This window comes from Benincasa hispida, chromosome 5, assembly GCF_027475165.1.
Source record: "Benincasa hispida cultivar pf3 chromosome 5, pf3_genome.v1.1, whole genome shotgun sequence".
In the NCBI taxonomy this organism is placed as follows: domain Eukaryota; kingdom Viridiplantae; phylum Streptophyta; class Magnoliopsida; order Cucurbitales; family Cucurbitaceae; genus Benincasa; species Benincasa hispida.
The window spans coordinates 54,733,461-54,794,408 of NC_143482.1; the positions used below are offsets into that span (position 1 = coordinate 54,733,461).

General features: G+C 33.1%; 2 protein-coding genes across 2 annotated transcripts; both read right to left on the reverse strand.

Annotated features, from left to right (window-relative positions):
• Window positions 1-45,275: 45,275 nt before the first annotated feature.
• On the reverse strand, window positions 45,276-51,400 carry LOC150036256 (uncharacterized). The gene is made up of 2 exons (XM_090313611.1): window positions 51,282-51,400; window positions 45,276-45,606 (listed from the first exon to the last, which is right to left on the reverse strand). The coding sequence occupies exons 1-2, from the start codon at window positions 51,398-51,400 to the stop codon at window positions 45,276-45,278; spliced, it is 450 nt and encodes a 149-aa protein (XP_090169737.1).
• A 5,390-nt stretch (window positions 51,401-56,790) lies between these two features.
• Window positions 56,791-59,179, reverse strand: LOC120078718 (uncharacterized). The gene is made up of 3 exons (XM_039033020.2): window positions 58,733-59,179; window positions 58,077-58,492; window positions 56,791-57,391 (listed from the first exon to the last, which is right to left on the reverse strand). The coding sequence occupies exons 1-3, from the start codon at window positions 58,895-58,897 to the stop codon at window positions 56,953-56,955; spliced, it is 1,020 nt and encodes a 339-aa protein (XP_038888948.1). The 5' UTR covers window positions 58,898-59,179; the 3' UTR covers window positions 56,791-56,952.
• Between the last annotated feature and the right edge of the window lie 1,769 nt (window positions 59,180-60,948).

Here is a 60,948-nt window from a genome sequence, read left to right on the forward strand (position 1 = left end):
CCATTATTATGCCTATCGGAGGTAGTGTAAACATGTAAGTTACTATAAACAAGGGTAACATTTGTTCTTTCTTTATACCGTTACAGAATTTGGTGATGTAATTGACCAATTTCAGTAATGCATATTGTACTCTTTGAATAACTAAAAATACTAAGAAACAATTTCCCAAAAATACAGCTTTAAATATAAGTTACTCAGAAAAATTATCGGAGTGTAAGTAGATTCAATTCGGTTCGATTCTATCAGAATCTAATGAAAATTAATGCAACCCAAATCAAATTCGTTCGGTTTAGGTTTTCACACCCCTAAAAGGAACACTTTTATTTTCCAAAAACTATTGAGTTATTTAGGCTCTGTTTGTTAACTATTTTATTTATTGTTTCAGAAAATTAAGCATATTTAATTTCGATTTTTATTTTTCTTATACAAAAGAGTTGAATTCTTATCTAAATTCAAAAAAATAAAAACAAACTAAGAATAATATTGAGGTGACAAACATAAATTCTAATTCAACCACCCAAAACTAAAAGAATAAACTAAAAGATATAGATGTCATATACTCATAATTGATAATTTTGGTTGTTCATTTATCAAGCTCCCAACCAAACAGGATACTCTTCAGGGTTGAAGTCTGAAAATCTATTCAAAACCCTACTTTTTAGCTAACAAGTTCTTTGTTCAACTTCTCAAACCATTCCACACTATTACTAAATATCCCAAACCTATATACCATCTACCAAATAAATAACACAAACTCGAAAACTAGAAATCTTCGAACCATTATGACTTGGCCTAGTGGTAAATAAAGGGATAAGAGGTCATAAGTTCAATCTATAATAGTTTTTTGAACCGATTACTAGAGGTCGAGGGATCAGGGGCACACCTAAACATCTCAACTAGGTTGACACCTCCTTAACGACCTCATCATGTCTCGGTTCCAAAAATGATGCATTGGTTAAAACAAATATGTACAAGGTCGGAGTTCAAAGAAGTAAAAAAGAGGGGATACGTGGAGGAAAGCCTTCCAATTTAGTGAAATACAAGTAGCATCATAGTTTTTAAATCAATTGGATTTAGTACTCCATTGCGCGGCAAAATAAATAATATCTTCCATAAGATGATTAGCAAGCTTCTCTATCTTGGAATGTTCTGTTGTTCCTTTCCAGCTAGAGGCACCAAAGACAGATATCAATGAGATTACATCACAAGATTTCTTCTTGGAGATCAAACGAATATGTGTGAGAACATAGAACATATCAATCAAATTATTAGGAAGGGGATGAATAGCAACATCATTTAGTACCAACAACTCTCGGCATATGGACAGGTAATGAAGATATGTTCGTCTGTTTCTTCATGGGATTCACACATTGATGTACCAATTTGGATTGAGCGCCATCTTGAGGTTACGAGCTTGACAGTTCTCCATCGTATTAAAGTCCTTATGAATAGTCACTCACTTAAGATTTAATATTTTACGAATTTCTTTGATATTCAAATATTATAGGATCGGATTGATTGTCTCATGAGACAATAGAGAAGACGACAAAGATTTGGTTTCTAAGAAGAGAGTAGAACTAAATTGAGTTACATAGGTACAGGAACACAATCAATCCATATCTATGCTATCATAAAACCATTATCCAAAATTCATTGGGAAAAATAATAATAAATTGTAAACTTCGAACAGTAGTTACAAGTTCAAAGAGATTCATCATTCATTCATAACACATCAAGAAACAGATTATTGGATTATGATCAAGAAATTACGTGAAATAAACCATTTTTTTTTTTCTAAAACTATAAATCATATCTCAACTCATAGCAACTCATTCTTCTCAATTTCTTATGATGGTTTACATTTTTGTTAAGTAAAAGAGTTGAATCTTAGTCAAATTCTAAATACAAAAACTAATTTTGTTTTTCAAAACTTGACTTGTTAAAAATTGGTATATTAAACCAGAAATCGAGAATGAAACTTTGATTTGAAATTTGGATAATGAAATATGGTACTCCAATATTATTTTTTAGATAATGAAATTTGGACTTTGGATTTTCGTTTAAACTTTGATTTGAGAATGAAATCTGGGATATGCCCAAAATTCCAATTTGATTTTGGTTTTACTGTTTTTCTTTTTCTTAAAATATACTTTTGATTCATGAAGTTTGAACTTAGTATCTATTGGTTTTTGAAATTTCAAAACGAACCCTTTAATTTGTAACGACTTGACTTCCGATATATCTAATTAAAGTTATTATATTATTACATATACACAATTTAAAAACGAAAACTAGTCGATGAAATAAAAATATTTTAAGCTCAATTACTCCTACAAAAAGTCAGGTTACATACCTAGTAGCCAAAACAAATTAATCTCCATTCTTGATCTCTTTGATACAGCTCAGAAAATACATGAAAATAAAAAGAGAGAGTGAATGTGAGATTCATTTTGTAATGTATACTTGAAATTTGGAAATTCTTGCTGAATAAAAAAATGAGGTTTACCTGCTGAGTTCGTTCTTTAACTTGCTGGTTCTAATCAATCTCTTTATTTTCCTTCAATTTTCTTCAATCTAAAGTGAAAGAGAATATTTCAAAGATTTGATAACAAAGTACATAATTTAGTGATACAGTACTTAAAAGCAATAAACAAACATGCAATAATGTTTAAAAGAATATTAGAAATTCAACCGAATGTATTGCAAAGATCTTTTTTGGATTTTTAAATTGAATCCTCATCTCGATAATTTTAGAAAATCGAACTTTCAAATATGTGTAGCGATATTTGGTATTATAAATTTGAAAAGATTAATAATAATGTAGTTTACAAATTAAAGTGAATATATTAAATTGACAACATGGTGGATGTTTCTTTAAATTTATCTATCAGAATAGCAAATGGAAAAACGTTAAAAGAAAAAATTATTGTAATGCAATGACCAAAATAAACTTGTATAAATAAAAGAAATAGATCTTCTTTAAAAAAAAAAAAAAGAAATAAAAGAAATAGATTAAAAAAAAGTAGAATACAAAAATTAAAAATGAATGATTTTATTTTTTTGAAAAAAATTTAAAAATAATAACAATAATAATTAATACTATATAAACATTTTAAAGCTTTTAAAACTCTGAAATCTCAAAAAGAAATTCCTAACTTCTCTTAGTTTCTCTCAATGGTCTTTTTTTAATTCAGAATTTCTCAGACCTTCAGATCAATAGTATAAGCACTATGCCAGTTAAACTATATTCTTGTTGACTTTAATTCATATTTTTTTAGCACAAAATCTCTTCTTCTCCATTCTAAAGATATGTTACTCTTTCTTCAATTTAAAAAAAAAAAAAAAAAAAAAAATTCACCCCTCGAGTTATAATATATAGTATGTATGTATGATTATATATTTATAGCATGTTCATGCATCATATAATATAAATGTTATAATATATGTAAATATACATTAATAACATATCCATGCATCATTTATTTTATAAGAGTTATAATATATAGTATGTATGTATGATGGTTGTATGTTATTAATTATTTCATTACTTTAATATATAAGTGTTCTGTATGTTTAGTATTGAAATGGAATTGCATGATGCATGACACTACTTTAGGTAATTTTATAATCGTTATAATTTTACTAAGTACGTCATAACATGCAATGAATGATTTTAATTTGTTTCATTTCTTTTATAAATGTTATAATTAAATGAATTAGAAACTAAAATCAATAATTTAGAATTGCATGTAAACCTTAGGTTAAAATCTTTTTTTAAAATAGTTTTAAAATATGATTCACATAGACCTAAGATCATATTTTTAATAAGATTAGAAATTAAGTTTAATCTTTTAATCAGTTTAATAGGATTAAATTGATTCTTAATTAAAAGATTAAAGTTGTAGCAAATATATCTATAAGGGATCTTTTGTCTAAGGCTAGTTCTGTGTAGGCTAGGGTACTTAAGTTGACGGAAACGTAACACCCCTACTTGGGAACTTACCTGAAAAGGTGAATTAGATAGATTTGCTACAATCATGCAATGGTTGGCTGATGTTTATTAAAGTGTTTAATAAACATTAATCAAAGTTGTTTAACCATCCAAAGTAAATGTTACTTTTTGAAAAATTTAAACAATTACTTAGTTAAAATTAGTAGCCGGATTTTCCTAAGTTAAATAACCTTAGGTAAAACGCTCAATGGGAGAAAAATGAGGTACATGATAATTCATTTTACCTTTTCACGTTTTTCGCTAAAAGTTCACACCGGGAGATCTATACTCAGTCTCGAGGCACCTTTGCTTGTGTTCCCCTACGAATGGTGTTTGTATAGGTAAATATCAAGGTAAATGGAGAGAGTCTTTATAGTAAGTTGGAACAGGATGTGTGTCAACACATCCCATAGTCTCTTTATTAGTTTGTAGTAAAGTTTCATGCTCGGTCTCAAGGCACCTTTGTTTGTTTTCCCATACGGATGGCATTTGCATGATTCTTTACTTCAAACTCCAGAAATAGATAAGGTTGCTTTAGTTTTTGCCTCAATCGATTTTTCCTATGGTTGGCTTATTAGAGCGAAACTCTAGAATATAAAATGAGGGGTTACACTTACAAGAAAATTTTAAGCGAGTTTAACAATTTCTGGACCGAACAATGGTGATTGATAGTTACAATAACAAGGAATTATTATGTCTATTGGTTGGGATAGTCTCATTTCAGTTAAGGGGCACCTGATCACTCTACAGTGGCTTTTGTCTTATCTCACTGAAACATCATTGCGATGTCACTTAAGGGGCATTGGATTATTTTGCTAAATTTGATTGGTTTTTGCAAATGGGTTAATGGATTGAGTACTAATATAAATAAAATATATGGTTTCAGCAAATTTCGTTATGACTTTTGCTACATTGAATTTACTCGTTTTTGACAAACTTACCGACGAAAACTATACAACATGAAAAACACAATCAACACAATACTAATTATTGATGACCTTTTTTTTGTCCTTATGGAGGATTGTCCTCCTATTCCTGCTCAAAATTCTACTAAAAATGTTTGGGAGGCATACAAGCACTAGATAACGGCAAATGAAAAGGCCCGAGTGTATATCTTGACAAACGTTTCTGAAGTCTTGGCCAAGAAGCATGAGCCCATGCTCAATGCCCCTGAGATCATGGAGTCCCTGCGGGGGATGTTCAGATAATTGTCCGCACAACTCATGCATGACACTCTCAAAAACATCTTTAATGCTCGTATGCAAGAAGGGGTATCTATTAGAGAACACGTTCTCAACATGATGGTCCACTTCAATATGGCAAAGATGAATGAGTCTGTCATTAATGAAGCTAGTCAGGTTAGCTTCATACTGAAATCTTACCTAAAAGTTTCCTACAGGTCCATAGCAATGTTGTTATGAACAGGATTTACTACAACCTGGCCACTTTGCTCAATGAGCTATACATTTCAATCCTTGATGAAAAGCAAGGAACAAAAGGATGAGGCAAATGTTGTTTCATCCTCTAAAAAGCTCTACAGAGGTTCAACCTCTGGAACTAAGTTTGTACCTTATTCTTCTGGCACCAAAAAGTGAAATAAGAAGAAAAGTAGAAAGGGAAAAGCTAACTAACCAGCTACTGCCTAAAAAGGTAAGAAGACCAAGTCTACAAAGATAATATGCTTCCATCGCAACCATGAGGGATACTGGAAAAAGGAATTGTCCCAAATACTTGGCAAAAAAGAAGAAGACCAAGTAAGGTAAATATGATTTACTTGTTTTGGAGACTTATTTAGTGGACAATAAGGATTCAGCCTGGATAATAGATTCATGAGCCACTAACCATGTTTGTTCTTATTTCAGGGAATTAGTTCCTAGTGACAACTGGAAGCTGAGGAGATGACGATGTGTGTTGGAACTGGACATGTCATCTCGATTGTGGCAGTAGGAGGATTTCGATTTTATTTACAGAAATCATATATTATATTAGATAATATATATGTGGTTCCAAACTTGAAAAGGAACCTTATTTCTGTAAAGTGCTTATTATAACAAAAATACTCTATTTCATTTGAAGTAAATAAAGTGTTTGTTTACAAAAATGGTGTATATATTTGTTTTGCAAATCTCGAAGATAATCTTTATGTGCTAAGACCGTTAGCAACTGAAGCCCTTCTAAACACTGGAATGTTTAAAACTACAGTAATTCAAAATAAAAGACTTAAAATTTCTCCTAAAGAAAATATACGTGTTAGAGAAGGGAAAATTTAAAGAAAAGATGGAAACTATTCTTGATATGTTAGAGAAGGGCAAATTCACAGTCGATGTAGCTTAACCCAGTACTACGACTGGGTCAAATCTGCCACTGCATCCACCAATTGAAGGATTTATCCATAAGTACACTGCATATAATCCTTTTTACAATATTCCCGTTGAGCAGTTGCATTTTCCCTTCTCAACCAAGAGTGAGCCAGCTCTTTTGGCTAGCCAAACAGGTTTTCGACCCGTCAATGAGGATCCATCAAAAGTTACGATCATAATTCCTAACCTAGATGATCTCGAGGTGAGAAAAAATTTGACAAAGGAAGAGCCTAAAACTTCTTCTAATGGAAAGTGTGAAAATCTAGAAGAAAGATTGAGAGTTGTAGAAGGAACATACGTTTTTTGAAACATAGATGCTACTCAGTTGTGCCTGGTCCCAGATGTTGTTCTTCCAGCAAAATTTAAAGTTCTAGAGTTTAAAAAGTTTTACTGATCCTCATGCCCAAAAATTCATATTTTTATGGATTATAGGAAGATGGCAGCATATGTTCATAATGAAAAGTTACTCATACACTATTTCCAAGAAAGCTTGATAGGGCCAGCTTCTTGGTGGTATATGCAACTAGATGGGGCTCGTATTAGTACATGGAAGAACTTGGTAGATTCCTTCCTAAAAATACAAGCACAATATAGACATGGCTTCGAACCGTCTAGATTTGCAGAGGATGGAGAAAAAGAGTACAAAAAGTTTCAGAGTATGCATAGAGATCAAGGGACACTGCTGCACAAGTATAACCTCCTCTAACAGACAAGGAGTTGTCTGCTATGTTCATTAATACTCTAAAAACTCCCTTTTATTGCAAAATGATTGGGAGGCATCAAATAACTTTTCTGATATAATGACAATTGGGGAGAGGATTGAGTATGGAATTAAGTTGGCAAAATAGCCGATGTGATGGGGACTTTAACTTCTAGTACAAAGAAAGTTAATTTTTCAAAGAAAAAAGAAGAAGAGGTACAGATGGTAAATAGGGTAAATCATAGCATCGTGGGACAATCATTGTACCCAAATCCTATAATTCCCTATTACCTCAATAGCTATTATGTACCACCTAACCCATACTATCAACCGTATGTTAATCATGCGACAGTACAATATTATCCTCCAACTGATCAGAACCCACATCCTTATATGAATTAGGGACACCAACCTCGAGGCCAACGAAAATTATTATGCTTGAGGACAGGAGAACAATAAAGGAGGCCAGAAGCAAACAAGTTTGATCTAATCTCAATGACTTATACTGAGCTTTTGCCATAACTATTTCAGATTAATCAACTAGCACCCGTACTAATTAATCTGTTGCAACCTCCTTACCCAAAGTGGTATGATCTAAATGCTAGTTGTGATTACCATGCAGGAGCAATTGAGCATTCATTTGAGAATTGCACCACACTTAAGTACAGGGTACAAACATTGATTGATACGGGATGGTTAAATTTTAAGAAAGACAACCGGCCTAATGTAAATAATAACCCTCTTCCAAACTACCATAATCTGCAAGTAAATGTTACAGATGTGCAGGAGGTTGGTTCAAAGGATGTCGAGATCATGATTACATCCAAAGAAGAGCTTTTTTAAATATTGTTCAGTAATGCATTGATCAAACAAGAGAATTTTCAAGTTGATGTCCCTGATAACGAGTATGATGATATTTTGATATGTTTATATCATGCTGGGGCAAAAGGTCACTCTATTGATCATTGTCCCAATTTCCACCAAAAGGTGAAAAAGTTATTAGATTCTCGTTTCTTATCAGTATCCTAAAAGATAGTCAAACAACAAGAAGACGAGTATAAAGTTGACGCCGCAGAAGAGATCTAAACAGGTGAATACTTGAAGATTTATCTGTAGCAAAAACCATTAACGATCTTCTATTGAGAGAAGCCTAATACCACCTATTCCAATCCAAAACCAATTACCATACATGTTTTGTCTCCCTTCGAGCATAAAAGCTCAAAAGTAGTGCCATGGAATTATGAGTACATGGTAATTGCTGAATCTGGACCAATCCATGTTGACAATGTTAATGAAATTGGAGGTATAAAACGTAGTGGAAGGTGTTATACACTAGAAGAACTATTGAAGCACAAGGATAAAGGAAAAACGAAGATCAACAATGCTATTGATTACAAGGTAGAGGAACCCAAGGTGGTAAGAAGTTTAGAAGCAAAAGAGCCAGCATTTAAAGATGATATCCAAGAGTTTTTAAGACTTATAAAACAGAGCGATTATAAAGTGGTTGAGTAGTTGGGCAAAATGCCTACTAGAATTTCCATCTTGACCTTATTATTATCCTCAGACCTACATCACTAAACTCTAATGGATATCCTGAACCAGACTTATGTTCCACGAGATATTACAATAGACCATCTAGATAACATCGTCAGAAGCATAACAACATCAAGTTCTATAACTTTCACCGATAATGAGATGCCTCCTGAAGGCACAGGTCACACAAAGGCTTTGCACATCATAATAAAGTGTAAAAAGTTCGTTGTGGCAAAAGTTCTGGTTGATAATGTCTCTTCTTTGAACATAATACCTATGTTCACATTGGAAAAGTTACCTGTCGATATGTCACACCTCAAACCAAGCACCATGATAGTAAGAGCTTTTGATGGAACGTAGTGAAGTGGTTAGGGACATAGAAATCCTTACACAAATAGGCCCATGTACCTTTGACATAACTTTTCAAGTCATGAATATCAACTCAGCTTACAGTTTTTTGTTAGGGTGTCCATGGATTCATTCAGTTGAAATAGTCCCTTCATCATTGCACCAACGACTTAAATTTGTAATCGATTGCAAGCTGGTAGTTGTATCTGGATAAGAAGACATTTTTGTGTCAAGGTCGTCCTCAATGCCATACATAGAAGCAGAAAAGGTTTTTGAATCCTCGTTTCAATTCTTCAACGTTACAAATACCACCACTTTGAGAACAGGGAGAAAGAAGTTGCAGTTTGGAAAGTTACCTTTAGAAGGAAATGACAAGAGTTTAGATGACTTGTTAAGGGTGTCGAAAAACATGAAAAGGTTTGGTCTGGGATATAAACCAAGCAAGGAAGAGATGATTATAGCACGAAAATGAGAAAGGGAAAATCGAATGGCGAAATTTGAGCGTCACGACTTCAAAGGCAGTTAAGCTGCATTCCCCACCTTTATTAATCATTCAAGTTAACTGGCGCGATTCATCCAGAAAGTCAAAATTTTGAAGTGATGGCAGTAATAGAAGATAAAAATTAAGAAGATTCTCTAGTCTACTTGTGCCCAGCGAACTCTGAACTAAATAATTGGACTATATTGGAGCTACAATCAATTGTTAACGATTTATCAAAGTAATTATTTGTTTTTTTTTATTATTTGAATGTTTTATGTTCTTTATTATTCATTTCTCCTATCAATAAAAGTCGTTGTTTCTTTCTCATCTTCTTTTTAGTTATATTTATTTCTTTATTTTCCTGTTCATCACACTAAATAATCATAATTTTGAACAGTGATATTGAAATTGAAAGCGCAAATGATCTTAGATACGAACTCAGTTCTTTTGCACATGATGTTGAATTTAATGAAGGAATAAGTAATGATGAAGAAGATCTTGAACTTTCCCCTGAGTTATTGAGAATGATTGAAGAAGATGAAAAAAAAATGTTAGGACCTTATGAAGAACCAACAGAGAGTTAATTTTGGGGCCCAATCGGAGAAAAAAGAAGTTAAAATTGATACTAATATGTCATTTGAAAGTCGTCAAAAGTTGATAGAGTTACTTCATGAGTATGCTGATGTCTTCGCTTGTTTATATCAAGACACCCCAGGTCTAGATACGGATATCGTAGTGCATCATTTATCACTCAAGCCTGAGTGTAAAACCGGTGAGGCAAAAGTTGCGCAAAATGAAGCCTGACATGTTGGTCAAAATAAAAGAAGAGGTGAGGAAACAAATTGATTCAGGATTTCTAGCAGTAGCTAAATATCCCAAATGGGTGGTGAATGTTGTTACTATTCCTAAAAAGAATGGGCAAGTAAGGATGTGTATTGATTATAGAGATTTGAATCGAGCAAGTCCTAAAAATAATTTTCCATTACCTTATATTGATGTGTTGGTAGATAATACTACTGGTTTTTCCACCTTTTCCTTTATGGATGGATTCTCAGGTTATAAACAAATCAGAATGACACAAGAAGATCGAGAAAAAACTACGTTTTTAGCATTATGAGGGAACTTTCTACTATAAGGTTATGCCTTTTGTGTTGAAAAATGCTGGGGCATCCTACCAACGTGCCATGGTTATCTTATTCCATGACTTAATGCATAAAGAAATTGAAGTCTATGTGGACGATATGGTCGTTAAATCTAAACTAGGGAGGATCACATAACTATTCTAAAAAAAATTATTTGATCGATTGAGAAAGTTCAAACTTAAGCTGAATCCAAATAAGTGTACATTCGAAGTAACATCAGGGAAGTTGTTGGGCTTTGTTGTAAGCCAAGAGGGGATTAAGGTTGACCCTCATAAAGTAAAAGCTATCCTAGAAATGCCACCACCATGCACCCAAAAAGAAGTCAAAGGATTCTTGGGGAGGCTAAACTACACCGCGAAATTTATATCACATTTAATAGCAGTATGTGAGCTCATCTTCAAGCTACTTTGTAAAAATGATGTCGGGGTTGGAATTAAGACTGTCAAAAGGCATTCGAGAAGATCAAGCAATATTTACAAAATCCTCCCGTGTTAATTCCCCAGACTCTAAGCCGTCCACTTATTTTGTATTTACTATTATTGGGGTTGATTCCCTAGACTCGAGTCCTGTAGTTTGTAAATAGTTTGTACGATCGCTTGTGATGTATAATATATGATATTTACTTCACTTCTTGATTTTGCTCATCTAAATATTTTATTTGCTTTACCACAAAACAATAAACTAAAATCCCTGGTTATCTTTATGTAACTTAAGCATGTATGTGGTGACATACAAGTGGATCATGTCTTAAGTGATAACCAAAATAGTCTAAAGTATATGGATATAGGAGGGAAACCTTATCCTAGTAACGCTACGGATGCGCCCACTTTGTGGAATAGTTACAAGTGTTATGACTTGTCACAGATGGTCTGATCCTGATCATTCGTGTTGGGGACATGCGAACAGGGGCGTTCTATACAAAGAGTTTGTATAAGACCTAACCACGAAGTGTTAACGTCTTGTTATATAACACCGTTCATGACAAAGACTTCACTTCACTAGAATGACCATAGGTAACATGACCTCAATCCTGAGTAAATTGGGAACTCCTGCCATTGAGGGCAGTCCTTTGATTTGCATGGGTGCGAGTGGCCAGGCTGTCGACTCAAACCTACCACTTTAAAGATTCATCTGATTTGGGAGCTGGGAACTCAGCTACACAAGATGGAATTCACTCCTTCCCCGAAGCAGGGGTAAGTCGATAGATAGCTCCCTTAAGGGCTGATTCCAGGACTTGAACGATGTGGCACCACACACCTTCTTTTGGCCTAAGAGGTGTTCACACATAGTTGGACTATGTTTTATTGTTCATTACCGGGATCAGTGATAGTTAAGAAGTGAGATGTAACTACAAGTGCAAAACGATAATTTGGCCCAACTGTACTTACAAGCATCTGTGAAGGGTTATTGTACTCATGATTGGTTATATTCGACGGACACAAAAATATATCTATGGTAAGAAGATTTCAGCTATCGTTCTTTAGTGAATTGCCTGGCAGTTAACGGATGGTGGATCTCGTGGCTAAAGAATTTAGTCAGCTATTCACGTACCGTTAGAGCTTCGAGCCATAAGTCCGTAAGGTCCCCTTGGTAGCTTGGATAAAAGTTGAGAATCAGTTGTTGGGTCAGTTTGAAATGTTCAAATAGAGAAGAGGGAGTTCGATTATATATGATATAATTGAACTGGATATAATTGACTAAATGTATGAGATACATTATTTTGGAGGAAATTGGATATAAATATGATTTATGTCAAGTAGAGGAGAAAACACTATAGTAGATATATGATATTAAACTATAGGTTAAGAATATAATATGATTATATTAATTAAATAATTAATTGGACGGTTATGTGATAATTGACCGAGTTTTTCTCCGAATTCATGCAAAAGTGGAGAGTTTGATTTTAGTTCTTGTAACTGATGAATAAAATGAAAATAGTTTTCATTTTGGATGAGACACAAAAGAGATCCAAAAAATCGCTCATGGTGTGAAAGTATACGATTGCTTAGCGTTGAAAGGCTATACAATAGTGTCCGTCTTCCTAAACGATTGCACACTCGCGTACTAAACGATCGCCCGCGATTTCTAAACGATCGCGTACGTTTACTACACGATCACTTAGCGCGCCGAGCAGAACTAAACGATCACTTACCATTTGATAGATGATTGCTTAGCTTAACCTACACGATTTGTACCTCTTTCTAAACGATCAAGCACAACTGACTATACGATAGTCTTCTACTATCTCCCACTTGCTTGTTCGTTCTACATGACCGTTTTTCCTCCTTCCTTCTACCAATTCCATCAAAGTCTACCCTTTGGATTCTCACTATGAGAATACTGAGGGCTTCGAGTGGTGGTGTCGTCCTCGGTTGCTGGTTGTTCGTGCGCTGCTAATCGTGTAGACGACCGTGCTGCTGCTAGGCGACTACTTGCTGGACAATAAGAAGTGTGAGGAGTTCATTCACGTTGGACTGAGTTCGATTGAAGAAAGTCTTCAACTAGTACGTTCTCTCGGTCATTTGTATTTTTCTTTTAAAGCATGTCTGTAATTTGTGTTTACAATGCATATCTGTATGTTAGAATGAATGTGTGGTAATTCTGTCACAATGAAATCGGAAAGATCCGCTTCCACTCATAGGCACTCTTATTTAAGAGTTCCTTCAAATGTGACAGAAAATTCAATAGGATGTGTATTAGGACAACGTGATGATTCAGGCATAAAGAAGCAGGCCATGTTATTTGATGGAGCTTCTAACGAATTAGGACATGGAATAGTTGTCATTTTAGTGTCACCGGAAGGAAAGTTATTCCTTTTTATAGTCAAGCTAAATTTTGATTGTACTCATAATATGTCTGAATACGAAGCATGCTCTATGGGTATTCAACCAACACTAGATATGAAAGTCAAGAAGCTTCAAGTTTTAGGAGATTCTATGTTGGAGATCCACTAGTTAAGAGAAGAATGGGAGACAAGAGAGGCTAAACTTCTCCCATATAAGAAGCTAATAATGGAATTGTTCGAGAAGTTTGATAAAATCACTTTTGGTTATCTACCAAGGGAAAATAATCAGATAGAGGATGCTCTAGCCACGCTAGGAGTGTTGTTCAATTTAGTTCTTAATCAAATTGTCCAACCTATCAAAACTGGAAAGCGAGATGCACTAGCCACGTGCATGACCATTGAAGAAGTACTTGATGGTAAACCATGGTATTATGACATTAAAAAGTACATCAAATATAGAGAGTATCCACAGAATGCCTTAGAAAATGACAAGCGCACACTCAAAAAGCTAGCAATGAAATTCTTCTTGAATGAAGATGTACTTTACAAAAGAAACCATGATATGGTGTTCTTAAGATGTGTAGATTTGACAGAGGCAAATAAGATCATGGAAGAAAGTGATGCGTTTTTAATGCGATGAAATAATGGTGTAGAATGCAATGGAGGAATATGCATTGTGCAAGCAAGTTTTCTCAGCAAGACCCAAGTATAAATCCTACTGAGTTACCTGGTAAGCCCAGGGTCGAACGCAGGGACTAAGGAAAATAGTATGCGATGGTAAATTTTGATTACTTTGCGGTGACAATTAAATCAATGAGTTGGTTGGTTTGTTGTTTAAGGTATAAAGAGTATGCGGCGGATTTGAGAAAAGAGTCATTATGCGAAAGATACGATGAGTATGTAGAGGAAGGGTTGAGAAGGTCTTTAGCTAGCGTTTCCTGAGGATGCGTTCAAGCTATGCGATCATGGTACACTCATGCGACAAAAATTCATTTTCCAATGCAAATGCGATAGCTCCTAGTTTTAGGACGCATGCGATGTATGCGATGATGTCTATAGAGCTTATTCCTAAGTCTCTACTTTTTGCCCATGCGATGATGAAAGATGCACACATGGACAAGGTGACCGCATACAATCATATCCTAACTCTCCCGAGCTTAGATTCTAATCTGACTTTTCCAAGCCTGGATTCTATCCTTAGAGTACCCTCTTGAGTATCTCTAGAGGACGAAAGACGCATACATAATACAAGATGATCACATAAAGTGAAGATCCCAGGTTATGCTAGCTAAGTGATTCTCAACCCATTCGACAGATTTAGCTACTCATGCGTAATGTAAAGAGAGTAGACTGATATAAAGATGCAATTTTCATTTTTATAAATAAGTTTAGAATATAAAATGGCAGTGGAAAAATAAGGATAGAGAGTCTGGTAGCAATATCTTACTTCCCAAGGCTTTTACACTGAGTTATCTCTATTCTACCCAAAAGATGTTCTTGCTTCCGCAAGAGTTGACCCTTTCTCTATTTTCTACGCTTCCCAATACTCTTCCGAGTTCACTAGGACGATCTCTCAATGTAATCTCCCTTTACTCGCTTCTGCCTTCTATGTATGTAAAATATAAGTACAAGGGGAAGAAGAACTCTAAATCGAACTATCTGAACTCCTTAAATGAAGGTGGCCTTTAGTATTTATAGAGCTTTAGGGTGAAGAACTTTTGGTGGCCTTCAGTATTTATAGAGCTTCAGGGTGAAGAAATTTTTCTCTTGAATGATTGCACTGATGGGATGTCATTAATTCTCTGTCTGATGCGCCGAATATTTGTCACCAAAAAGTTGAGTGTACTTGCTACAACATGTCGTTAACGAATTGTCAACTTAATTCGGAATCGACCATCATCAGCTTTTTGTCCCATCGTGATTTATTAAGCTTTCATCCAGATGCGCCCAACTTGATGCGCCGGCTCTATGCGGCCATCTTTTTGAGTAGATTTTCACGAACGCAAACAATCGCATAGCCTTGCGGTCGCAATCTCTTATGCACTCGGATGCTAATTTTCTTGGATCGCAATTTCACCTTGTGTCAACGCATTTTCCTGCATAAAATACATAAGTTAGCTTGTTTTAATGCGATGGACGCATGCGATCGAAATGTTACAAACTTAATGCTTTTGGACACAATATTATATATTTTTACCGTCGCAATCCTGCATTGTTTTATATCTTTACGCTGTAATAACGTGCATTTCTGCTCGTTATGAGAAAGCACGAAGGAGTTTGTCGAATCCATGCAAATGGACACATGATGGCTAGACAAGTATTGAGAGCTGACTATTATTGGTTAACAATAGAAGCAGATTGCATTAAGCATATGAGGGAGTGTCATAAATGTCAGATATATGCAAATAAAGCATATGCATCTACTTCTCAGTTAAATGTCTTGACAGCTCCTTGGCCTTTTTCCATGTGAGGATGGATGTGATAGGTCCTACCGAACCTAAAGCCTCAAATAGGCACCATTTTATTTTGGTAGAAATTGATTATTTTACCAAGGGTGGAAGAAGTATCTTATCGAAAGGTGATGAAGATAGTGATGGTTAAATTCATAAATAAAAAAAAGGAGATTATATGTCGTTATGGTCTTCCTGAAACTATAGTGTCTAATAATGCCTGGAATTTGAACAAAAAATCAATGAAGGAGCTGTGTGAACAGTTCAAGATCAAGAATCTTAACTCAACACCCTACAGGCAAAAAATGAATGTGGCAGTGGAAGCTGCTAACAAGAATATAAAAGAATTGTGTAAAAGATGAAAGTAAAATACAAGGATTGGCATGAAATGCTTCCCTTCGCACTACATGGATATCATACATTGGTCCGGACTTCAACTAGGGCAACACCATTTTCTCTAGTCTACGGCATGGAGGCTGTTCTTCCCATTGAAGGAGAAATTCCGTCGTTATAAGTTCTTATGGAAGCTAAAGTAAAAGAAGCAGAGTGGGTCCAAAATTGCTATGAACAATTGAATTTTGTGGAAGAAAATAGATTAACAACATTATGCAGAGGCCAGCTTTACCAAAGAAGGATGGCAAGGGCTTATGACAAGAAAGTACGCCTCAGAGTTTTGAGAGAAGGAGATCTAGTTTTAAAGCGAATTCTTCCGTTTCGGAAGGATTACCGAGGAAAATGGACTCCAAATTACTAAGGACCATACATAGTAGAATAGGCATTTTCTGGAGGAGCCCTAATCTTGACAAATATGGATAGTAATAGACTGCCTAATCCAGTGAATTCAGATCATGTGCGAAAGTACCATGCTTAAATTTCAGAAGTCTTAGCAAACTTTCAACGAGTATTTAAGAGGATTGCATTTCTTTTCCATTCTCATTTTTCAACTTTGATGTACATTTTCGACTTTGGTCCTAATAAGATGCTCTTTCTAAAATATATTGTCATTTGCTTCTTCTATAAATTGATAATGTTGGCATTACCTTCACAATACCAGAAATAAATAATTACGTTGATAATCAAAACTATTGTGGTAGTTTACTATCTCGAAAAAAACGTTAAAACATCATAAAGTTTAAATTAAGGCAAAACCATTTTATTTATAGTGCCATAAGGATAGTGTTGTGAAGATTAAGTTGCTAGATTCAGCTCAAATTTCTGGAGAAGTGCGAAGTAAAGATGGTGATCGGGCTATCGTTTGTTTTAAAATAAGAAGTAATATAAACTTATTCATCACTATTCTATGATATTAAATGTTATACTCACCTCATGCATTCAAGTATTTTACATTAATAAACACATTTCGAGTTATTGTTTTTGGTTAAATCGAACCTTATTATGTAGTCGAGATTGAAGCCTGGTCGAGTTAGGTCCTTTTACTTTTCATGTCTATTAATTTGAATCCAATTCAAGACTGGAGTTGGAAGCCTGATCAAGTCAGATGCGTTTATCTTATTGTTTGTTAAATCGAACCTTGTTACTTAGTCGAGGTCGAAGCCTGGTCGAGTCAGGTCTATTTTCTTTTCATGTCTTTTAATTTGAATCCAATTCAAGATTGGAGTTCGAAGCCTGATCAAGTCAGATCCGTATATCTTATTGTTGGTTAAATCGAACCTTGTTACTTAGTCGAGGTCGAATCTTGGTCGAGTTAGGTTCATTTACTTCTCATATTTGTTAATTTGAACCCAATTCAAGATTGGAGTTCGAAGCCTGATCAAGTCAGATCCATTTATCATATTATTGGTTAAATTGAACCTTGTTACTGTTAGAGTATATTAACATGTAGCGGAGAAAATCAGAATCAATAAGCACTCTACTTATACTTAATTTGAGTTTAAAACATGCTTCAAAATAACTATTATAGAAGAGGATTTGCTTAACACAATACCTTTGATGAATTCACATCAACACCAGCTAAGTTCCACGTGAAAGTGCTTCAATTTACAAGTAGACCGTCACGAAGATCTTCTCTACTATTCTCTTGCAAGGATTATGTGGTGGAAACACTAAATTGAGCTGGATATAAAGAAGATATGAAGAGGGTTTGAAGGGTTATCACTGCAGAGTTCTTGAAAAAGTTCTTGAAAGCTTGGATCAATTATTCAGCCTAGCACTTCAATTTATGAAGATCAGCTCCTACTTCATGGAGAAAACGGAATTGGATGAATACGGTGCCTTGCACCATAGCGGAGATTATCTCCACTTTTGAATTTTCAAAATAGTTTTTCCAAAAATTGATTTCCAATACAAATTTCTAAAATAAATTAATTTGATTTGATTTATTTAGTATATATATATATATATATATATATATATATATATATATATATATATATAAACTAATTCAATTAATAACTTTTAAATGAAACTAATTAATTAAACCTTTTAATTGATTTTATTAATTTAATATCTAATATTAAATTAATAAAAACAATTCTATCATAATAAAATTAATTTTATACAATTAAATGATCGCTTAGTGCTATTGTATAGCAAATTGAATGCACAGCTCCCATAGGTACACGATCATTTAGTATTTAAAATCACAACGGCCAGTGCCCATTACTATACGATCGTCAAGCTTTTCTTCACATCGTTTAATGCCTGAAACTAGACGATCACTTAGCAACTGAACCTCAACAACGATTTTGAGCAGAAGTTGAAAAAATGGAACAGCTACTCGGCCTCATTCACTTGTTTCTTCAATTACATCTTAATCTCACATCGTTTAACATCACAACGATTTCGAGTAAATAGTCAAAATGATCTATAGTCTATGAATAAGGTTGGGTGCCTTATTCTGATAACACTATTGGATGCAGCCTACTTTGTAGTTGTTACAAAGAGTTGTAAAGTGCTACAAACAAAGTGATCCTAATTCGTTCATGTTGGGACATGAGGAGTTGGGGCGTCTTATGCAAATGAGTTTTGTACAATATCGGACCACGAAACCAGTCACTCTTACTTTAAAACGCTATTTACTATTTAAGATTGACTATTTCAAAGTGATGACCTAGGTAACTTGACCTTAATCCCAAGCTAATTATGAACTTCTGTTTGTTCGGGATTATCCTTTGATCTGCAAACGGTGAGAGTAGACCCATTTCTCTACTCAATAAGCCTCCCATTTTGGGGATAAAATCAGATGAATAGCTGGGGACATAGGGTGCATGACGGAATTCACTCCTACCCGATTAGGGTTATAGAGAGGTTGTTCCCTTTAAGTGCTGATTCTGGGTCTTAAACAAGAGGCCTCACCCTCTCGTTGGCTCAAGAGGGATTCGATTTGTTGATTGGATCACAAATCAATTGTTCATTAGGGTATCAGTGGGACTTAAGAAACAAGAGGTAATTACGGGTGTAAAAAAGAGATTCGACCCAACCGTTACTATGAACAACCTATGAAGGGTTAACTTACTAATCATGGTTATATCGAGTGGACATAATATATTTACAGCGAGCGGAGTTTAGCTATGGGCTTTAGTGGAATCACCAATTAGTTAACGAATGGGGGTTAGTTCGGTCTAATGAGTTTAGCCGATTAATCTCGGATCGTTGGAGCCCACGATTTGTAAGTCCGGGAGGTCCCCCTACTAGCTCGTAAATGGATTAGCTCTAGAGTAGTGTGATAAGTTAATTTGAAATATTCAAATTAGAATTAAATGAAATTGGATAAATAATATTTAAATATGATTTAAATATTTGAAGATAGAATTGTGTAAAATTAATTTAATTAGAATTATTTAAACTATATAAATATTTATTAATTTTATTAAGAAAATTAATTTTGTAAAATTAATAATATTTTCAATTTTATTAAATTAATTGATTTATGAAATCAATATTTGAAATTTAAAAGAGAGAAAATCACAAAAATGGAAAATAGTTTTTTCCATTACTTCTTCAAGTAGCTCACTAACAACCCACTTCTTCAAACTTCATTAACTCCAAGCATGTGTTGCATCTCATGCAGCTAATCTCTTTCATGACTGTTTGTAATATATTGAAGAGATTGAAGTGTTTTGAAGTAATGTAACTGATCAATTTTTTCTGAAAAATTCGTGAGAAGAAAATAGTTCTTTCGTTGGGTTGCTACTGTGAGTTTGTCTTCTATTCCCTTAATTCAGGCTTATTTTGAGTCCCACTACTCAATCTAGAGTACAAGAGGATATTAGGGACGATCTTAAGGTGGTCTACAATAAGATTCAGAGGAGATTAACAGCTAGAAAAGCTTTGAGGAAGTTCTACAAAGGTTTATCATGAAACCCATTTATTTCTGCTATAGCATACTTTCATTTCTGCCAAAATTAATGAATTGGAGTGCTTATGGATCCTGGTCACTTCCATTGACGATGGTACATTCCAACACCCAACTCTCTTTAAGAATGTATCATAAATAGCAGAAGCACAAGGATCATCTAAGCACTCTAATTCATTAATTTTGGCAAAAAATAAAGCATGCTTTTGCAAAAAACAAGTGAGTTTCAAGACATACCTCTTGTATAACTTCTTCAAAGCTCGATCTCCAGCTGCAATCTTCTTTAAATCTTGTTGCAGATCACCTCAAGATCTTCTCCACTATTCTCTTGGTGCTCTAGATTAAGTTGTGGGACTCAAAACAAGCTTGAATCAAGGGATGAAGGAGAAAAGCTCACTGCAGCAATCTTGTTGAAGAACCCTTTCTTCAACCGAATTTTCTCTAAAATTCTCTCTTGATTGCATGCCCAAATTTTACTCCAAACTCTTCATTATATTGCATGTCAACATTCAAGGGAGAGAGTTGCATGAGTTGCAGCTCATGCTTGGAGAAGGACAAGGCAAAGATGAATGCTTTTGTGTGAGCAAATTGAAAGATGGATAATGGAAAACCAACTTCTTCCATTTGTGTTTTGTTTTTCATTTTTCAAATTTTATCTCAAAAATCAAAATATGATATTACCTAAATCCATTTTGATTTTAAAATTGAAAAATAAAATTAATTTCATAAATTAATTTTTAAATAAAACTTAATTAATTTAATATCAAATATTAGATTAATTTTTACACATATCCATCTTTATATATTTAAATCATATTAAAATATAAATTCTTCTATTCCCTTTAATTCTTAAATTAAACATGTAATTATATCTCATATAGTTACTAATTCACTTAATTCTAATTTGAACGTTTCAAATTAACTTATCATGCTATTCTAGAGCTAGTCCATTACGAACTAGTAGGGGGACCTCGCGGACCTACAGATCATGGGCTCTAATGATTCAAGATTAATTGGCTAAACTCATTAGACCAGATTAATCCCTATTCATTAACTAATGAGTCACTCCACTAAAGCCCATAGTTGCAATCCCTTCACTGTAGATATATTATGTTCACATGATTTAACTATAATCAGCAAGTCGACCCTTCATAGGTTGTTCGTAATAACGGTTGGGTCAAATATCTATTTTACCCCCGAGATTACGTCTTATTCCTCAAGTTCCTACTAATCCTCTAATGAACAACTAGTTTGTGATCCAATCACTAAACCAAACTCTCTCAGCCCAGTGAGAAGGTGGGGCCTTTTGTTCAATACTTGGATTCAGTACTTGAGAGAACAACCTTTCTCCTATCCCTAAATTGGGTAGGCGTGAATTCCGTCTTGTACACTATGTCCCTAGCTATCCATCCGGTCTTACCTCTAAAATGGAAGTCTTATTGAGCCAGTGTTGTTAAGCCAACCCTCACCTATGCAAATCTAAGGGCAATCTTGAATAAACAGGAGTTCATAGTTAGCTCAGGATTAAGATCTAGTTACCTAGGTCATCTAAGTGAAATAGTCAGTCTTATAATGTAAACAACATTATAAAAGAAGAGTGACTAATTTCTTGGTCCTAATCTTATGCAAACACATTGCATAGGACGCCCCCACTCCTCATGTCATAACATGTACGAATTAAGATCACATTGTATGTAGCACTTTACAACTCTTTGTAACAACTACAGAGTAGGACCCATCCAATAGTGTTACCAAAGTAAGGTACCCAACCTTATTCATGTACTATAGATCATTGACTATTTACTTAAACTTGATCCACTCTTATGTCCCCACATAAAGTTCAAGTACTCATACAATAGTCATGAGTCTTAGTTTATTGGATTTAGATTTCATAAAATTTATGAAATCAATAATAAGTATATTGATTATAGAAAATATTTATCATTCTACAAACTGCGAGTTTTAGGACATAAAACCCAACACTATCTATCTGGTCTTATCCCCAAAATGGGAGGCTTATTGAGCAGTGTTGTTGGACTACTCTCATCTATGCAGATCAAAGGATAATCCCGAATAACAAGAGTTCATAGTTGGCTCAGGATTAAGATCGAGTTATCCTATGTCATTTGAGTTTGAGATAGTTAGTTTAACAGTAAACGGTTGTTATAATGAAAAGTGACTATTTCGAGGTCTGGTCTTATGTAAACTCATTACACAGGATGCCCCCACTCACATGTCTCTACATGAATGATTTTTGGATAACATCATTTGTATCAGTATAGAAAATGGGTCGCATCCAATAGTGTCACTAGGATGAGGTACCCAATCTCATTCATATACTTATAGACATTTTGGCTACATACTAAAACTTGATCCATTTTTATATCCATGGATTCGTTTATTGGATTTTCATAAAAGGATGCAATATCAATAGTAATTTATTGAATAAAATACTCAACAATATTTTTATGGATAAATAGAATATGTTAACAACATTTACGAATTATGAGTTTAGGATATTCCCCATCTCCCACTTGGACTAATACTCTAGTGAGATAAACATATAAATATATAATGTTTACAATGTTGAAAAATAAAGAGAGAAAAATACAATAAACTAGGGCATCCATAATACCCTTTGACATCCTCCCACTTGCCCTAGATTATGTTGCTCGTAGTCCTAGTCCAACTAGGTGGCCCTCGAACTCTTTAGTCGAGAGGGCCTTCGTAAAAGGATCAGCAGGATTGTCTTCTAAGGCTATTTGGATGACCATCACGTTTCCTCGATGTACGATCTCTCTGATGAGGCGGTACATTCTTTCGATATGTTTTCTATGTTTGTGACTTCTAGGTTCCTTGGAGTTAGCAACTGCACCACTATTGTCACAATACAGAGTAATGGGCAGGTGCATATTTGGAACCACTTCCAAATCTGACAGGAACTTGCATAGCCACACTACTTCTTTAGCTGCTTCACATACAACTACGTATTTTGCTTCCATCATGGAGTCAGCTATACAACTTTGTTAATGCTTCTCCACACTATAGCTCTTCCGTTAAGAGTGAAAACTAATCTTGAAGTAGATTTCCTAAAATCTACGTCAGTCTGAAAATCAGAATTATTGTATCTTGTAAGGATGAAATCCTTAGGTCCATACACAAGCGTATAGTTCCTCGTTCTCCTGAGATACTTGAGGATGTTTTTGACAGCCGTCCAATGACTATGACTTGAGTTAAATTGAAACCTGCTAACGATTCCAACTGCAAAGCATATGTCAGGATGTGTACACAATATAACATATATCAGACTTCCAACTGCCGAAGCATATGGAATTTTTTTTCATTTCCTCAACTTTTTGAGTTGTCTTAGGACACTGTTCCTCAGATGAATTCCATGTCTAAAAGATAACATACCCTTTTTGGAATTTTATATGTTACATCTTGACAAAATTTTGTCAATATAAGATGCCTGAGATAGTGATAAGGTTCTGTTCTTTCGATTTCGAAAAATCTGAATCCCAAGAACATATTTAGAATTTCCCAAATCTTTCATTTAGAACTATGATGCTAACCATCTCTTTACGTCAGCAAGGTAACTTGTCTCATTCCCAATGAGCAAGATATCATCAACATAAAGGACCAAGAATGCTACAGTTTTGTTGACTATCTTCTTGTATACACAAGGTTCGTCAACATTCTGTTCAAAGTCATAAGCTTTGATCGTAGTGTCAAATCTTATATTCAAGGATCTAGAAGCTTGCTTCAACCCATAAATGGATCTCTTAAGCTTACAAACCTTTTGTTCTTGACCCTGTTTAATGAACACTTCTGGTTGAGACATAAAAATACTTTATTGAGATGGCCATTCAAAAAAGCTGTTTTGACATCCATTTTCCATATCTCATAGTCATAATATGCAGCAATGGATAAGAGTATTCTTATTGATTTTATCATGACAACAGGGGAGAAGGTTTCTTCATAGTCAACCCCCTCAATTTGGGTAAAATATTTTGCCACGAGTCTAGCTTTATACGTTTGCACATTGTCAGTTTGGTCTCTTTTCCTCTTGTAGATTCATTTACAACCTATCGGTTTAACCTTATGTGGTTGATCTATAAGATCTCAAACAGAATTAAAGCACATGAACTCAATTTCTACGTCCATGGCTTTTATCCATTGTTCCCTATCAACATCTTCCATTGCCAGTTTAAAGGCCAATGGATCCTCTAGACTATCATAAAGTATGATGTCTTGAGTTTCTATTAAACCCATGTAGCGTTCAGGTTGATGAACAATCCCCCCACTACGTTGAGGCATTGTTAACTCTTGAGAAGAATGTGATGGGGCAACAACCATTGTTAATGGACTAGCTTCATCAACAACTTTTGTTGATTTATCTATAGTATCTTTGGTCATTTCTTTCAATATTATTTTACTGCGAGGTTGTGACTTCTAATATGATCTTCTTCCAAAAATGTAGCATTTTTCGAAACAAATACTTTATCTTCTTGGGGATCATAGAACAATCCTCCTTTTGTTTCTTTTGGGTATCCAACAAAGAGGCATAATTTTGAACGTCGTTCCAATTTCTTAGGGTTTTGTACCAACATGTGTGTCGGACATCCCTAGACCCGAAAGTAATGTAAACTACCTTTATATCTTTTTCATAACTCATACGGTGTTTTAGAAAAACTTTTTAGGGAACCATGTTTAGAATATATACCGCAGTCTGTACTGCATACCCCCAAGAGAATTGAGGTAACTGAACAAAACTCATCATTGATCGAACCATGTCTAACAAGTTTTGGTTTCTCCTTTCTGAAACACCATTCTGTTGTGGTGTTTCAGGTGCTGTTAGTTAGGATTGAATTATATGATCTACCAAATAGTTATGGAATTGTAAATCCATATACTCACCACCTTGATCTGATCGAAGTGTTTTAATTCTTTTACCTAATAAGTTTTCTGTTTCGGTCTTGAATTCCCTAAACTTTTCAAAGGTTTCAAACTTGTGACTTATTAAGTAAACATAGCCATGTCTAGAATAGTCATCAATAAAGCTGATAAAATATTCATATCCACCTCGTGCTCTTACATTCATCGGACGACAAAAGTCTGAATATATAAGTTCAACAGGTTCTTTGGCACGAAAACCTTTTCCAGAAAAAGATCTTTTAGTCATTTTTCCTTCAAGATATGACTCACAAAGAGGTAAAGAAATATCTTCTAATTGATTTAGATGAATGTTTTTAACTAATCTCTCACTCCCGTTGAGATTTATGTGACCAAGTTTGAGATGCCAAAGATAGGCGTTAGGAGAAATTTTTCATTTTTTATTTTGAGTTTCTGCCGTTTTAAACATCTCTATATTTAAAATAACTTTTTCTTTAGTTGGTATTAACACATATAGATTATTTTAAAGTCTATCGAATAAATATGAATACCTCTTGAAAAAACGAACACTTCATTAACTTCAAAAGATATTTTATACATATTTTCAAGTAGACATGAAATAGAGATTAAGTTTCTTTTTATCTTTGGTACATAATATACATTTCTTAACAAGACAAAATAATCTCCAAAAAATAACTTAGCATCTCCCATTGCTTCTGCTGAAATGACTTCCCCCGTTCCCACCTTGAAAGTCATTTCGTACTCTGAGAGTTGTTTCCAATAACTAGTTTCCTATAGAAAAGTGAAAACATGGTTAGCGATTCCTAAATCTAATATCCAGGTCAAGTGAGAATTTTTCACTAAACATATTTCAATTACAAGTAAAAATCTGATTTACCTTGATTAGCCTTTTCCGCTTTCTTCTCAACCAAATACTTCGGGTAGTTTCGTTTCCAGTGCCCGTCTTCTCTACAATGGAAATATTTTCCTTTGGGAGTTTATTCCCTTTTTCCTTTTCCTTCATTTGTAAATTTTTGTCTTTAGATGAAGAAGGGACAGACTTCTTTTATTCAGCGGGTTTCGTTTCTGACTAAGAACCCTTCAGAAATTTCTTTTATTGTGAAACAACATTTGCTTCACTCTCTTTCAATTTCATCATTGACTGATGAGTCTGTAGTTCGTTCAATAAAGTAGTCAAATTGTAACTTATTTTATTCATTACGGCATTAGTACGAAACGTTAGGTAGCTCTTCGGAAGAGACTCTAATATCATACTAGCTTGACTAGTTTCATCTATGGTAGCCCCGGAGCTTCAGCGACATTGAAATGAACAATTATGTCTAGAACATGTTTCCTAATGTTGGTTCCATCTTTCATTCGTGAGTTATAAACATATTTTATAGCTTCGTGTCGAACAGAAGATGACGGTTGCCCAAACATATCCTGTAATGACGCCATCATGGGTTCATTTTCCTTGTTGAGCACATCAGATATGCTCGCTAAGATATAGGCCCTAGCCTTTTCATTCGCCTTTACCTACCTACCATATGCATCCTAAACGCTTCGGTTTGCCGTCGTATTGGGAATAGGAGGACATTCCTTCATTAACACAAACCTCATATCATCAACTACTAATATTGTGTTTAAATTTGACTTCCAGTTGGAATAACCCTCTCCGTTAAATTTTTCAGAAGCTAGAAGTTGTATTATTGAGTTTGACATGCAGAAAAATAAACAAATTCTTTTATTAAAGTGCATATAAATCTAATTTTTAGCAAAAACTTATAAAGTACCCATAGATCTTTATTTATTTACAACGATATTATAATGAGTTAGAATAAGTGCTACCTGAGGTTGAAAAATATTCTTTCACTAAAGCAAGATATTCTTGACTAAATACTGTCTTCAGAATATCTCATATTTCGACAATCATTTAGCTACCGTTTTTCAATCAAGAATTTACTAACACTTAGTAATCTTATAAGTGTGACCCGCCATTTTTAAATCTTATAGAACGGTATGAACATGCCCTTGAATTGGAAGACAATGTGCAAGACGGAACTATGAGACCCTATTCATTTTTTAAGCTTGGGTTGTTCTGAATCCTATGTTACAACCCTCCAAAGGGATCGCCACTATTAACGACTAGCTAGTGCCACCTAAAAACAACAGCAAGCGTAATATAGGAATCTCACGATTCAAAATAATGGAGGAGAATGTAGGATATGTTAAGACATTTTCTTTACCCACTTACTATGAACTACTTCCCTCATTCACCTTGTTATTGACTCATGAAAACACTTTTCGAATGGAGCAGTAGAGGTAAAATCGACACGAAGCCGAGCATGGATCTCATGGTGTGAATTCTTGAGGACGTGAGAGCTAAAAATGATATAACATATATATTTTAATCTCTCACTTAAGTGTTCTAAATGTTTGGGTATTCATTAACTTAGGTTTGTTACTGCTAATTTTAAACATCCTAAGTCTATGTGTTTATTATCCAAGTATAACGTTTATAATTGGATTTAAACCTACGGTATCTAAGTCAAAACTAACTTTAAACCTCACACCGCTCACGCAAGCTCATAAAACTGATTATCAGTTCTCATCATTTCAACCATAATCCCTAGGTAGGAGGTGTTACGTAAACTGTCAACTTAAGTACCCCCAGCCTTAGACAGAATTGTGAACTGATTGAGTTTGTAACCAAATTTTATAAGATAACGACCTATTTTAACTATTAAAACAAGTTGTTAACCTAAGTGAGCATGCTTTTTATCTTTGTTATGGATTTTAATGTCTAATTCAATTTTATAACAACTTACAAAAATAGACATGCTAAACATCCCTAACATACATCAAAGGCATTCAATATTTAACATAACCTTTATATTAAAACAATTGAAACCCTATACATGCATTCTATACATTATAACAATTTTATAACATGCTTCAATGCATATAACATGCTTCCTATGGTGAGATTTTTAATTCTACATGGCATACTTTATGCATATTCAAGATTTATTTAATTCTAATATACATCAAATGCATAAATAATTAAACACAAAACTGATATGGTTTTTGGTTTTGGCATTTCAAAGCAAACAAAGCCTAGCTATTACAAAAAAAAAAAAAAAAAAATAGCAAAACCGGCTTAAAAAAGCTTCTAGACCACTCAGACTGCCTTGAACTGGGAAAAATCCATCGAGTATCAGCAAGCAACCAACATCGAGTATGACAGTGTGCATCAAGTATGATATTAAGCATCATCGAACATCAAATATTTCACAAAAAAAACCATCGAGTAGACGCCATCGACCATCGAGTAGGGCATCATGCATCGAGCAGCGAGTATTTCATGAAATATCATCGAGTGAACGCATCAAGTACCATCGAGTATGGAATCGAGCATCGAGTATTTCATGAAATACTATCGAGTAAACGCATCGAGTACCATCATGTATGGCATCGTGCATCGAGTATTTTATGAAATACCATCGAGTATTCCATCGAGCATCGAGTATTTGGCAAAATTTTGAATTTCCAGTTCCTACTGCTTCGACCTTCTTCAATTCTTTCTTTAATTACATCTGAATTGCAACTCTAATGACTACAAACGAATTACAGACTCTTAAACATACATTAAGACCCATCAAACAAGAGCCAATTACAAGAGTTACAACATAATTGAAAAGATTCAAACGCCAAAACCCAGAAAAAAATATCAGTTCACCATTTTCATACAGTTCATGAATAACACCCATCAAACTCAAATTAACGATAATTGAGTGCTTAAATTATGCTCTGATACCAATTATTAGAGTATTTTAACATACAGCGGAGAAAATCAGAATCAATAAGTATTCTACTTATACTTAATTTGAGTTTAAAACATGCTTCAAAGTAACTATTACAGAAGAGGATTTGCTGAACACAATACCTTTGATGAATCCTCTTCAACACCAGCAGAGTTCCACGTGAAAGTGCTTCAATCTACAAGTAAACCACTATGAAGATCTTCTCTACTATTCTCTTACAAGGATTGTGTAGTAGAAACACTAAATTGAGCTGGATATAAAGAATGTATGAAGAGGGTTTGGAAGGTTATCAATTTCTACAGAGTTCTTGAAAGCTTAAATCAATTATTCAGCCTAGCACTTCAATTTATAGAGCTTTCATCATGCAAATTTAATGCTTGTATGAAGGCCAACTCTTACTTCATGAAGAAAATGGAATTGGATGAATAAGATGCCTTGCACCATAGTGGAGATTTCCAACTTTTGGAAATCTCCACTTTTGAGTTTTCAAAATAGTTTTTCCAAAAATTGATTTCCAAAACCAATTTCTAGAATAAACTTATTTTATTTGATTTATTTAGTTATATATATATATATATATATATATATTAATCCAATTAATTAATTTTTAAATAAAACTAATTTAATTAAAGCTTTTAACTAATTTTGTTAATTTAATATCTAATATTAAATTAATAAAAAACTAGTTCCATCATAAAGAAATTAATTTTATATAATTAATATTTAAATCATATTTTAAACATTAGTCGATTCTCCAATTTCATTTAATTTCGTTAAAATTAAACATTTCAACTGTATCGAATACAATGAATAGAAACCTTAATTGAATTTGAACATTTGAAGTTCTAAACCCTAATTTCAAATCTTATCAAGATTACTCAATTTATTAATCCAAATTACGAGCTAGTAGAGGGACCTTATGTACCTACAGATCATGAGCTCCAACAACCTGTAATTAATTGGTTAAACTCTTTAAATCGAATTAATCACTATTCGTTAACTACCATGACATTCTACTATAGCTCGATAATTACACTCTCCTCACTGTAGATATCTTTCTGTCCATTTTAACCATAATCAGTAAGTCAATCCTTCACAGGTGGTTTGTATTTACAATTGGGTCAGAGTTACCGTTTTACCCCTGTAAATACATCTTGCTCCTTAAGCTCCCACTAATCCTCCATTAAACAATTGATTTATGGTCCAACTTATAAATCATAACCCTCTCTTTCATGAGAGGGTGGAGCCCCATTGTTCAAGACAAGGCATTAGCAGTTACGAGAACAACCTATTTGTTAATCCTAAATCGGGTAGGATCAAATTCCATATTGCAAAACTATGTCTCGAGCTATCTATCCGATCTTATCCCCAAATGGGAGGCTTATTGAGTAGTATTGTTGGACTACTCTTACCAATACAGATCAAAGGATAATCTCGAATAAACAGGAGTTCATAGTTAGCTCAGGATTAAGGTCAAGTTACCTTAGGTCATTTGAGTTTAAGATAGTCAGTTTTAACAATAAACGATTGTTATAAAGGAAAGTGACTATTTCGAGGTCCGATCTTATGAAAACTCATTGCATAGGATGCCTCCACTCACATTCTCTACATGAATGATTTTTTAATCACATGGATTTACGAACTGCAAGTTTATTAGATTTTCATAGAAGGATGCAATATCAATAGTAATTTATTGAATAAAAAACTCAACAACATTTTTATTGATAAATAGAATATGTTAACAACATTTACGAACTACGACTTTAGGACATTCCCGACAGTTACTTAGTCGAGGTTGAAGCCAGTCGAGTTAGGTCCGTTTGCTTTTTATGTCTGTTAATTTGAACTCAATTCAAGATTGAAGTTCGAAGCTTGATCATGTCAAATCCGTTTATCTTATTGTTAGTTAAATCAAACCTTGTTACTTAGTCGAGGCTGAAGCTTGGTTGAGTCAGGTCCGTTTGCTTTTCATGTTTGTTAATTTGAACCCAATTCAACATTGGAGTTCAAAGCCCAATCAAGTCAGATTTGTTTATTTTATTGTTGGTTAAATGGAACTGTGTTACTTAATCAAGGTCGAAGCTTGATCGAGTCAGGTCCATTTGATTTTCATATTGGTTACTTTGAACCCAATTCAAGATTGGAGTTCGAAGCGTAGTCAAGTCAGTTTCTTTTATTTTATTGTTGGTTAAATCGAACCAGTTTGCTATTTAGCTAAGGTCGAAGCTTGATCGAGTCAGGTCCGTTTATTTTACTGTTGGTTAAACCAAACCCTACAACATTGATGGTTTTTCATTAGAACTCCATTGTTTTTTTTCTCTTTCTTCAAATTAAACTTCCGTCTTCCTAATACTTTGTCTCTTCCTTTGTTTACCCTTTCAATCCTTCAAGGATACACAAAGGGGGGAGGGGGGAAAGGGGCAAATTGTAGACACCATATTTGGTTCAGCTCAATTTAAATTATGTTTTATTTTATTATTTTTTTTGTTTTGTTAATTTTTTTAAAAGAGAAAATTAAAAGTTAAAAGAAAAAGATTTTTCCTTTTAACTTTTTTTTTCTTCAAAAGTTAAAGAAAGGGGTAAGGAACCAAAGAGACAAATTGTGAGATAGAGAGACGGTAAAGAACAAAAGGAAAAAAAGAGAAACTTAACACATTAAAAAAAAGAGAAACTTAACACTTATTGCAACTTCCATGGTGGAAGAAGAAGAAAAAGTGAAGTTGTGAGGTTGAAGAAGATAAAAGAAAGGGGAAATTGTTAGAAGAAGAAAGAAGAAAATAAAGAGGAAAGAGAAAAGGGAGTGACATTGGTAAAGGTAAGTAGTGGATCCCACTTAAATTCTTTCTTAATTTGTCTATTTTCTTAATTTATTTTTTCTCTATTTATTATTTTTGTTTTTTTCCTTAATTCATTTATTCTCAAAATCTTGTTTTGAATTCAATTTGAAAATTTTCATAAAACTTTATTTAAATTTTTGAACTTTCAAATAAGTTCTAAATAAAAATTCCCAATTGGTTTTAATTACAACTTTTAGGTAGAGTTTCGATTTAAGTTTAATTGAGTTTTGCAAACAAATATATTTAATTTAGATTTTTTAAATAAAACTAAATTCAAGTTTTAATTTTAAAATTTTCAATTAGTTTCAACTTTCTATACAAGTTTTCCAAGAATCATTTTAATTCAATTTGGAGTTTACAAACAAAACTCTGATATCAATATGTGTCAAGCTCTCCACTTTGTTTTAATGAATTTTTCGAAATTTGTTTCAATTTGAAATTTCTAAAAAATAGACATTCTAATATAACTTTAATTTTATGTTTTCATAATTAATTTTTAATCTCAATTCAAATTTGTCAATCGAATTTCGATGTTAGTTCCAGTTCAATTTCTAATATATTTTAAATTTTCTTTAATTTGAAGACTCTAAATAATATTCAATTTTGATTTAAATGAATTTTGAATCATTACAATTTAGAAACTTTAAATGCAATCTCAATTTCAATTTCAATTTGAATTTTTCATAACTAATTTTCAATTTGGCTTTAATTCAAAGTTTTCAAATGAATTTCAATTTCATTCATATTTGAATGCTTTAAATATAATTTCAATTTAGTTTTCACCTTGACTTATAAAATAAATTACAATCTTCTTTTAAAGGGCTTCCACATATCACTTCTCGAATGTGAATTGATTCACACAAGACATTTTCTTAAATATCATGTCAATGCTCTAACAGAGCTGGTGATGGACTAAACATGCATAAAACGGAAGCAAACAGAATCATTAAGCACTCTATTAATTTGAGCTACAAAAGCACGCTTAAAATAAATTTAAGAGAAAGAGGGTTTTACATGGTTATACCTTTGAATAATCCCTCTTGATCTTTGCTATATTCCACGAATTTGACCTTCAAATTACTACTAGAACACCATGGTGGAACTCTCAATTGAAAGAGAAATCAAAGGGAAGGAGAGTGTTTTTGAGAATTTCCCCAAAGTCATGATTTTCTGAAATTCCACATGCAAGCTCCTCTTCAATTCCGAAATTGAAGTTCTTTTATTCAATAAAAGCATGCAAACACTTAGTCTTTGAGCTTATTGATACCTCAATTAGCACTAAGTGGGTAGGCAAGGTGTCATAGTGTAGAAAATTCCACTACCCATCTTTAAGTTTCTACTTAAAATTCATTTTTCAATTTTTTTTAAATTAATTCAAAATAAGAATAATTTAAAACCTAATTGAATTTAATTCTGATTAATTAATTAAACAAATTTAATTAATTAATTAATTGGTTAAAAAAATTTAATTAATTAATTAATTAATTAAACAAATTTAATTAATTGATTAATTAAACAAATTTAATTAATTGATTAATTAATAATTTAATATTAAATATTTAATTAATAAAACACCTAATTCAAACATGACTTCTATCCCTGTAATCAATATTTAAATATTTTAAACTCTCCAAATACGTTTAATTTCGATAAATTTAAACGTTAATTATATCGTATGTAATTATCCAAACCCTAGTTCGAAATTGAACACTTCAATATTCAAACCCTAAAATTGAATTTGAACCTTTCAAATTCCAAACCCTAATTTTGATTTTGAACCCTTCAAATTCACTCAATTTTCTAATTAAAAGTTTAAACTTTTATGAGCTAGTAGAGGGACCTTATGAACCTACCGATCTGAGATTTAATCAATATTCGTTAATCACCAAAACACACCACTATAGCTCGATGGTTGCACTCTCCTCAGTAGATATATTTCTGTCCATTTGATTTAACCATTAAGTCGACCTTTCACAGGTTGTTCGTAATAATGGCTGGGTCAAATGTTGTTTTATTCCAATCACTAAACCGAGTCCCTCTCAGGCAAATGAAAGGTTGAGGCCCCTTATTCAAAACTTGAAATCAGCACTTGGAGAACAACTCTACTATCCCTAAAGCAGGTACACCCTATGTCTTCAGTTATCTACCAGTCTTATCCCTAAAATGGAAGGCTTATTGAGCTGGCATTGTTGAGCCAGCCCTCACCTATGCAAATCTAAGGATAATCCTAAATAAATAAGAATTCATATTTAGCTCAAGATTTAGGTCGAGTTACCTAGGTCATCGATTTGAAATAGTCAGTCTTAAATAGTAAGCAACATTATAAGAATGACTTATTTCTTGGTCACAGTCTTATACAAACTCATTGCATAGGACATCCCCACTTGATGTCTCCACATGAACGATTCAGGATCACATCGTTTGTACTATCTACAAAGTGGGTTGCATTTGATAGTGTTACCAGAATAAGATACCCAACCTTATTCATATACTATAGATCGTTTTGGCTATTCACTCAAACTTGATCATCTTTATGTTTCCAAGTTCAACTATTCATGTAATAGCCATGGATCTTAGTTTATTGGATTTAGTCTTTGCAAGTACAATTTACGTATTCGTTTATTGAATAAATGTCAATAACATCTTTATTGCAAAAAGAATATGTTTAATATTACAAACTGCCAGTTTTAGGATATACAAACCAATAGAACATCAAGCGTCTCAAATTCTTAAGGTAAACATTCAACGGATCATAAAATGATCGATGTTTGTCCACTCACAAAATGCAACTCTACTCTATTCTTAAAGTTAGAATGTGACTTAATGAGATACTATTCAAATTAAATTTTGATATTTATGTATTAGTCAAATTTACATCTTCCAATTTAGATTATTAAAATAATAAAAGTTTGACAATGGATTTTAAATAAAATCGACTATTTGCAATGAGTTCTGAGGTACTTAAGTTGATCGTAAGGAATATCTCTACCTGGGAACTATTCATTAGTTGTTTTTTTGTTTAATTTTATTATTTTTTTAATAAGCATTTTTAATAAAATAAACTTTTGTTTTTACAAATAAGGACCATTTAAAAAAAATGGATAACCGAAATAAGATGTTTTCAAAGGTGTTGTAGGGTGCTAGTACCTTCCCTAAGTAACCCTCGAACCTATCTTTGGAAAAGTAGACCATTTTCATTTTCAAATTTTTTTAAATGGGTGACCAATCACACCTTAAAATGATTAGTGGCGACTCCAAACCTCTCACCTCGAAAGAGACCCTTAGAGAGGAATATCGGTCACCGATGACGTTGCCACAATAATAATAATTAAAAATGAAAATGAAAAAGGGAATTTTTTCCGCAATGACCTAATCTCCAAAAGGGATTTCTCGATCCCGATCCCAACTCTCAAAATAGAAAATAAGTTGGGGATTTGGATGAAAAAATTTCCACTTGAATGGGGATGGGGAGTGCATCCCGGGCCCGGCCAGGCCCATCCCTCACCGTTGTCATCTTTAGAATCAATATTTACTGAAGAAAAGGTTCGTGGTTCAATTCTCCACCCCTATTTGTACTAAAAAACATTATCCTCCAACAGAAATGATGTAAAACTATACAATTCTATGTAATCACGACCACCGAAAAACTTGAATTGAGCTAATATAGCTTAAAAATAGAAAATAATTCAAAACTTTGAGACTATTCAAAGTGGGGAAAAGAAAATAAAAAAAATTGTCGAAATCTTGAAATTTCGAAAATTTTTCCTACTTGAATTTAGATGAAAAAATTCCACTAACCACCTTCTCAATCATCTTTGATTTTAATATACGTTAAACTTTACCCATGTTTATAATTTTTAGAAAGCATCTTCGGAGAAAAAAATGCAAAGTATGTTTTCAGTGAGAGCTCTCATGTCATCATGTACTTTTCTTACCTTTTTATTTTTCTATTCAATATCTTTATGCTATTTAATTGAAAACGCTTGTTATGAAAATATTTGTTATTTAAGTGAACTGAAAATTATATATATATATATATGTCCATTGTATTTCAAATTCTAATGTGACACATCATTTTGAATTTCATTTTTCTTGAGATGTTTGTCAGTGTTTTAAAAATTACATAAGTCACATTTGATAATCATTCGATTTTTAGTTTTTTATTTTAAAAAATAATTTTATAAATATTGTTTTTAACTACATGTTTTTTTCATTAGAATATTTTAAAAACAAAACTAAGTTTTAAATTAATATATGCATCCATACATACAGACATACATACATATTTTACATTATGAAATTTTACAAAGAACTAATATGTTTCAATAAAAAAAAATGAAAACTATAACAAAATAAAATTTGTACGAATATTTATTAGCGAGTGAATTTCTATTAGCTCATTTTAAAAATTGACTTATTAAATAGCTTTTGAAATTCAAAACAAAGGTCGTTACTCAACTGAGGTTAGTTTTTGCTTAACAAACAATTGTTTAAATTACAAATTTAAATACAGGCAAATGTTTACTGTAGCAAATTATAAATATCATATCGAATCAAATAAATTCTTTATATTAAAAATAAAAATGTCTGACATAAACATAAGCTAAATAATTATTAAGATCTACCGATTACAAATCTGTAAATCTTAATGTAGTATTCTATTCTTTTAATGTAATATTTACATAATGTTTGAAAACAAAATAATAATTATAAAAAAATATATGTATATGATAGGTTAAAAGAAACCATGGTCAAGGCTAGGTTGTCATAATTCTTAACCATTCGAAGTTAACCATGGTTAAGCTTGTTCGTCAACAACCATCCGTGAAAATACTACACATAACAACAATAATATTTAAAAAAAATAAAAAAATAAAAAAATAAAAAAATAAAAAAATAATAGAAATAATTATCCAAAACTCATGAATTATTAAACATACAAATGAAACTTTTTTTTTTTCTTAACAATCTTTCGACCTAACTAAAATCTTCTAGATGAACCCAAAAGACAAGACTCAAAGGTTGGAATCTTAAACCAAGTCTAAGGATTAAACTGAGGTTTAGATAGAATGGGTTGAAAATTATATTTGAAGTATAGGTTTTGAAAGTGTTCCAAGTTTAAGTAGTCTGGGAATGAAGTACATATTTATAAATATTTAGTTTGTGAAATATTTTCTTGTATTTAATCATCGGTTAAATTTTAAATTACTTTAAATTTGTCATATTAATTATTTTAATATAGTTAAGTTCAAAATAAACTAAAAAATTTAGAAGAATATTTTTTTTCAAAAAAATTGAAATAGAGATTTTGACTAAAATTATAATTTTATTTAATCTATTGTTTTAATAATTTGATATTTTAATCTTACTAGATTTTGAAATAAAATTTCATAAATTTTTGTCACTTTAACTAATTCGTGGGCAAATTTAAATACATAACTCATATCCTAATTAAACATACATGAAACAATTAAATTCCTACCCTTAAATCAGGTGAAACTTTACTAAATTAACTCTTACATTATCATATTTAATTAACTTTCATCCTTTAATTTTGCCAACTCTCATAAATTCCACTACAAGAAATCTACCTTTTTCCGACGACAAAAATTATCGAGAAAGGTAAAAAAAAAGTCAGAAAATACGCCTTTTTCACCATCGACAAGGTCGTCGGAAAAGCCTTATCTAGTGAAAAAAAAAAGTTGCTTCATCGGGCATAAAAGATTTCGCAATATAAAAATTGATGAATCTTTCTCCCGACACCCATCATTTTTCATCGGGAGAGGCCACTTCTCCTAACCCAAAAAACCAAATTTCTAGTATTGGAAAGAGTGACTTCTCCCGACGCCACCATATGTGTGCAAGTAGAAATGTCTTCTCATGTCTTCTCCCGATGCCAGAAATTTGGTTTTGGGGTTGGTAAAAATGGCCTCTTCTGACGTTAAACAATGGCCGTTGGGAGAAATCGAAATTTTGTGGATAATATTCATCCTGACGCTAAAATCATTATATTTCGTTGGACAAAAACTACATTCTCCGATGCTAACATATTTGGTCGTCAGTAGAGGTTACCTTTCCCAACGATCTATGGGCATAATGTCGGGAAAAGTCTCAAAAAAATTATGTTGATGTTGTTTTTCCCGACGACTTAAAAATTGGTGTTAGGAGAGGTTTTTTTTTTTTTTTTCAAAATAAACTTTTATAATTTATTTTATATCAAACCTATTTAAATTTTAAAAATGTAGTCAAATAAATGAAAATCTTGAAAATTTAATTAATTTTCATCCATAATTAACACCAAAATAACATTATATATTATTTCAATATTACATAATATCCATAAAATATTAACACCAAAATAATAGTGTAACTTATCTTCAACATTACATAATATTCCCAAAACATTAACACCTAAATAACATTGGAGATCTACAAAACAAAAATCTACAACCTAATTTTGCTCGTCTATAGATGCATCTTCGTCTACAGATGCATCTTGAAACTTGTTCTTGAGCTACCTGCAAAATACAAATTTAAGTAGTTTTAATGCTACCAAATAATTAATTTTATATAAGTATATAAACTATGATATAAATTTTAACTCAAACACACACAAGCACATGCACACTTTAATCTCAACTCAATAGATGCATTTACTCCTATACCAACTTTAAATAAAACTCAATGCTTTTATAAAACTTAAATGCAATACCAATTTCAAACTCAATAAATGCATTTACTCTTGTATTATATACCAATCTCAAACTCCCCCTCCCCAAAATGCTTTCAACGATCATGAAATACTAGATTCTTTAATAAAGCAATTGTTGCCTTATTATCTACATGGATCACAGTTGCATCATCTTGCAAAATTCAAACTTGTCTTTTGTAAATTTTTTAACCAAACTACATGACAAACACATGAAGCTACAATAACATATTCTGCCTCACAAACGGATAATGTCATAATAGGTTGTTTCTTAGAACTCCAAGTAAATGTAGTATTACCAACAAAGAAAACATATCTACTTGTACTTTTTCGGTCATTAATATCTCCAGTCCAATCACTATCACAATAGCCTTCAAGTTTGAATTTTTTAGATTATGAATTAAATAACCCATAATCAAGCATACCTTTGAGGTAACAAAGAATTCTCTTTGTCACTTCAAAATGAGTAGTTATAGGAGATTCCATAAATCGACACACCAATCTAATGCTAAAAACAATATTTGATCATGTACAAGTCAAGTATCTCAAACTCCCAATCATGCTTTTGAAATATGAATGATCAACAACATCTCCTTCTTCATATTTGGACTGTTTTGCCCTAATATGTATAGGAGTTGTGACAAGTTTAGAATTGATCATCTTGAAATTCTCTAGAATTTCTTTAGTATATCGTTCTTGAGAGATGAAAAATACCTCATTCTAACCCCTTCACCTCAATGCCAAGATAATATGACAACAACCCAATATCTGTTATTTCAAATTCTTGGGTCATCGTCTTCTTGAGATCTTCAAACATACTTGCACAATTTCCTGTAAAAATTAAGTCATCCACATATAGACAAACCAACAAAATATCTCCACGACTATTAGTCTTAATAGAAAGATAATATTAATAAAAGCATCTTAAATACCCATTGTCAAGGAAATATTTGTTGATTCTGCTATTCCACGTTCTTGGCGCTTGTTTCAACCCTTATAGTGCCTTCCTTAATTTCAGGACTTTAACTTCTTGACCTTTCACAACATAGCCAAGAGGTTGTTCTAAGTAGACTTCTTCTTCCAAATATTCATTCAAGAATGCTGATTTGACATCCATTTAAAAGATTTTTCATTTACTTTGAGCAGCAAGTGCAACTAACAACCTTATAGTTTCCAAGCGATCAATGGGAGCAAATACTTCTTCATAATCAATGCCTTTTTTGTGATAATAGTCTTTTGCAACTAATCTTGCCCTATGTCTCTCCACTTCTCCCTTTTTATTTCTTTTTATCTTGAATACCCATTTGACACCTACTGCTTTCTTTTCACTTGGAAGAGTAGAAAGTTCTCATCTATCATTCTTCTTTACAGCCTTTATCTCTTCATCCATAGCAATCTTCCATTTTTCATCTTGCGAAGCTTCTTCAAAATTTAAAGGTTCATTGTCACCAAATAGACAAAAAAAGAAAATAAGATTATTAAAACTTTGACTTAACTCTTCAGTTTTATCATATATTTCTCATAAACTTCTCATGCCACGAGGTCCTTGAAAGAAATCAGACATGAGGATTTCCATGAGCAGCAGAATGATCGTTCCAAATCCATTCGAAATTCAACATAAACAATTACAGTCAAGAAACGAAAACTTACAAGTCATGCACAATACGAAATTATATCATGCTTCTAAAATAGTCAAGGGAAAGAACATCATACCTTTGAAGACTCATTATTCAAACTCCCTTGATCACAAACGCTCGTTCAGCCTCCAAGATAGCAACACACGAACGCTCGACACAATGACCACAACATAGCACGATCAACAGAAAACACGAACTCAACGATCTCCAAGATCATGAACCCAATGAACGACCTCCAAAACCTCGAACTCAGTCGAGTTAAGTGAGGACACCACCACAATGGTTACCTTGGTAATCTTGCTGTGAGAATCCAGAAGTGTGGGCTCTGTATGGACTTGGTTAAAGGAAGAGACCGGAGGAATAACAATTGTGTAAATGGTTGAGCAAGTGGGAGATGAGAAAAGTCTATCGTTTAGAAGAAGGTAATCTATCATATACAAAAAGCCTTGTGATCATTTAGCTACGACCAACTGAGTGAACTATCATATAGTGTCACTCCACGATTGTTTAGTCTCTCTTTCAACTATCGTTTTGTGAATCCAATTCACTTGACAGTAAACCGTGAGTTCCTTTACGAGAATAGCAACTCTTCTAAATTTAGGAGAAACATTTTTTTCTTTTATCTCACGGTTACCATAAAACCACTAATAACCTCCCACTCAATTGGTTATTAGATAAAAAGATATAATTATCCAATAATTAATATTATTATAAATATATATGATAACCAACTTAACATATTATATTTATAAACTATAGTTTTAATATTTCATCTCATGAAACATATAAACCATAGTTCTTTTTCTATTTTTATGGTACTTAATGTAAATCTCATTTACATTAATCCTCCACTTGATGTATCTCATACATCACACTGATCATATCATATATAATCGGATTTCCTCTTGTCAATTTGAACATTTCAAATCAACATCAAGAACTGATTCTCAACTTGAATTCATTGAGCTACCAAGGGAACCTTATGGATCTGTAGCTTGAAGCTCTAACGGTACGTGAATAACTGTCTAAACTCTTTAGCCACGAGATCCATCATCCGTTAACTGTCAGGCACTCCACTAAAGACTGACAGTTGCACTCTCTTCACTACAAATATATTTTGTGTCCATATCAACCAATCAACAGTGCGATAACCCTTCACAAATCGCTCGTAAGTACAGTTAGGAAAATTACCGTTATGTCCCTGTAGTTACATCTAACTTCTTAAGTACCACTGATCCCTCTAATGAACATAAGTCATAGTCCTACTATGACTGAGTCCTCTCTTCCAAAGAGAAGTTGTGGCCATTATGTTCAAGACCCGAAATCAGCCCTTAAGGGAACAATCTATCTACTTACCCCTACTTCGGGGAAGGAGTGAATTCCATATTGTGTAATTGAGTTTCCAACTCCCAGATCAGACAAATTCCCAAAAAGGTAGGCATGTTAAGTTAGCAATCTGACCACTCTCACCCATATTAATCAAAGGACCGCCCTCAAAGGCAGAAGTTCCCAAAACACTCAGGATTGATGTCATGTCACCTATGGTTGTTTAGGTGAGATGTAAGTGAAGTAAATCAGATACGAGGATTTCCATGAGCAGCGGAAGGATCTTTCCAAATTAAAATCATATATGAACATTACAATTACAATCACAAACGAAAACATACGGTTATGCATAAGACAAAAATTATAGCATACTTTACTATAGATCAAGGTCAAGCATTAACAAACCTTTGTAGACTCGTCTTCCAATTCCTTGATAACAAACGCTCGATCAAAACAACACACGAACGTTCGTCCAACACAATCGCTACACTGCATGATCACAGGGAACTCGAATAAAGCGATTGCCAAGGTCATGAATACCCCGAACACAATGAACGGCCTCCACAGAACCTCGACTTTGTCAAGTTGAGTATGACACCACCAAGAAGGTTACCTTGGTATTCTTGGTGTGAGAATCTAGAGGGTGGGCTCTGTGTGGACTTGGTTTGAGGTAGAAAACTGGAGGAAGAACAATCGTGTAAATAATTGAGCAAGTGAGAGATAGAATAGCCTATCGTATAGTTCAATGCCCAATCATTTCGGAAAAGCTATGCGATCGACTAGCAAAAGCTATGCGATCGTTTAGCTCATCGTCTAGCTGAGTGCCTATCATGTAAGAACACTCCACGATTGTTTAGCTAACTGCAAGCTGTCGTTTAGTAAATCTGATTTACTTGACAACTATCTGTGAGTAATTTCCTAGAGAGGAAATCTCAAATTAACAACTTAGCAAATCTTATTTCTTACTAAAATTAGGAAAATATTTTTCCTTTTATCTCACGGTTACCATAAAACTACCAATAACCTCCCACTCAATTGATTATTAGAGAAAAAGAAATCATTATCCACTAATTAATATTATTATAAATATAAATGATAATTAACTTACCATAATATATTTATACCCTATAGTTTTAATATTTCATCTCATGAAACATACAAACCATAGCTCTTTGTCTATTCCATGGCACTTAATATAAATCTCATTTACATTAATCCTCCACTTGATGTATCTCATACACCATACCGAACATATCATATATAATCTAATTACCTTTTGTCAATTTGAACAATTTAAATCAACACCAAGAACTGATCCTCAACTTGAATCCATTGAGCTACCAAGGGGACCTTATAGGCCTGTAGCTCGAAGCTCTAATGGTACGTACATAACTGATTAAACTCTTTAGTCATGGGATCCGCCATCCGTTAACTGCCAGGTACTTCACTAGAGACCAACAGCTAAACTTTCCTTACTACAGATATATTATGTGTCCATCTTAACCAATCAACAAAGTGACAACCCTTCACAGATCGCTCGTAGTACAACTCGGCCAATAACCGTTATGCCGCTGTAATTACATCTAACTTCTTAAGTATCACTGATCCCTCTAATGAACATATGTCATAGTTCTACTATGACTGAGTCCTCTCTTCCAAAAAGAAGCTGTGACCACTATGTTCAAGCCCCAGAATCAGCCCTTAAGGGAGTAATCTATCTACTTACCCTTGCTTCGGGGAAGGAGTGAATTTCATCTTGTGTATTGAGTCCCCAACTCTCAAATCAGACAAGTCCCCAAAAAGGTAGGTATGTTGAGTTGGCAATCTGGCCACTCTCACCTATACTAATCAAAGGACAGCCCTCAAAGGTAGGAGTTTCCAAAACACTTAGGATTGAGGTCGTGTTACCTGTGGTCGTTTATGTGAGATTTAAGTCTCTAGTATCAACGGTGTTATATACAGAGATGAATCATCTCGTGGTCTGGTCTTATATAAACTCTTTGTATAGGACACCCTCATGTCTTCACATGAATGGTAAGGATCTACCATCTGTAGTAGTTTACAACACTTGCAAACCTCTACAAAGCGAGACGTATCTATAGTGTCACCAGGATCAGGTATCCCACCTTAATCCTTATACTACAGACCTATTTAGGTTATCACCTAAGGCATGATCTACTTGTATATCTCACATACATGCTTAAGTTTACATAAGATAACCATGGAGCTTTGTTTATTGGATATAAGTAAATGTCATAATGAAATAACAATTATTTTATTCATAAAACAATGTGTATAATTACAAACAATGAGACTCTGAGAGAATTAAGACCCCAATCTCAATAGTAAGTCTCAAGCAACAGCGTTATATAAAGAGACTAGTCATCTCGTGGTCCGGTCTTATACAAACTCTTTGTATAGGACACCCCCACTCGCACGTCTCCACATGAATGGTCATAATCTACCATCTTTAGTAGTTCACAACACTTGTAACACTTGTAAACCTCTACAAAGCGGGTCGTATCTGTAGTGCGACCAGGATCAGGTATCCCTCCTTAATCCTTATACTACAAACCTTTTTAGGTTATCACTTAAGGCATGATCCACTTGTATATCTCATATATATGCTTAAGTTTACATACAATAACCATGGAGCTTTGTTTATTGGATATGAGTAAATGCCAAATAAAATAACTTTTATTTATAACAATGTGTACAATTTACGAACTACGAGACTCTGGGAGAATTAGGACCCCAATCCCAATAGTCCTTCACTTGAGCTTGCAGATGATGAAGGTGTGCTTTGTTGTGGAGTGATTGGCGACGTTGGTGGTGTTGATGGAGAATAGACTTATCATCATCATTAGGAAAAGATAAAAACTTTTAGTCTTTTGGTTCATCATTATAATTTTATTTTGGTTCTTCATTAAACACAACATCTTTGTTTATCATTGTCTTCTTTGTAACAGAATATAAAGCTTGTAGCCTTTTGAGCTTGTATCATAGTCAACAAAAATATGCTTCTCACTTTTATCAGGTATATGCTTTTAATCAGGTATATACGCATAAGTCATACTTCCAAATACTCTCAAATAAGAAATAGATGGTTTTCTTCTTGTCCATGCTTATTGAGGAGTTTTGCTCCACAAGCTTCTAGTAGGAAAACGATTGGCCAAGTACACTGCACATTCGACAGCTTGTTCTAAAAAAAATTTCGGCATCTTCTTACGCTTCAACATGCTTCGAGCCATATTAACTATCGTTTTATCCTTCCTCTAAAGAAAACCATTTCTTTTTTAGGAGTCCATGGAACTGTCATTGGTCGACGAATTCCATTTTCTGCACAAAAATCATTGAATTCATTTGAAGTGAATTCTCCTTTGTTGTATGATCTCAAAGTTTTTATGTAATAATCGCTTTCCTTTTCAATAAGAACTTTAAATCTCTTCGGCATACCAAATCCCTCTGATTTCACCTTGACAAAATAAATTCAACTGTTTTTTGCTGAAATTATCAATAAATAATAAGAAATAATTATTCTTACAGAAATAACTTGGTTTGATCAGTCCTCAAAGATCAGTGTGAACTAACTCTAATGATCTCCTTGCTCTTGAAGATGATTCCTGTGGAAAACTTTTCCTTGATTGCTTGTCATAAAGACAACCTTCACAAAATTGATTTGGATGTTTGACATATGACAGTCTTTTCACCATTTTCTTCATTGCTAATAGTCTCAAGCTACCAAAGTTTAAATGCTCATATCTTAAATGCCAAATCCAAGATGGATCTTTCAAACATGACTTTAAACATTTAGCAACATCAGTTTGAATGTTTAATAAAAACATTCTATTCTTCATAATTTTCACTTTAGTAATAATATTATCACAATTATCCCTTAGACTATAATCCTTCATCAAAATATTATAACCTTTCTCTAAGAGTTATCTCAAACTCAAAATATTGTTCTTCATATCAGACACGTAATAAACATTAGAGATAAACTCATGCTTCTCATTCTTTAAGTTGATCAAAATCTTACCTTTTCCTTTAACAGGAATTTTTGTGGCATCCCCAAATATGATACTACCATCAACGAATTCATCAAGTTCAAAGAACATCGACTTACATCCACACATGTGATTGCTTACGCCACTATCAAGATACCATGCATTGTTTTTACATGGTTTTTCACCTTTGCATGCTAGAGGCAAAGATGACTCACCTCTTTCTTCATCTTTCTCAGCATAATTTGCATTTTTTTCAACTTTGTTTCTACATTTCCAGGAATAATGGCCAAATCTATGACAGTTATAACATTCGATTTGTCTTTTATCATACATCTTTTCATTGTTTGATCTTTCTCCATTTGACCTTGATCAATTTTGTCTTCCATGACCTCTTGATGAATTTGAGTTGGAATTGTTCTCATCAAACTTTCTTTAACCAAAGTTTCCTAGACCTCGACCTCTAAAATTACCACATCCATGATTACTACCACGTCCTCAACTCTGATGCATTTTTCTTGGCTATCTTCTTTATCTCTCAACTACAACTTTGACTAAAAAAGTTGATCAGATATTTGTTTTCTCTTCTTGAGAAGCTTCTCTTCATGGGCATGTAAAGAAATCATAAGTTGATGAATGGATATTGTACTCAAATCTTTTGGTTCTTCGATAGCATAAATGATGAAATTGAACTTTTCATCTAATTAACGAAGTATATTTTCTACTACTTGCTCGTCACCATATCTTTTCATTTCATTTACTACTGCTGGAAATCTTGAAGTATAATATGAAATCGATTCAGACTCCTTCATATAATCTAATATTGATTCAGACTCCTTCATATGTAGTGATTCATAATCACCTCTCAATTTTTGAAGGCAAACCTTCTTGACTCGATTTACTCCTTTTTAAGTATTCTCCAAAATTTGTCATGCTTGATGTGCAATAGTTGCTCTAGAAATATTCTCAAATTTTGGATCGTCAATGGGTCGATGAATAATGATGAGACTAAAAGGATGTCTGAACACCCGAAGCGGAAGCGGGTCGTAATCCCAATTTAATTTTACAAAATGTTTAATTACAAAGGATAGAAACTAGGGAATTACATTCAAGTTAAGCATGTTGTAAAACAGAAATTGAAGAGAAATCAAAAGGGCAAAGAATTCACTAACCCTTAAGGCCAAACCCTCACTATTCACGAACTCTTCATTCTCTCACAAACTCACAAACACACGAAATTACAGTAATGAATATTCGAACACCATCACGAGGCTATCTCGATATTCTCAACATTGAGAATCGATTGAGAGTTGTGGGCTTCAATTATTAATTTTGAGAGGGATGAGGGATTGAATTTGAAAGAAAATGATTCACAAAACTGTTCTGTATTCTAAAAAGAAACTCAAAGAAGGAAGAAGATTTCTGTATATCCTATGTAAAACTAATTTCACGGGAAAACATGAGAGAGTGGGTTGAGGGAGTTACAATAACTCCCTCCCCAATTTTAGATTAATTTCAAAATTAAAATAATCAAATTATTGAATTTTTAATTAATAATTAATAATTAATAATTTATATATACATATCGTGTTCAATTTATTTTTTCTCAAATAAAAACTTTATATCATAATGTATCAAATACATTATATTCATTATATCTCATATAATTAATTTTATATTAATTATATCTTCAATTTATTTTTTCTCAAATAAAAACTTTATATCATAATGTATCAAATACATTATATTCATTATATCTCATATAATTAATTTTATATTAATTATATCTCATATAAATAATTTTATATTAATTATATCTCATATAATTAATTCCCTCTATTCATTTGAACAATTCAAATTTATCGAAAATTAATTTGATTCTCATTAATCCCAATTGAGCTAATGAAAGGACCTTATGGACCTATAGATTGAAGCTCCAATGGTACTTGATTAATTAATTAAACTTTTAAATTAACCAATTTTCATTAATTTTCGGTCACTCCACTAAAGACCGATAACTGCACTCTTCGCACTACATATATATTTTGTATCCATTGGATATAACCAATCAATGGCACGTTAACCCTTCACAAATTGTGCGTAAGTACAGTTAGGCCAAAATTACCGTTTTGCCCCCTATAGTTACATCTAACTCCTTAGTACCATTGATTCCTCTAATGAACAGTAAGTTATAGTCCAACTATAACCGAATCCCTTTCAGGCTAGGAGAGGTTGTGGCGCCACATTGTTCAAACCCCGAAATCAACCCTTAAAGGAGCAATTTCTCTACTTGCCTTACCCTAACACTAGGGAATGAGTGAATTCCTTCTTGTATAGCTGTGTTCCCAGCTCCTCAATCAGACAAATTCCCAAAATGGTAGGCATATTGAGTTGGAAAAAATGGTCACTCTCACCCATGCAAATCAAATGATCTCTTTCATAGGCAGGAGTTCATACTCAGGATTTAGGTCAAGTCACCCATGGTCATCCTGGTGAAATGTAAAGTCTCTTCTAACAACACTATTATATAGCAAACTATTCAGTTCGCCGTCCGGTCTTATACAAACTCTTTGTATAGAATACCTCCACTCACATGTCCCCACATGAATGATTAGGATCAGATCATTTGTAGCATTTTATAATAATTGTAACAACTACAAAGCGAGTTGTATTCGTAGTGTCTCCAGGATAAGGTGCCCAGCCTTATTCATATACTACAGACCTTTCAAATCATCACTTAAACATGATCCATCTTTATGTCTCCACATACATGTTTAAGTTACAGCAGATAACCTTAGATCTTAGTTTATTGGCTTTTAGGTTAATGCAAATAAATTTCGAATAAAATACTTCTTATTTTATTAGATAAATAAATTGTTTGTACAAATATAATTACAAACTACAACCCCAACAAAGAGCTTTTTGGTCTTTCTTTCTTGTATTTTGTAAAGCCTATCGTTGAGCTTGATTTAGAGCCGCATCACTTTCTGGTTTTTCATAACCATTACTAACAATGTCCCATACATCTTGTGAATCAAGTAGAGTTTTCATACGAATACACCGATGCTACAATTTTCTTTTGTAAGTTGAGGTACTTGAAAGGGAACCAAATTGTTATTTGCATTTGCAAAACTAGTTCTTGTATTTCAAACTCCAAACTCGAGCTCTGATACCACTTTGATGAAAATTTGTGAGACTCACAAATAAATAATCAACAAAAGATTATTTGAGAGAAAACAATAACACTTTGTTTGAAAAACTCTTCAAACTTAGTTTACACCTTGTATTCAATTCTCTTTGTGTATTCTTAATTCTTTATACACTTGATTGCATCAACAATGTAAATGTCAATTCTATTTATAGGATTGTCATGGGCAAATTTAAATACATAACTCACACCCTAATTAAACATACATGAAACAATTAAAGTCTTATACTTAATTCATGTGAAACTCTACTAAATTAACTCTTACATTAACATAATTAACTCTCATCCTTTAATTTTGCCAACTCTCATAAATTAATTCATCTATAACTTATCTAATTAAAACATGTTTAATTTTCCAACATTGTATTCTTTTATGGGTTAATTAAGAATTTTGTGAAGTTTTGAGAACTTGACTGCATCATGAAAACTTTTTGCTCTATGCTAACTAATGAATTGTACTGAAAGTCAATTTTCCTCAAAACCTTGCACAAAATTATGCATTTTCTATTTTTTGTGTTGTTCATGTAAAATTCTAAACTGCAATGTAACTAATGCTCTAAAATTTCCTTCCTCAGTAAATTTTGAAGCATTACTTTTAAGTTATAACTAAAATGTAAGTGAATGTGAAGCAAAATTTCCCTAGGATGAGGACCTTCTTCAGATATTAATAGACATTATTTAATGAAAAATCAAGGTTAAATGGGTAAATTTTAAAACCTAGAGACAAAAATTAAAACAAAACTCAAATCTCAAATGTTAACATTTTGAAATCTAGAATTAAATTGAAACCAAAATCAAAATTTAAATATCAAATTTATAACATTTTGGAATCTAGAGACCAAATAAAATCTGAACCGAAAACCTAGGGAAATATTTCTCCCTTTATATTATCAGTTATCCATAATCATTTTCTTGGTGTCTTAGATCCTGATACTTGTTGGTTTTGTCCTTGAAAATTTACAGAATTGTTAAGGGATTTTCTCACAAGAATTAATATTGCCATTTTTATAATTGATTTCAGTAGGTTGGTTGAAATGCTGGTTCTTTTTTCGTGAATCATTTGCATTTATTTCTAACATCCTTGTTTTCAGATTATGGCTCTGTTGGAGAATTTATAAATGCCAATGACAACAGCTTCTGTGACATTGAGGCTTTTTGGAATTCGACACTTACCCTCTTTCCGTGATGGATCTAGGATTTTAGGTAAGGAAAGGCACAAGTTAATATAAATATAATTTTGGACGTATAGATATAATATTGAAATCATATAATATTGTCAAAACGAGCAAAACTAACGACATATGAATAATGACACATCTCCAATTTCGTGTTAGGGGACACGACTTTATATAAAATTAAAATTTTAGCTCATTCACGTCTCAATTTGTGTATATAGTTCCTAAACTTATAAAAATATATATAGTAAACCACGACATCTCTATTGTGTTTCTAATATGTGATACCAAACATTTTTTTTTTTCTAAAAAGAATAATATAACTATTCGCTATTTCAAAATTGAAAATCTAAAGGTCAATTAGAAAAAAAAACAATAATTTTGTCTATTACAATAGTTAATTTTTAAGCATTTTTTATATTTTATTAGATTTTTAGATGCGAAATTGAAAGTTTATATATCTGTTAGACATTTTCAAGAGGCTTATTAAAGTTAAAACTGAAAGTTTAGATATTTATTAGTCATAATATTAAAAACTAAAAAGATTGAGAAGAATTTTGAAATTTGCTTGTGAATGCTATGTACTTATATCTTGACGATGAAAGGAGGATTTATCTTATAACTTTAATTTTGAAATTAATTAAAATAAATATATACCTAAGTAATGTGAATCTAAAAATTATGCAAAAATGATGAGCAATAATAGAAGGTTGTTATGATTTGAGAGTAAAAATAAAGGCGGAAAAGAATATTGAGTAAAAGAAATTACTAGTCGTTTTTTTCTTCTTTAAAACTTTTGATAAGGAGCCCACCAGAAACTTTAAGCTAAAGATTTTTTCTTTTGAAAATTCTTAAATTTCTTTTTTTATTATTATCTTACATTCCTAACGCAACACAGAATTTGAAGAATTCGATTTTAAAATAAATTCAATTTTAAAAGTGTATCAGAGAAGATTCAAATCCATGGCCAATACGATGAGAGTGTGCCACACACCGCCATGCTACCTTAATGTTTAGGTAAATGTGATCAGTATGTATATACACACAAAGTACTTAAAAATTTAGGGTAAAATGCACTTTTCGTATTTGAAATTTGGGATTAATGTATATTTGGTCCTTGAAGTTTCAAAAGTGACACTTTAATCCTTCAGGTTTTCAAAATGATTTTAAATGATCTCTTGTTTAACTTTAACCTAACGGAATGGTAATTAGATTAGATCATTATTTCCTGACTTGGATAGATTGGCATGTTATTTTGTTTGATGATGTGGCAAATAAACTTAAAAATTAAACAAGTAAAATATAATATATATTGAAAATAGTGAAAAATCTTTTGGAAAGTTTTACAAAATGACCCATCTCTGAAAAACTTTTCTATGAATAACCTCTTCCTAACAACTTACTTATGACTGACCTTTTTGCCCATGTAAAATATCAATTTTACCCCCAATTTTTTTTATAAAAAGAACTCTCCAAACCACACTGTGAAGGATCATTCACTCCACTTTTTCACTTACATCTCCCACTGTGCAATTTTGCCTCTCATTTTCTCTCTCGTACCTGACTTGTCGTTTCCCATCTTCATCCGAGCGTTTGGTCACCTTCTCGCCGATTGTTTGTACACATTTTCCACCGTCGCCGATCTCTAAAAGGTATCTGACTCTTCTCCTTGAATGCATGTTGATCTTCGTTTAGGATTCTAATCGGTCATTTAGGGTTTGCTAAGGGTTCGCGCCTACCTTTTGTTAAATGATCTCTCAACTTTTGTTAAATGGTCGTGTATTTGTTCTTAAGAGATCCTTGAGATAATCCTAGGTGAGAGTTTAGTATTCTTAAACGATCAGTTAGAAAAATGTAAGCAATCGTTTAGACAAAATGTGTGATCGTTTAGTTTTGTTTATGCGATCACTTAGTTCTTTGTAATGTGATTGTTTAGTTGTTTGTTACGCGATCGTTTAGATATTTGTAATGCGATCGTTTAGTTGTTTGTTACGCGATTGTTTAGGTATTTGTACCATGTAGTTATTTGTTACATGATCATTTAGTTGTTTGTTATCCCATCATTTTGTTTTCTATTACGCGATCGCTTAATTATGTGATATGCGATAGTTTAGTTTTTATTATGCAATCATTTAGTTGTTTTAGGCGATCGTTTATTTATTGTGATAATGTATACATTTATTACAGGTTGCTAAGATGGCCATCCTTGCTGAGAAATATTTTCTTGCTATAGTTTCTTGCCAAGTCCACAAAACTGCGTTGATTATTAAGAATAAGTTGACAGATGAGCAAATGAAAATGTTTAGGACAACGGCCTTTGGTCCACTATTGGACGTAGATCTTGTATTTGAGAAACTTTTTCACCATTTTTTGTTGAGGAAAATAACATATGTGAACTCAGACGTTATATCATTCAACATACTGGGAAAAAAGGTAACATTCTCCCAAGACGATTTTAATCTGATAACTGGGTTATGGCCAACCAAGGAAATAGTAGAAAGAGAAACAAGCAGTGAAAGACTGCAACAATTCATTCTTGAACCGAATGACCCAAATGATAAGGATAGTTCTTGCAAGGATGTGGAGAATGCGTTCGAGAAGTTCACTTTTACAAACAATTAAGATGTCGTCAAGGTTGCATTAGCATTATTCATCGAAACGGTGATGATTGGAAAAGACAAGAAAACCCAATTCGATATGAAGATTTTTGGGATTGTCGATGACCTTGAAGTTTTAAGACATTAGGACTGGTCGTCTGTCTTTTTCAAACGTATATTGAATAGCATGAAGACTATCGTGCGTGGGAAGAAGGAAGCACATGAGAGAAAGAAAGCAGAAAATGCTCATCATGCCTCATATTATTGTATAAAGGGATTTACACTTGCATTCTAGGTATGTACTTTTATTTCCATTTTACATTATTCTGTGTGTTAATACTGTATGTGTAACAAAGCTCCCATATTATAGGTTTGGGCTTACGAAATTTTATCCATGTCAAATAAGTTCATATAGCCACCAAAGTCAGCAAGGCTTCAATTCCTAGAATTCTTAAACGGATTTGTTCTCGTGCTCCATCTTATAAATCGTTGAGTAAGATTGTGTTTCAGTTCAAAAAAGTAAGTAACCGATCGCTTAGTAATCGTTGGCATCTATCATAGTTTTGTGAATTCTGACTTACTCGTTCGCTTATGTACAGACTATTGTTTTGACGAGACTTATATCGAGCATAGAGGAGATAAGGTACAAGGAGGATCGGTTGGAAGGACTCGATGTGATCCATGATGTTGAAGGAAGAAGGATTTAGGAGATTGAGGGGTATGATCACTCTCTCGATACCCATGAGTCCTTTGGGGGGGCATGATGGGTTCGACCCGCATGTCAGGGAGCAAAAACACCCTCCATTCGATGAACCCCATGTTGGTGAGCAATATTAGCATGTAACTAAGCATCGTGCCATAGAGCTCAAATCACGTAGCCAGGTTTAAACTAACCAGGAGAGGTGTAAGAGGGGACATGATGAATCATCAAATACGCAAGTTCTCAAAACATCATCATTCCAAATCCTACAGAGTTCTTAGGGAGGAAATTAAAGAAATTCGCACAGATTTGACGAACTTGATTATCGTGGTTCGTCAGATGGGTGATATCTTTACTGTTCAGCATCATCTGATGGGCCAATAGCTGAACGAAATAAAGTTGTTAGTCCATCGTCTATATGGGGTATCCTGAACGATATTCTGGAAAATCCTAAGCGATCGTTTGGAAAATCCTAAACGATTGTTTGGATATTTATAAACGAAAAATCTTAAACGATCGCTTATATAATCATGTTGATCACTTCTTTACTTGTATATTTTGTGTGATTTGTTCAGGACAACAATGAAGGGACTCATGACGATAATAATATTGACGGTAATGATGATGATGGTAATCATGAAAGGACTCGCGATGATGGTAATAATAATTTTTAAGCATTTTTTATATTTTATTAGATTTTTAGATACTAAATTGAAAGTTTATATATTTATTAGACATTTTTAGGACGCTTATTAAAGTTAAAATTGAAATTTTAGATATTTGTTAGTCATAATATTAAAAACTAAAAAAATTGGAAAGAAATTGAAATTTACTTGTAAATATTATGATATCTATCCATGAAGAAAAATTCATCTTATAACTTTAACTTTGAAATTAATTAAAATAAATATATACTAAGTAATGTGAATCTGAAAATTATGTAAAAAAGATTAACAATACCTTTTCAATAGCGTTATGATTTGAGAGTAAAAATATAGGTTGAAAAAAGTATTGAGTAAAAGAAATTACTAGTTTTTTCTTCTTTTAAATTTTTGTTAAGGTGCTCGCTAAAAAAATTTAAGTTAGACGCTTTTTTTAAAAAAAAAAAAGAAAAAAACTTAACTTTCTTTTTTATTATTATCCTAAATACCTTAAAAAAAATGAACTACACGACAATAATGCACCATACAATTTCAAGAATTCGATTTTAAAAGTGTATCATAGAAGATCCAAACCCATGATCAATATAATGAGAGTGTGCCTCTCACGACTACACTACCTTAATATTGTTTTTGTTTATACATATCTTTATAAAGTACTTAAAATTTAAGACAAAATGTACTTTTGATCTCTAAGATTTGGGATTGATGTTTATTTAGTTCTTGAGGTTTGAAAAGTGACATTTTAAACCCTCGAGTTTTTAAGATGATTTTAAATGGTCTCCTCATTTAACTTTAACCTAACGAAATGGTGATTAGATCGTTATTTTTTGACTTAAACAGATTGACATGTCGTTTTGTTTGAATATGTGGCAAATAAACATAAAAATAAAAATCAAACAAGCAAGTACAATATAATATATTAAATATATTGAAAAATAATTTCTTTCCCATTGTTCATTCCTTCTGCCCACCTCTCTGCACCTTCGAGTTCATGGCAACACCACTCCTCTTTGTCAATCGTCCGTTGTTGACTTGCCTTTTAAAGTGGATGTGAACAGTGGAATTTTTTATTTCCTCGACCATAGACCTTTTGAATCTAATAGCCCCATAATTATTGATTCTCGCCACCAGTGCTAAAATGTTTTGTGGGCGGCTTCGACTGCTTCCATTGCAATGGAATAATTTGTATTCAATTAATTTGTCAAAGAAACAAAGCCTGGGTTTCAAATTAATGCTTTTCAACCTTTTATGTCCCAAGAATGTGAAAGTCAGAGGCCAAAGTGTCACTTGTAAACCTCTAAGAATCAAATAGACATCAATCTCAAAACTCAGAGATCGAAAGTGCATTTTGTCCTAAATTTTAAGTACTTTATAAAGATATGTATATACAAAAACTGGTAAGTCAAGAGAGGACATATGCCCCCCTGACCCTACGTGGATTCGTCGGTGCTCTCTCTTATATTCTGTAGCATAAAGCTGAGTCTCAAGATTGGGGTCAAGGGAAGGGACATGAAAGTGAGTCTTTCAAATTCATGATATCAAATAGACTGATTTTGTCATCCTTCATTCTTAACATCATTGAGACATAGAGGTAAAACGTATTGTCCCCCTTGAGGTAGGATGGACCCAGGACACAACTTGAATACAATGAAACATAATGGTTGTACAAATTTGCATGTTGTGGTCATATGCCCAAACGAGTTTGAAACTTGTTTGAGAATGTTCAAAACGTTGTTGTTTGTTGGAGCTATTCGTAAAAGTCACTTGAGAAAAGTACATAAAAAGGTAGAGCCGAAATGGTTAACTGGTTCTATCATCCATGACACGACTTATTATTCTCCTAATGCTAAGTTCATTGTTAGTACTAGTAAAAATTCACTCTCAAGTTTATTCAATATAGTTTTGATTTGACATCATTCTTTTATTTCTTTAGCCGTGTCAAATTATGCCGCTGTGAAGAACAATCAAGATTGTAGAACTGCTGTAATTTCAAATGAGTATGTCAAAGAAGCAATAGCTTGAGGGCGGTTCATGGACAGCTAGATTGCAAACGAGTACATGGGAGTATCAAAGGTGGAAAATAACAGAAAAGATGCAATGGCTTGAGGGCTGCATCTGGCAAGAGAAGTACTGGCACCAACTGAAAAATATTAAGGCAGGTGCTTATGTGGAAAGGCAGCCAAGGGGATGAACGGGAGAATTTAGGCGCATTCGTCGGAGTGCTAGAAGCAGGCAAATATCAGCAAGGAAGATTAAGTTCAGCTCCAAGGGAAGTCATCCTGAAGAAACCATCAATGAGGCATCAAAATTATCTCAGGACAACAATCAAGAATGGGTGATGACCAGAACATTAGAATGCTACAACAAAGTGATGAAAGTCCAGGCAGTTCTGATGGGTTGCTTTCCATTGATGACAATGGTGGAGTTGAATATGATGATATGCTGGTAGATGACCGTACTCGATCCCGACAACTATCTACCGGCTAGCCAAAGTTACGAAATGGATGAAAACTTAGAAGATGAACTCTCTCATGATGGAGAGGGGTATTAGTAATACCATGGATGAAGAAGACAGAGTATAACCTTCCTGATAATGGAGAGAGGGGCAATGTTGAACAATATATGAATAGGGGGGTACAATGAAGAAAATAACAGGAGATTAGAGGGATAATATGGTACCAGAAGAGATACAATCTGCCTCCTCAGATTACAGCTACTAAAACATGATTAGAAAATCTAAATATTTAAGGCTATGTGTTCTGCCTCATCTTAATAGGAAGTTGATAGACACCTGGGAACTAATGTAATGTCATTGTAACATATCATCCTGCACATCTTTGATTAATGAGGATATGTACGTTTCCTAACAAGAGAAAAGACTTGTTCATTGATTACACTCGGTCAACTTCTACTGAATAGCTTCATTATCCACCACAATGAATGTACTCCGCACTTTTTTCAAAAATATGAAATAACTAAAATTAGTTCTACAGAATTTCAGAATTCTCATAGCCTGAGCTCTCCAGCGATTGAATGTTGATACAAATGATGGCAAGCATTCACCTAATTTAGGTAAAAAAAAAAAAATCACTGCATGGCTAAAGAATTGATTTGTTGTTGCCCTAAGGAAATATATTTACGAACATAAAGTTAATGAATTCCTTAAATACAAAAACAAGATGGCCCCATTTTAGCAAAATTTTCAAACACTGTATTCGCAAATGAGTGGTTCCTGGGTTGATTACAGAAAACCAAGCCAACAAATCAAAATATTACTGACCCAAGAGTTTCTTGATCCCAGCCTTCTGCTCTGTAGTCAGCCTTGATGGGAACTTGATGTTAAATTTGATTCTCAAGTTCCCCTTCTTTGTTGGATCTTTCTGCATAGGCATTCCTTCTCTTGGGACGACCTCCTCGTAGCTTGGATTTACGACATTATTGATTGGGATCGTTAGACTTCTCCCATCCAAGGTGGTGAGATGGACAGTGTAACCAGTCAATGCCTCGGCTAGCGATATCTTCTGTGTGATAATTAGGTCGTTTCCATCACGTGTGAACACGCTGTGTGGTTTCTCATCGATGATGAAAACAAGATCTGCAGGTATTACATTAGGCTGCTCATTCCCTTTCTCAGGAAATGTGATCTTTGTTCCTTTCTTCCAACCTGGTTTAATATCAATCGTTAAGATCTCTTCCACTGGTACAATCTTCCTGGATATACAAAACGAACAGAACAGAGAAAGAAAACAGTGAGATGGATAAGTGTATCATAGAGAGAATATGAGGGGAAAACATGCAACTTCAAATGAACATTGAATCCACAAAAGGAACTAAATTTGGAAGCTATCCCACATACTTCAATCTTCCTATATATACAAGACGAACGGGAGATAGAGAGAGGAGGGGGATGGATGAGTGTATTATAGGGAGAATAAGAGGGGCAAATATGCAGCTTCAAATGAACATTGAATCCACAGAAGGAACTGAATTTGGATGCTATCCCAAATATTACATGACACCGACATGTAAATGTTGCATCCACTGAACAAAAGTTCTTTTTCCTACATAGCAAGAAACAAAGAATTTACCCTGTTTGCAAACGTAACAGACAACTAGCCAAACTTATCCACAAGACCAAATATTCAAGAGTGAATAACAACAATACTGAGTAAACGGTAGAATTCTTGAAGCTGAAGACCACAAATTACTTATCCACGGACACAAATACTATCAAACAACATTTCCATTTAGGAAATGGAAAAGAACAGTCATTTTTTATGATTAAAGGACAATACTTTCAAACTTTTCAAAAGTTGAAGTCAAGTTAATAGAAGGTATTGATCAAGCAGGTGCATGCAATCAAATCTGTAGAAGTAAAGCAAAGAAAGATGATTACCCGGTCGTGTCTGAAACTTCTCTAGATATTTTCATTTTCTTGGTTGTTCCTTTGTACAAATCTTCAAGGCTACAAGGCAATCTATTCTCAATTGGAGGAGCTTTACGAGAAGCAGCTTGGTGGTTCATGGATCCTCCCCCACTTTCCCTAAAAGATGTAAATATATCATCACCAAAAATGCTACTTGAAAACCTTGGTCCCCCTCCCATTCCTCCAAATGGGTTCGAAGACCCAAAAAATTCCGCATAAATATCTTCAGCATTTCGTGGATTGAATCTAAATGTTGATGACCGGTCGCCGGTGGAAAAGAATGAAGCTCCACCAGGACCACCAGCGTCAGGCGGCGGCACCTGACCCTTTAAACCCTCTTCACCGTATTGGTCATATATCTCTTTCTTCTGGGGGTCGCTAAGAACCTAAATGCAACATCCAAACAGAACCAAATCTAACATGAGGTAATCGAGAAATCCAGTAAATTAAACAAGAACAGGGAAGAGGAAGGAATTTCATTAGTATTGAGATTCAATATAAGACATAACAGAGAAACCCCATGTCAATTTCAACGCCGTTAAGTCTGAGAATCTGATAGATCGATCTGAACAAGGTCAGGCGATTACCATTCAGATAAGAGAGGGAGAAAGGGATGAAAGACGAACCTCATAAGCTTCAGAGATCTGCTTGAATTTGGCTTCGGCTTCTTTCTTGTTATTTGGGTTCTTGTCGGGATGCCATTTCATGGCGAGCTTCCTGTAAGCCTTCTTCAAATCATCATCTTTGGCATTGCGATCAACTTGTAAAACCTTGTAATAGTCAATTCCCATTGCCCCTTTCACTATCCTTCTTCTTTCTCCTCTTCCTCCTTTCTGGCGATGATTTTCTGCGAGTTTTCAGGTGGGATTTTGGGCATAGAAGCTCTAATGGTTCGATTGAGCAAACTCTGTAGAAAGTTCCAGAAATTATCCTTCAGCGACCTTCCTTCAAACCCAAAAATTAGGGTTTTTTATTTCACACAACCAAAAAAACAAAAAACAAAAGTAAAAATCTTTTTTTAAACGTATAGGAGACATTTAGGGTAAGAAGTTGATTATTATACTCGTTATTATAGTTGGATTTTAATAGTTTGCATTTAGGATGTAGATCATTTTAGTTTGAGTTATAATAGTATGTGTTTAAGATGTAAACTATTTTAGTTTTAGAAAGAAATAGTAAACACTGTTAGCAAAGAATAAAAAATAATGATGAATGTAAAATAATAAAAACGGTAGGACATAATAAATATTAGCAAATTGGGTTTTGAAATAGTGTTTATTGTAGCTAATTAGGGGTTTTGAAATAGTATTTACATAGCAAGAGATGATTATTATAATGTTATGATAATTTTTATCCCAAACGCTCCCATAATGAGAAAAAGTAACAATTGCTCTTGCAATTGGGAAAGTATTTTTAGTACTACCATGGTGAATGGTGAATCGACTCTCCGACCTTAAAATAACATTTGCTAAGCTAAATTCATTTTAGTTTTTTCATTATAATTTTTTCCTTTTTTTATAATATATGGGTAAAAGATTCGAACCTCTGACATTAGTTCAATAAAAGAAATTTTATGTCAATTCAACTATGAAATTGAAACTTTGAGTGAAAATTGACTCTTACTAACAAATTTACTCTAAACTATCAGTTATTTTTTTAATTAAATAATGATATAATCGAAATAAGATCATAGCTGATGTAGGGCTTGTTTGGTTTGATTTATGAAAAAAGTACTTAAAAAAAAAAAAACTCTTTTTTTTAAGCACTTTTGATAAAAATTGACTAAAATAGACTTAAAAAGTTGTTTTGAGTAATTGTCAAACACTCTAATTTCTTTCAAAATGACTTATTTTTTAAATTAAACACTTGAAAATGTAATCCAAACACACTCGTAATGTGATATGCGTTACTTTCCTTTCTAGAAGCCAGAGATTCAAATCCTCCAATTTCTACTAAATTATAGAAGAAAATTATATACATACTACCAAAAGAAAAATTACTGATTATGATGAAAGCAATGCAATTCAAATTTGAAATGCAATTCAAATTTCAAATTTGAATATTACCTAATGGGCATTGTGGAAAATTTCACACACATATAAGTGGGTTGTTTTTGTTTAAAAAGACAAACCTTCAACCTCTAAGGAGAAAAGTCATACCAATTATCATTGAGTTAAGGTCATTTTGATACTTCAAAATAATAATTGTATCAACTAAATCTTAAATGTTCATTAATGAATCAATTTAGATTCCCAAGTCCACGTAAATTTCATTTTAAAATCAATTTTTTCACGAGTGTATATAATCAATTCTTTCAGAAGTGTATATAATCTCTCTAAATGCAAGTATTGACATAAAATAGGGGAGATTGTTAGAATCAAATAGATACTAATGGTTCTTTTTTTATGAAAATATTTTTGTATTTATGTATTTCTCTGTATATTTATGGATAAATACAAAGGTATGTTATATATACAAGTATACCTAAAAATAGATACACAAATCTTAACCAAACAACAAATCTTAACAATACTAACAAATGAAATACATAATTATCAACATCCCCTCAAACTCAGGGCGGTAGAGTAGAGACCAACTTGAGTTTGCAAAGTAAATGACTAAAGCGTATAGGGGAGAGCACTTTGGTGAAGATGTACTAGTTGCTCAGTCATAGATCTGGCTCGAAGGCGCAAAGTGAAACTTTGGAGATGGTAACGGACAAAATGGTAGTCAGTCTCAATGTGCTTTGTTCGTTCATGAAAAAACATCATTATGAGCAATCTGAATAGCACTATGATTGTCATAATGAAGAATAATGGCAGAGTTTTGGGAGTCTTCATAT

What these genes read in the sequence shown, in the direction of transcription:
- LOC150036256 (XM_090313611.1), bottom strand. Translation starts at nt 51,400, where the DNA reads ATGCATTCAAGGAGAAGAGTCAGATACCTTTTAGAGATCGGCGACGGT. An exon ending in GATGGGAAACGACAAGTCAG is followed by an intron (nt 45,607 to 51,281) that starts GTACGAGAGAGA and finishes CTGGAAATGTAG; the next exon opens with AAACAAAGTTGAAAAAAATG.
- LOC120078718 (XM_039033020.2), bottom strand. Translation starts at nt 58,897, where the DNA reads ATGGGAATTGACTATTACAAGGTTTTACAAGTTGATCGCAATGCCAAA. An exon ending in AGATCTCTGAAGCTTATGAG is followed by an intron (nt 58,493 to 58,732) that starts GTTCGTCTTTCA and finishes TGTTGCATTTAG; the next exon opens with GTTCTTAGCGACCCCCAGAA. An exon ending in GAAGTTTCAGACACGACCGG is followed by an intron (nt 57,392 to 58,076) that starts GTAATCATCTTT and finishes TTGTATATCCAG; the next exon opens with GAAGATTGTACCAGTGGAAG.